Source organism: Vicia villosa, linkage group LG4, assembly GCF_029867415.1.
Source record: "Vicia villosa cultivar HV-30 ecotype Madison, WI linkage group LG4, Vvil1.0, whole genome shotgun sequence".
Classification (NCBI taxonomy): Eukaryota; Viridiplantae; Streptophyta; class Magnoliopsida; order Fabales; family Fabaceae; genus Vicia; species Vicia villosa.
In genome coordinates, this window is record NC_081183.1 from 143,809,773 (window position 1) to 143,881,861 (window position 72,089).

The 72,089-nt window shown below is 34.8% G+C and overlaps 3 protein-coding genes across 3 annotated transcripts in view; 2 read left to right on the top strand and 1 right to left on the bottom strand.

The window, feature by feature from the left end:
• Positions 1-6,947: 6,947 nt before the first annotated feature.
• LOC131599835 (farnesyl pyrophosphate synthase 1) lies at positions 6,948-10,797 on the top strand. Its single transcript, XM_058872090.1, has 12 exons — positions 6,948-7,257; positions 8,189-8,213; positions 8,434-8,549; positions 8,671-8,757; positions 8,850-8,966; positions 9,051-9,139; positions 9,516-9,567; positions 9,787-9,882; positions 9,987-10,031; positions 10,114-10,203; positions 10,294-10,365; positions 10,468-10,797. Exons 1-12 carry the CDS (start codon positions 7,147-7,149, stop codon positions 10,594-10,596), a joined length of 1,029 nt encoding a protein of 342 aa, XP_058728073.1. The 5' UTR covers positions 6,948-7,146; the 3' UTR covers positions 10,597-10,797.
• Positions 10,798-62,856: 52,059 nt separating this feature from the next.
• LOC131599836 (phosphatidylinositol/phosphatidylcholine transfer protein SFH9) lies at positions 62,857-66,127 on the top strand. The gene is made up of 11 exons (XM_058872091.1): positions 62,857-63,076; positions 63,180-63,208; positions 63,542-63,625; positions 63,706-63,759; positions 64,014-64,091; positions 64,441-64,494; positions 64,614-64,673; positions 64,784-64,879; positions 64,959-65,060; positions 65,178-65,258; positions 65,572-66,127. Exons 1-11 carry the CDS (start codon positions 63,022-63,024, stop codon positions 65,857-65,859), a joined length of 981 nt encoding a protein of 326 aa, XP_058728074.1. The 5' UTR covers positions 62,857-63,021; the 3' UTR covers positions 65,860-66,127.
• Positions 66,128-69,675: 3,548 nt separating this feature from the next.
• Positions 69,676-72,089, bottom strand: part of LOC131599837 (WEB family protein At1g12150-like) — a 2,924-nt gene continuing 510 nt past the window's right edge. Inside the window, exons 2-3 of the mRNA XM_058872092.1 lie at positions 72,070-72,089; positions 69,676-71,688 (exon numbers count right to left, since the gene is read on the bottom strand). The exon at positions 72,070-72,089 is cut by the window's right edge and continues 185 nt beyond it. Of these exons, the coding sequence (XP_058728075.1) occupies positions 70,117-71,688; positions 72,070-72,089 (1,592 nt within the window). The 3' untranslated portion in view covers positions 69,676-70,116. The remainder of the gene's footprint in view (positions 71,689-72,069) is intronic.

Here is a 72,089-nt window from a genome sequence, read left to right on the forward strand (position 1 = left end):
ACCGGGATGCTTTATACCACTGACATCACCGGAGTGGACAACTCGTTGGTCCATAAAAGCGGAGACATGGCCGGATCATTTTTTTGGAAAGGATGTAAGAGTTCACCATATTAAGATAGATCGAGAGAGACTCAAATAAGCAAAAGTCAAAAGCGGTACTACCCATAGATATAGATTTAGCCGACGACACTTGTTTTAGTTCATTTTAGTGTTTGTATGTAATATTGATGACGTCAAATATATACATTTTCAAAGAAATTAATAAATGTTTCAATTTTCCAAAAATTTCAATATTTTTCTTTCCAAAACAGGTTCTGCTTCTCACTGTTCTATGTTCTTGTAGTGTTGGGTATTTCTAGAGATGCATCTCCGGATGCACCCAAACTGTTTAAAAAAAATACAAACAAGGTGGTTCGAAGATGCATCTCCGAAATGTTCTCTGGTACATGATAGAAATTGTGAGGTTCATATTGGCCTAGAACTTGTATAAATATGAACTCCCATTTCATTTTTTTACACCATTACACTATATCAAAATGAACATCAATTGGAATACCATATGCGTCTACTTCAATGCGGCAAAGCCATCAATTGCATTCAAGTTTAGTGAGTATACGCCTTTAGATGATTTGAAATTCATAATGGAAGAACTCCTACCATACGACGACAAGTGAAAAATCGTAAAGCTCAAGTACTATTCACCCTCAGTTGACAACGAAGGGAACATTGAGTTCAACAACTTCGAGCTCAATACTACTGCACATGTAAGGGCTATGTTGAATATATTTTTCTGTTACGGAAACAAATTTTCGATCTAGCTGGATACAAAAATAGCGAGATTTGTCGAAGATATTGTTACGATGTTGGTACGTCCACCTCGACGCTGATATATTTCATCTATGTAATGTTTGATTATTTATGTCATGTTTCATCTTTTAAATTATCAATTTTAATTTTAACTTCAATCTGCATCAGTGTTCTCGAATGTGCTTTGTGTTTTTGGATGTATCCGAAGATGCATCTATGAAATTTAGAGGTATTTTAGATTTTTCACTAGGGTGTGATGGCAATTCATATGGTGTCTTTAACAATCCCATATAATTGTTACAAATTTATCTGGAGACCTTTTTTATAGCCTAAAAAAGTGAGGCCCAAGGCAATGGCTTACTTGGAGAATTTAACCATCCACCTCCAACATAGTCGGTATTAAATCATATTGACTTTTTAAAAAATTCGGTATCTTTGAACTAATATCGGTATTTTAAAAAAGCTGATGTCGTAAATACCAGAAATTTCAAAATCTCCGATAAAACTTATACATTTATACTGAAATATTCAAAATTTCCGATAAAAAATCAAGAAAGTTATAATTTTTTTATCAAAAAATTTCTGATAAAAAATCATAAAATTATGATTTTAATGAAAAATTTCAAAATTTCTAATATTTTTGCAAAGTTTTTCAAAATTGTCTGTGTACTTTTAAAATTTTCGATATTTACTCACACTTTATAAAAATCGATAACGTTATACAAAAACATAACAGTAAAAACACACAATATATATTTGAGAGATGAAATATTAAATTCTCCTTTACTTGTCTTGCACTTGAGTTGGACTTATTTTAGTACCTAATATTGTCAAATTATTTAGGGTTAAATAAGTTTTTAGTCCCTATAAATATGACAACTTTCAATTTTAGTCTATGCAATTTTTTTTTCAAACAATGGTCCTCGCAATATTTTCCGTCCCTATTTTTAGTCTCTCCCGTTAAATTTTACTGACGGAGGCTTACGTGGCACGCCACGTCAATTAAAGTCAATACTAATTTAAAATATATAGATTGCGGGGGTTTTAAATAACTTAAAAAACCATAAATTTACAAGAGCCATTAATCAAACTGTTGGTAGAGAAATTTTTGTTACTCTCATTCTTCACATTATCAAACCTATAAACCTTGATTACACTCTCTTAATCCTCATAATCAAACTATCTTTTAATATAGTTTAACTAATCCTCAAAATTTATGTTACTCTCATTCTTCACATTATCAAACCTACCAACAATTTGATTAATTACTCCTGTAAATTTCTGGTTTTTAAGATATTTAAAGGGGGTTTAAAACCCCTACAATCTATCTATTTTAAATTAATATTGACTTTAGTTGACGTGGCGTTACGCGTGGGCGTGGCGTGCCTCATAAGCCTCCGTTAGTGAAGTTTAACTGGAGGGATTAAAAATAGGGACGAAAAATATTGCGAGGACCATTGTTTGAAGAAAATTTTTGCAGGAACTAAAATTGAAAGTCGCCTTATAGGGACTAAAAACTTATTTAAGTATTTAACCCAATTATTTATTCATATACTATTATTTTTAATATCAAATTTTCATCATAGTAGTAGAGATAGTATAAAATAAGAGAAATTCTTTGGCCACCTCCCTATCTTCTAGTCCACCTCTGGTGAAAACCCCATTATACCCCTGACTTCGGAAATGAACTTCCGAAATGCATGAAAAAGGTGTTTTCGGAAGTTCATCTCCGAAAGCGCCTTTTTTTTTGAAAAAAATGTCTTATTTCGGAAGTTCATTTCCGAAACTACTATTTCGGAAATGAACTTCCGAAATAAAACGCGTTCTGCAGATTAAGCAGAACTCTCCCCCTCCCCCAAATCATTTACCCTAATCATCATCAAACACTTCCATAGGCGAAATTTCTGCAGAAGCAAGTGTGAAGTAGCCAAACTCTTCTTCCAAACTCAACCAAACTCATCATTAAACACTAATTGGTAAGTTTATCATTGTTTTTTCAAGTTTTAGATCTATTTGATTAAACTATATTAGGGTGTTTAGAATCTGAAAAAATGACATTAAGATAGCTTAGTACTGATATTAGGATGTTTAGTAGGCAAAAAAATGGATTTGGTTTAGGTTTTTGGGTATGCCATTGGAGGTTGCAGAGAAGCTCTGCGTGGGGGTGTTTCGGAAGTTCATTTCCGAAAACACCTCCATCCCAGTTTTCGGAAATGAACTTCCGAACTGTACCAGAAGTTCATTTTTTTTTGTTTTTTCATTTGTCTCGCATATTAATCGATTTCGATTGTTTACAGGATCATGTCAGACCAGCCAGCACGCATCAGACAGGGGAGAGAGTCCCAGACTGCGTCGGCTAGACGCGAGCGGGCGGCGGCGCATCTGGCGTCGACCCAGGGACGGGGGCAGGGACGGGGACGCCGTGTCCGCGTTCCACAGGACTTGGTGGAGAGTTCATCTGCTTCAGGCTCTAGGAGTAGGCTGGCTCGGGTATCTTCTTCCTGCCAGCGAGAGGAGGAGGATGAGGATGAGGAGGAGGAGGAGGTCATACCGGATGTTGACCCTCCAGTCGGGGAGGAGGAGGAGCAGGAGGAGCAGGAGGTGGATAGCTTTCCGGGAGGGCCTTTTGACACTTCCCTGCTGATTCACTACCAGGATCACGTCGCTCGGCGGATCTGGGAGGGAGAGGTATTTTTTTTAACTTAGCCGTTTATTTGTCACCATTTTTTATAATTTTACCGTTTATTTCTCGCTTATTTGTTTTTTTTTGTAACAGGAGAGAGAGCCATTGAAAATGGTGAACCACTCCAGGAAGATTTTCGGTCTGTTTAAACCAGCAGCTCAGTGGTTTAACGACCATGTGCGAGGTTCAGGACTTTGCGGGCTCTGCATGACCGGGTACATGCATGTGGTAGGCGCTGCATGCTTTGTGGACAAGAGTGCCAGGTACGTCGACGTGGCCTACCTCCGCTATTTCATGGACCTGGATACCGTTCACCAGTGGAACTGGGGGGCAGCTACTCTGGCCTATCTCTACCAGAAGCTGAATGAGGCCTCCAACTAGAGGACGAGGCAGCTGGTCGGATCCTGCACTCTGCTTACGGTACGTTTGATTTTAACACATTCTCGTATTTATTTATTTATTTATGTTTCGTATTTATTCTTAATACATTATCGTATTTGTGTTTCAGAGCTGGATCATCTCCTACTTCTCCCGTATCCACAGCTTCCACATCGATCCTGCGTACGTTGACGCCATGCTCAGGGCCTCCAGATACGCCCTCCAGAGGGGGAACGATGCGGTGGGACCATACCGCCTGTACCTGGACCGCACGATGCACGGCGACGTCACCTGGAGGCCGTTCGCCGACTATGCTCAGGTTGTCCCCTTCGACGGGGTTGCTCTATATTCAGGCTGGTTGGCATGCGGGACCGGCATCATGGTCCGGTATCTCCCGGAGCGGTGCATGCGGCAGTTTGGGTTCGTGCAGATCATACCCAGGTCACCCTTCGAGGCTGCTCCTGACACAGTGACCAGAGTGCAGCTCACTGCCATATGGGAGGAGTGGCAGCATCATGTGGTACCGGAGGAGTACCGTCGCATGCGGGTCACCCAGGACTGACACAGTGTGGAGGGGTACGTCACATGGTTCTACCGGGTGTCCCATCCTCTCTTGAGACCCGACGTTCCCGGCGCTCCTAGGCCAGCACACGAGGAGATCCTGGAGAACCGACAGGCGGAGGATGACCACGCCATTGATCTCCTTCCGATCTGCCAGCGGATAGAGATGCTTGGGCGGGACGCGTTGGATCGAGGTGTCATTCATCAGGGTGGACCAGAGGCAGTCGCCGTGATGGAGATCATCGTCACTGATGCGGGCCGTGCGGCGGGGTACAGGCGGCAGAGGAGGGCCCAAGGTGAGCGGGTTAGGCACACCCAGTAGTGGTGGGGTTTATTCATTTTTTGATTTTGGATTGTATATTTAGCACACTATTTTTATTTATTTCGGTTTGTATATAATATTTTCATATTAGTATTTTTTTTTGTTTATTTATCATATTAGTGTTTTCAGTCTATCTATTGTTTATTTTATTTGCCGGTAACGTTTAATTAAAATGCGGTTGCGTTTAAGAAAAAACATAAAAAAAAAACACAGTTTCTGCATAATTCGGAAATGAACTTCCGAATTCACCCCCCATGAGGTGTTTTCGGATGTTCATCTCCGAACGCACCCCCCATGAGGTGTTTTCGGAGATGAACTTCCGAATTAAGGAAATTTTTTTAAAAAAAAAGCGCTTCGGAAGTTCATTTCCGAAGCAGGAGTAGTTTGGGAATTTCGCTGGGGTGACCCCCCATAGGGAGGTGGGTAAAGAAATTTTCTAAAATAAACATTCCACGTGAACCACACATATTTTAAAATAACATAAGATACAAAAATGGCATTCAGCTTCTTTTAGACCAATAAACGAAAGATCAAGATTCATCTGAGAACAGTCCCTCTGATTCAACCGTGTCAAGCAAACCATAACCACACGATCCATCTTGACCATACTATTTAGTCATTCTACTAACATGACTCAATCAGAACCGTTCAATGGATAATAACACCCAAGTATTGAGAAACGCGAAACACTTTATCAAACTCTAAAATAAAAAACACCCTGCACCATCCTCGTGGGTTGCAAGAACAACGAAGCCACCACATTGCGAATCTCGTATAACCAAGTTACCAATTGGTAGCTGACACGTGTCACTTATACCATCTACTATTATTACTTGTACTAGTACAAACAAAACAAGTACACCAAACTATTTTTTTAATGCACTTGAAAGTTGAGAGCATGCTGAACATGCTTAAATTGCAGTACATAGAATTAGAAATTTATTTAAATAAAAAAATAAATTGGTTCACAATATTTGACCATATAAAATAAAAAAATAAGTTTAAAAACGAAGGCTTTCTATTTTTCCTTTTTAAAAATAAATTAATATAATTCTTTTAACATTGTTAAATTATAATTTGTATTTGTACATTTTATGAAGTTTCTTGATGGCAACAATTGTACGTTTTGTAGGAGTAGTATTTTTGTTTTTGTTTAACTCAACAACCGTGTTAAAGCATATTTTGCCTTTTACCTTAATTTAAGTAATTTTTTACTATTAAACTCACCAAAAAATTTGAAAAAAAGAGAGAAATATAAGACTCTTTTTTTTTTTTTTTTGAGAGACAGAAATATAAAACTCTTATAAAGTACTAAAATAAAAGCTTAAAATTCATTTTTTTTTCAGAATTAACTTTAAAGCTAACTTTACCCTCATGAATGCTTTTTATACTAACCATTTCATTCTTTAACTCATATTTAAAAAATGGGACTTAAGTTGTTGCAAATTTATGACCCAATGAAAGCGGGTATGGTTGTTAAGTTCAGCTTGTGGGCATCACCCCCAATTTGAGAATATAATTGATCTTTCAATTTCTCCTTAATGTTCATTAATTAATAATCTCTTAAGTTTCACCACCCTAATATTGCTCCCACTCTCTTAAATTGAGTGATCTTTTAATAAAAATAAAAATAGTTTTATTTAAAATAAATATTAGTAGTATTTTTAATTAATAATACTATTATTATTTGGTCCTATTAAATCAATTAGTTAATAATTATGCATTAGTTAATGGTTGTGCAGAGACATAAATTTAATTAAAGATTTCAATACTAGACTGTTTGAGAAAAAAAATACAATTATTATTTCTAATTTAATATATTACACTTTATATTTATCAAAAAAGTAAATATACTAATACACAAAAAAATATTATTATTTTTTCTTTCATTTATAAAGTTTTCTTAAACAATAAGAAATTGTCAATTGAATCAATTAATCTCTAGTTATATATGGTAAAAGACAGAGGTTTTTTTAAACCCACAGTTTCTTATTTTTTATCATTAGAATTATAACCAGAAGTCTAGAACCATTGGAAAACTTCTTAATTTGCAGTTTGCACCATGAATTAATATTACAGCTATTATACAATAAATTTCTTTACTAAATAGAAAATTCTTTTAAAAAGTATTAAAAAAAATGATAAAAAAAATTTAATGTAAAATAATAATTTATTTTTTTGGCTTCTTCACCTCACGCCAGGCACACTCACCGGCCGAGTAGTAGCTCCTCACTTGTCGTTCTCTCACTTTCTCTTTCTCTTTTTTCTTTCTCCCTATTTCCCTTCCCTTCCATTCCTCTATATATAACTCTTATCGCAATTTTAGGAACCATTCTTTTCTCTCTAACCTCATTCATTCATTCACTCTCTCTGTTTCAGACTCATCTTTTCTTCAATGGCAGATCTCAAGTCCACATTCTTGAATGTCTACTCTGTTCTCAAATCTGAGCTTCTCAATGACGCTGCTTTCGAGTGGTCTGACGATTCTCGTCAATGGGTTGACAGGGTATCTTATTCCTTTCATCTTTTTTCTTCTTCATTTCTTTTATCACCTTATCAATGCATCTAATTCAATTATCAAATTTGGAATACAGAAAAAAAAATTACTGAATTTTTAGCTTGTTTTTGTAGTGGATGTGTTTTCGGTGTTCAAATTTTTTATCATTTAATTTTGAGGTGAAAGTGATAAATTGATTTGATTAATTTAGTGGATCAATTACTAGACTCTTGTGATTATGTTGAATTAATTTATTTTTTTTCAAATTATTATTGGTTTTATTTATTTATTTTTTTTAAATTATTATTGGTGTCGAAGTCTCAGTGTCAGTGTCAGGATAAGGATCGTGTTTTTGGTGTCTGCGCTTCATAGGATATGTTTGTCAGAGTGGAATTGGACTGAGTTTGGGTAAATTGTGGATGATATAAATGTGATTTGGGGTGAGCTAGTTTCATAAGCAGAGATTAGTCGTCGGTTAAAACTTCGCCATAATGACTAGTTTTTCTGAAATTAATAGTAGGTATTAGATTATGTGACATTGTATTGATTGAAGATTGAGAAACTTAATGGTTTCTTTTGTAGATTTTGTGTTTGTGAAATTTCATCTTTACTATGCAAATATGTTTTTTAAGTTTATGGTAATTATCCAATTATGGGATAAATCTGTGAAATATATCTATGAAATGCTTTGCAGTGATCAATGAATGTATGAGTTATTTCCTTGCCTTTGTACTTGCAACATGTTCAAAGAATGTGATTTTGTTTCTTGTGGAAAGTTGGGCATGGTTCTGTACTTTGGATGCCCCTTTTATGTTTTCATGTAAATTTAACCATAATACTCTGATTTATCTTATCGATATGCGGCTGCTATTTCATTGAAACATGAAAAATGTGTTTTTGCCGTCTCTCTGATTATGTTTTGTACTATAATTTTTTGCAGATGCTGGACTACACTGTGCCTGGAGGTAGGATTTGAGTTTTGTTCTTTTATTGTGTTTGTAATAAGTAACTTAGCGCATATTTAGATTGACAATGAATTTTACAAAATCACTATCAATCTAAACATATGCTTGCTGTAGCCATCCTCCTTAGGAAAAGAAGGACGGGGAGGGGGGTATTCGGGATGTGTTTTTGAAAAATATACAGCTTATTGACATAAAGATGTATTATAACTTTACATTGCAGGGAAGCTGAACCGAGGACTGTCAGTTATTGACAGCTACAGATTGTTAAAAGAAGGACATGCATTAAATGATGACGAAATTTTCCTTGCTAGTGCTCTTGGTTGGTGTATTGAATGGGTATGGCAATTAAAACCGTATGTTTTTCTGGTTTGTATGTTTGAAATGATTACAACCATTTCACAAGTTTACTGTGGTGGCATTGAGGAGTCTTACAATTCTCTGTTGATGAACTTTGCAGCTCCAGGCATATTTTCTTGTTCTTGACGACATTATGGATAACTCCCATACACGTCGCGGTCAGCCATGTTGGTTTAGAGTACCCAAGGTTTGAAGAAAAAGTTTGATTGTACTATCATGTTATCTTTTTGTTGCTGTTTTTGTGATAAGATTATAACCTCTAACTACTCTATGGTGAAGGTCGGAATGATTGCAGCAAATGACGGAGTTCTACTAAGAAACCATATTCCGCGTATACTTAGGAAACACTTCAAGGGAAAGCCTTATTATGTCGATCTTCTTGATTTGTTCAACGAGGTATAGCACAAATCTCAGTGTTTGAATTCTGTGGATTTCATTTTGCTTATACGCTAAAAATTTACCGTGTTGATTTTCTATTAGGTCGAGTTTCAAACTGCTGCAGGACAGATGATAGATTTGATCACCACACTGGAAGGAGAAAAAGATCTGTCCAAATACACATTATCACTGTGAGTACAGAAACAATTGCAAAGAAATTATGTTGATGAACCTCTTATGTGAATGCTAGTATTAGAACCATGCAATAAGAAAAACTTGTCTACCAGATAACAGTTTTATATGATATCCTGTAGTTACAAAAGAGAGATAGCTGTTTTTCTTATGTTATTATCTCACAGCAATTTTGTTAATGGTGTGCTTGAGATTTATAGAAAGAACAATGTCAAGTTATTTTTGACTGAGCATACTTTGATATGATGTGAAGTTCAAACCTTTTGCTTATTAACGTGCTAAGCTTTAATGCAATTTTATATACTTCATTTCTGTTCTTACCGACTGTCTCTTTCTGTGTTGAAACACAATAATAGCTTCGGCCATCTTGTGCAGGCACCGACGTATTGTTCAATACAAGACTGCCTATTATTCATTTTACCTTCCTGTAAGTCTACACGATGCAATACATTTAATGTGTTCTTCTGTTTGAACTCACATCTCTTCCTTTCATCTTTCCGCTTATTGTTTTCCGAGTCTTTACATATAAGAACTTCTTCTTTTTTTATTTCTTTTTTCTTTTCATTTTCATTAATCCTATCACAGTGAAATGTATAATCTGTTATTATGTTATTTATCTTCGTTTATGTATCTCCTATTTTCACAGGTTGCATGTGCATTGCTCATGGCGGGCGAGAATTTGGATAACCATGTTGATGTAAAGAACATTCTTGTTGAGATGGGCACATATTTTCAAGTTCAGGTACGATTTGTTATCATAAGTGTATGTATGTGTTTGTCGCTATCAGCTTGAAATCTCTTCTAAAAAATTTACTTTTCTCTCTTCTCTTTTTCTTTCTCGTTCAGGATGATTATTTGGATTGCTTTGGTGATCCTGAAACAATTGGAAAGGTAAGCATATACCGGGTCATGCCATAGTTACTAAAGCATCATTTTCTTTTTGATCTCATTTTAGTTATGTATATGAAACCAGATAGGCACAGATATTGAAGACTTTAAGTGCTCTTGGTTAGTTGTAAAAGCATTGGAACTTTCCAATGAAAAACAAAAGAAAATTTTACATGTAAGTGACCATCTTTCTGTAATTTCCTTCTGCTTTTTTCCTTTGTTTTTATGCTATGATTAAACTGGAACAACTTATTATGGTGAACAGGAGAACTATGGGAAGCCTGATCCAGCAAATGTCGCTAAAGTGAAGATCCTTTATAACGAGCTTAATCTCGAGGTTTGAACTTCGTTTATATTTTATTATAGTGTCATACGAAATAAGTCAAAACGTTTCAATCCATCATGATGTTGATGATTTATTCAAACTTCAAATGTATAGGGTGTATTCAAGGAGTATGAGAGTACGAGCTATGAGAAGCTTGTAACCTCCATTGAAGCTCATTCCAGCAAAGCAGTTCAAGCCGTGTTGAAGTCATTTTTGGCTAAAATTTACAAGAGATTGAAATAGAGTCACTATAAGGCAAAGGTCAAGATTGTTGAAGATGCAATAGAAGCTAGCTAGAGTGAAAATTTCTGTGTGGAGCTGTAGTTTTAAAAAAATCAAATTTCTTACTGTCTGTTTAGGGAGTGATTAATCTTGTTGTACTTTATGTTGTAAACTGCCTTGTGATACTGGTTTTTATTATCAATAAGCTTTTTCCTTCTGAAATTTTTGACTTTTGTTTATTTTATTTTATATTCAGACAAAGGCTATGATTTTGTGCTAGTGAAAGAAACAGAAAATCGGTTCTTATTTAATTCTCTCTTTTTCTAATAAAAAACTAAACTTCTAACAATTTCAAAACACTATTTATAATTGTTTTTCCTTTCCCATTTGACTTAACTTGATGTTATATTAGAGCAATCTCTCTACTACTCCCACACCTGGTACCTGATGGGAACGAAATAATTCAACAACATAATCTTTTTCAAATATCAAATGCAAGGACAATCAACAAAATACACCAAACATTACAATACAATTTTAACATGAAACAAATATCAAATGGAAGGACAATCAACAAAATACACCAAACATTACAATACAATTTTAACATGAAAGAACCTCTGTTAATTAGGAGTAAAAAACCACGGGACCCATATGCCACTTAATAGGAGTGATAGCCCAACAAAATCCCTCGATTGATTAGTTGGAGGGCAACACCAATTCGATTTTCATACGATAAAATTCAAACTTTCTCATAGACAACACCTTCGACAACATATCTGAACCAATGTCATCGGTGTGAATCTTCTCAAGCTCCATCAACTTGGAATCTAATGCATCATGAATCCAATGATAACGAACATTAATATGTTTCAAACTTGAGTAAAAGGAGGAACTCTTCGATAAGTGAATAATATGTTTCAAACTTGAGTAAAAGGAGGAACTCTTCGATAAGTGAATAACACTTTGATTATCACAAAACAAGACATACTTTTCTTGTTTTACACCAAGTTCCATTGCAAATTTCCTCAACCATAACAACTCTTTTGATGCTTCCACGACGGTTATAAACTCGGCTCGATAGTAAAGAGTGCAACACATTTTTGAAACTTTGATTGTCAAGTCACGACTCCTCCGACAAAAGTCACCATATACCCCGAAGTGAATTTTCGATCATCTAAGCTTCTGGATAGGTCCAAATCCGTATATCCAACCAACATAGGCTTCTTGCATCCCAATGTTAGCTTCAAATTCGATAAGCCACACAAATATCTCATCACCCACTTCACGACCTCTCAATGATCTTTTTCTGAATTTAAGAGATAACGACTCACCTTCCCACGACATGAGCAATATCGAATATTATACAAACCATATCATACATCAAACTACCAACGACTGTAATATTCTGCATACTTAATGTAACACCCTTCTAAATACCCCGAAAAACATAGCGCAAAATCAGAGTTAAACATGAATTCAAGGGCGTCACAATTTAAAACAATTATACATTCCAGGTGTAATCATGCTCTACTGAGAAAACAACATATAATTAATTCAAACTCATGTTTTATCACAGCGAAAAATCAATAATATTTGGATACTCCATGAAACATCATCCATAAGGAATCTAAGCCTTTTTATTTCAACAAAAGAGAATTATCCAAACCAAACAATAAAGAAATAAAAGAGTATGATAACTCTAAAAACACGCGTTCCTAGTGTTACAAGTATTCAGAGCATGACACCAACACCTAATTATTAGACTAAACGATAACTTCCTTAAAAGTCATCCTCACCAAACATCTAAGCCACTTAGCTTCAATCTGAAAAATAAGAGTAAGGGTGAGACTACATCATAAATTAAATAGCATTATAAATCGTCAGATATAGAATTCATAAGCAATTATCCACCCTACTTAGCATATTCAGATTTATCAATTCATATCAATCACAAGCACAAGTCAAGAGTATGCACCAATAACACAACACAATCATAACACCGGATTTCATCCTGACATGTCACAATTTATACAAAGACTATCCAGACTCCTATGCTATGCATGTGGTACCAACGACAAGTGAACCATGTCACCTACACTGATCCCTCAATTGGATACAGTCTCATCGATTCGTCCGCGTCACCAGAACAGAATTCAGTCTCACCTCCCATATCCCGGGCTTGGCTATTGACAATACACACCCGATTCCACATAATGGGAACCAGTGTCACCAAGATGCATATGCATGCAAACCACCAAGCATGCAACATCATTCATCAAAACAATACACACCCGATTCCACATAATAGGAACCAGTGTCACCAAGATGCATATGCATGCAAATCACCAAGCATGCAACATCATTCATCAAAACACATGATAACAACATTTACCATGAATAACATCTGTTTACATCATCATTCATCAAAACACATGATAACAACATTTACCATGAACAACATTCATTTGCATAACAAGCAGAATCAATCACATTATAACAACACACCTCATTGCATATATTCAATTATGCAAACAACAAACCATTGCACCTCATCAATTATGCAAAATAATAATAAACCACATTTGGAGAAAATGATACTTTTCAAAATAAAATCAAGTTATTGTTGTTTTATTTATTTCATATGGTAGATTATTTAATTTAAGGAACAACGTCCAAAACGGCGTCTAAAACGGACTTACGGTTTGAAAGTTAGGAGCTTTTAAAGTTAAGTGGAATTTAAGAAAATCTGTGGAACCCGGTTTCTCCCCATGTGGGAACCGGTTCCTGATGAACAAAATCATCTCGTTTCGGGTTTTTACTATGGGAACCCGGTTCCTCCCACCTGGGAACCGGTTCCTGACGCTGCTGTAGCAGAAAAACTCCAATTTTATGACTTTTCTTCATTCCTACTTTCACTATCAACACCAAATACGAACCCACACATTATAGTGACCAATTTTCATCAGTTTTCATGATTCTAACACAACAACAATGTAATATAACTATCATCCATAAATTATAGCAAACCAATTGCATCATATTCATCAAATTGGGCATGTCAGTGTCAGAATCTCATAAACCCCAACATCCTAAATAGAGGTTCAAACTCTTAATCTATTCTACCACCATCAAAACTATAATACTAGTTAATAAAGAATAGTCACCCCTTACCATGATTCACGGTTGGATTCTATTTCTCTTCGCGCTCTCTCTACGTATTCCTCCATGTTCTTCGTGCCCTAGCTCTCTCCCTTTGCCTCTTCACAAAACTTTGATCGTACATAATGATTTCCTCTTTCCTCTTTTCTCTTTTTACCCCTAGGACCCCTAATATGGTCTTCCCATATTGGCCTCACTTACTCTTCACAAATGACCACTCTTACCTTTAATATCTCTAACACTGATATTATTTTATTTTACTAATTAAAATAATTCCACTTATTCTAAAATACACCAAAATTCATCGATACACATAAGCATCACGCAAACCACAACGACATCACATGAATCACCAAGACATCACATAAGTCATCATAATCCCAAACATCACAGATCATCACAAACCATAATAAGGACTCAACATATCATCACATTTTCAATACTTCACAATGACTCATAGATTCACGCTAAAATAATTAAATAAATAATTAGTCTAGAATTTGTGGTGTTACACTTAACTTTTCTTCATCCGTAGATGGACATACTTTATGACTAAACTTGAAATGAGAAGCAAGCAGAATGCTCACCGCTTTAGCCTTATCCACATACATTTCTTGTGACAAGTACAAATTTTTCTCATTTCGATCTCGAAAAAGATTCATTTAAAGTGTTCTTAAAATCTTTAATTATTGAAATATTCTTTCCAACAATTGGCATATCATTTACATAAAGCAAAATAATAATGAAATCGCATTTGGAGAAATTCAGGAAAAACACACAATGATCCGCCTTGGTCATCTTGTACCTATGCTCAACACCACCGAGTTAAACTTTTGATACCATTGGCAAGGTGCTTGTTTCAAACCATAAAGACTTTTTTAACCAATTTGCAAACATAGTCTTCTTTGCCCTTCTCTCGTAATCCATTCGGTTGCTCTGTAAATTTCCTCATGTAGATCACCATGAAGGAAAGTCGTCTTCACATCCATTTACTCTACTTCCAAATCAAGACTAGCGGCTAGCCCAAGAACCACTCGAATAGATTGCATCTTCATAACCAAAGCAAAAATCTCGCCAAAGTCAACACCTTCCCTTTCTTTAAACCCTTTTACCACCAAGAGAGCCTTGTATCTTCTTTGATAAGTACACTCATCTTGCTTAATCCGATAAACCGATAAATTCTTCAATGATCTCTCACGATTTGGCAACTTCACTAAGTCAAAGGTATTATTCTCACGAAGTGATTGCATTTCATTCTCCCTGGCATCCATCCACTCCTTTTTGTTCTCATCCTCCAAAACTTTTTAAAGCTTTCGGGTTCTCCACCATTGGTAATAAAAACATACTCGTTTTAGGGGTATCGAACAAAAGGACTTTTATCATGAGTAGGCCTCCTCAACTCATTAGAAGCAACCGATTGCTCAACACTTTCAACCTCTTGATCAACCCCATTTCCAACAACGTCTTCCGTAGCACCTACATCAATAATAACATTAGGATTTAAAATATTATCAACATTAAAATCCATACTTTGATTTTCAATTGAAACATCTTCGAAAGTGATAGGGGTAGGAGCAATAGTAGTTGAGTCCGTATCAACCATTTTTTCATCTTCAAAAGTCAGATCTTCATTCTCAACTTTGTTGTTATTCTCAATGGTGTAATCCTCCATGAATACGACATCACGACTATAAATAAGTTTATGTTGAACCGGATCAAAGAATTGATTCCCAAACTCATCAATTCCATACCCAAAAAACACACATTTCTTTGACTTCTCATCCAATTTTGATCTCTCTTTCTTCGGAATATGCACATAAGCCATGCACTCAAAAACCCAAAGATGGTTGTAGGAAACATCTTTACCACTCTAAACATGATTGAAAACATCAAACTTTAATGAAAGACATGGGGTGAGGTTTAAAAGATGTACGACCGTGCACAGCGCTTCTCCCTAAAATTATTTTGACAACTTTGATTGAGAAATTAAACATCTCACAACTTTCGGCTAACCCATTCAATCATGGTGTCTTTGGTGGAGAATTTTGATGATGTATACCTTGATCTTGACAATACTTGTCGAAAGGTTCAACATACTTTCCCTGTTATCAGTTCAAATACACTTAAGCTCTTTCCACGCTTCTCTTTCAACCGATGCTTGAAACGACTTGAAGGTATCTAACATTTAATCTTCCGTCTTCAAGTATAAGCCTATATTTTCCGAGCACAATCATCAATGAAAGTCACAAAGTAATATGCACCACCAAGTGACCGTGTCTTCATTAGACCACACACATCAGAATGTACTATATCCAACACTTTCGATTTCCTCTTTGGCTCAGATGACATAAAGGAAACTTGCATTTGCTTAACCGCCAAACATTGCAAACACTTTCTTAACTTTGCATTAGAGACACCATACAACATATTCTTCTTTTCTAAAATTCTCAAACCTTTGGATGAGCTATCATTGCCATAAGTGTTGATGTAGCACTTCGAAACCCCAAGTTAGACGTTATACTAGTTCAAATTCCTTTTTCCTTTATCAACCACCATTGAGCCTTTCTTTAACTTTCATTCATTGCCCGAAAAAGAATTATCATATCCTTCATTATCCAATTTTCCAATAGATAAAAGATTGAATCGAAGTTATGGAATATGTTTCATGCCTTTGAGAACTAGAGTAGTCTCATTGCTTGTTTCCACACAAATATCTCCTGTTCCGATGACATTAGCTTGCCCATTATTTCATATACGAACAACCCCAGAGTCATTGATCTTGTAAGTTAAAAAAAGATCATGTCTCGAGGTTGCATGAGTAGAAACACCACTATCAACCACCCAATCCATCTCATTACAAGATAGATTCACATTCTCTACAGAACTATCACAAAAAACAAAGAAATCATCAACAATAGCAACATCTTCATTATTGTTACCTTCCTTTTTGTCATTGTTGTAGCTTTTCTTCTTGTTTTCCCTTTTCAACTTTTGGCAATATATTTTTGTGTGCCCCTTTTCCCCGTAATGATGACACTCAATGTTAGAGAATCTATTAGAGCCTCCTTGTGATTTGCCACGTGAATTCCCATGATTACTTGAACCTCTACTTTGATTTTTCCTCCTTGATTCAGTAACCAACACCTCGGAATGTGAAGAAGAACCTTGTGACTTACGCCTTAACTCCTCATTTAACACATTAATTTTAGCCAAGTCCATCAAGATGATACCATTCGGAGTGGAGTTAGACAAGGATCTCAAAAAAGTATCCCAAGAATTAGGCAAAATACCAAGAAGCCACAAGCCTTGAATTTCATCATCAAAAGTAATATTCAACACCGACGATTGATTTAAAATCCCTTGGATAGTGTTCCAGTGATCGGTCATTGGTGAACTTTCACTATACCTCAATGACATAAATTGCTTGAACAAGAATGACTTATTGTTCCTTGTCTTTCTTGCATACAACTCCTCAATTTTGGACCAAAGAGAGCGAGCATGAGTCACAGAGCTCGCATGATTCAAAATATTATCATCCACCCATTGGAAAATATAACCATAAACTTGTCTATGCAACAAAGTCCATTCTTCATCACTCTTTCCATCGGATTTTTCATTATAAAAACCGGCAAGTGAAAACCTTTCACATAAAGCAAATATTTCGTTTTTCCTTTTCAAACATTATAATTTGAACCATTCAAACTCATCATCCTAGATGTGTTTGTCTTCATTGTTACACAAATCAAACCACGACTTTGATACCATATGTTGGGACGAAATCCACAAACGCAACAAAATAATTCAACAACACAATCTCTCCCAAATACCAAATGCAAACACAATCAACAAAACACGCCAAACAACATAACACAATTTTAACGTGGAAAAACCTCTGTTAACTAGGAGTAAAAAACCACGGGACCTGTAGATCACTTAATATCTCCACTATAATCAACAATGGATACAAACAAGATTATCTCTAACAGTAGTTAGATACATACATAAACGTCATCAAGATATACAATCAAATCTTAGAATGAACAAGAATCAAGAGAAACAAAACAGCCAAAAAAACACCAAGAAATTTTCACCTCAAATATGGACTCGACATACGAACTTAAAAAGCTCAAAATCCAATCTCCACCATTCAAAATGTACTCCTATGAGTCATGAAAACTTTGACAAAATTATAGGACGATCCAACCATTGGATTATGCGCAAGCTCCGATTTTGTGCAACTGCTATGTGTTGAAATAGGGTTGCGGGATTTCATTCTTCATCCGTCTTCAACTCAAAATTGTTGAACTGAATCTTTCCTTCTTGTCAATCAAGAGTGAATGGTACTTGATTTTCATAACTTTATGATTGTTTAAGTATTTTAGAAGATTCTCTAGTATAGATTTCCGATCTACAAGAGAGGTGCACTCATTTATCTTAAATTCTAGCGAGGTCTTCGTGTTGTTGAAGTAGACAGATGTGACATGCCAATATATACTCATTTTGGTGTGATTGTAAAATTAGGGTGCACCAGGAGATGAATTTTTCCGAATAAACCTTCGTAATTTTTTTAAAATATTTGGGGTGTGTTTGGAGATGTATTTCTGAATTTACCCAACATTAATCACACAGAACCTGTTTTAGAATAGAGAAATGGAGATTCTTTTTGGAAAATGAAACATATATTGAATTATAAAATATAACATTTGACATGTTAATATTAATACAAAATTACATACAAAATAGAGTTAAATATGTTTTTTTCCCTGTAAATAACTCAAAATCCAGTTTTTGTCCCTATAAAAATTTTCTTTAAAGAATGGTCTTCCTAAAATTTTCCGTCCATATTTTCGGTCTCTTCCGTCTATTTAGTCTAACAGAAGATGAGGTTGCATGCCACATCACTGAAAGTCAACATTGAAAAAATATGTTAGATTGTTGGGGTTTCAAACCCTCCTAAATTTGAAAGTGGAAGCAAATTCAGTTATGGTATCTCTAAGAGAATTTGGAAGTCGAGCATGCTTACTAGGTGAGATGTTAAATTATGGGCACGTAGTCATATGTGTTAGCTTCTTAGCATAAATTGAGTTTATCTTTGCATGTTCTTCACCTTATTCTTCACTTCTTTCTCTCTAACATTTATTTTCATATTTGAATCGAGAAAGGAAAGTTCGCCAAAGGATTAAAATTGTCAATTTCATGTTGAATAATAAGTTGGCTGATGCTAAATTATTAGCAAAACATTGCATTTGTGAAAAATGACATGTTGAAACTGGTAACCATGAAAATGCTCAGAAGCTATTTGATGAAATGCATGAGAAAAATATTTGGTGTTCTTTTCCTCACCGTGATATATATTTCTTATTGCTAATATTGGTTGATCAAACAATTATTATAAACTATGTTTGAGATAATCAAGTGGACTGCTCAACACCGTATGAAACTCAAGCGGTCATTTAACAAGATGTTTTGAAAAGTAATTCTGAAGCTGCCATAATAATATTTACTGTATGAAGTTTGAATGTGATGGTTCTTGTGGTAAAAGAGCTCAGTAAAAATTATGTGTGGATGGTCTATAATGAGTGTGGTATATCTTGGCATTAAAGGGGCTACACTAGAGATCATTATATACAAGAAGCAGGCATTATTTGAAACAATGATTAGCAGCCTATATTTTATTTAACAATAATTGGTCCAGGATTGCGATTGAGTGCATAATCTTCAAGATGGATTATGAAAAATGTTACACGGAGTATTAAAAATGCTACATGTTACAAAATTTAAATACAACGGTCAATTTATAGAAAAATATTCTTCGAAGAAGTTATCAATTGTTGTAAGGTCGATTTTAATTAACACCAGTGTCAAGTTAGCACTATCAATAATCAATGTAACCACTAATGTTGATCTTGCACTTAATGTCAAACTTTGGAGAAAAAATATAAAATTTGAAGTACACGTATTATTGGATTTGTGAGAGTAATAATCACATAAAAAGTATATGTGTACACCATATGGACTTTTATTTTTGTAATGATTCCTTTTTCTTGGGTAATATGCTAAGACCATAGCTTGATCATCTATGTAACAATCTAAGAATGGATAAATAGTATTCTAATACTTTTGATCATGTTGATGTATAGTTGGCATTTGATGTTCCAGTTTATTATGATAGATATATACTTACCATGAACTAGTTGGGATACATTTCTATTAGTGAGGATTGTTTCTTTTTAAATACTTACTGAGCAAAATGATATCAGATAGTCAAATTAAAATAATATTATATTTAATTATTCCTTCAATCCAAATTTCTACTGTTAATATATGTACATTATTTCAATCATTAATTGATATAATATATTTTTAAGAAATGATAATGTTAATGGATATAAGAAGCTACATCATTTTAGCATAATGCTCATACCCAAGTTCAAGTCTTCTAATGAGACATTACAAACCAAATGATATATTCTCATTAACCAATATAATTGTTGGCTGGTGTTGTCATACATATTATGCGAGCTCTTGTTAAACAGTTGTTTCTCGCTGATGTATCTTGAAGACTATCTCTTCCATTGTTTCAGAACCACTACGTCATTCCACCTAAAGTTAGTAAATACAGTTGAAAGGAGGGTAATGAGCCAAAATATCAATCTTCATAAAAGTTGTAAGAAAAAGAAAATCATATCAGTTTGAAACAAGATCTATGATTTGTTCACCAGCTGATGTCTCATGAAACTTCATTCTTTTAAGGCATTTCGTTGAATAGTTCACGTTCACATGTTAACCAAGACAATCAAAAAGATAAATTAAAAGGATACATCGACTCAGTGCTGACCAACTTATAAATAATCGTATCCTTCACCCTTCTCATCACTCCAACAATTACTTTTGATTAAGACATTTCGTCGAGAAAGTGCAACTGAGAAGATGAAGAAGAAGGGGGAACATATGATTAACAAAAAAGAATCCTTAAATTTATGGAGGTTTGAAACCCCCACAATATAACACTTTTTTTTGCAATGTTGAGTTTGAGTGACGTGATGTAGCACCTCATTTCTATCCGGTATTTATAATAAAATCAGAGTTTCAAATTTTCATCATACAAAGGAGATGCTACATTTTCAACTTTAAAAAAATGGCATAAAACTCATTAATCGGATACATAACACTTTTTAAAACTGATGAACAATTAACAACATGATTTATCCTCTAAAACAAAATCACTTTTATTAATACGCAATCGAATTCACAACCATTAATATTAAATCATTTAACAACTTTATTCACTGAGACAGCTTCAACCAAATCAAGTATTCAACAATTCAACTTCAAACGCAACAACTAAAGTGATAACATCAATGAACAACAATGTAAACAATTATTCACCCTCCTGAATGCTACGTATCAGAGCAACGACACCGACTCTTAAAGAAACAACAACTAAATCTTCATCACTGCGAATCACATGCATGATAAAAGTATAAAGGCAATGGTCAAACAAATAAAGGGTGAGATATCTAACAATATAAATAAAGTTATGATAAAAAATATATTAGAGTTAGAAATCATAAAAGTTACCACGTCGCGGTATAATCGTTACAATTCACTTCACATCATTACTTCACCTAAAACAGTTCAATTCACAATACATATCACACAATACTTCACATAAATTCATAATTCAAATTACGACAATTCCCATAAATTCATAACCATGCACAACATAATGAGACTCTAACAAATGCGAATGCATGTGGTACCCAGGGCTTCATCTCCCATCGCCAATTTCCAGTTATTAGAGGCATCAAAACAGGCATAAGCCTTCGTCACTATTTGCCAATCCAAGCCGTCACAAAAATGCAATCATATGCGACTCGATGAATGCAACACCACAAACATAATCACGACAAAATCGTCACGAGGCATACGCCTATATCATAATTATTACCAATAATTAGAAGTAATTCATCGTCACTTTATTTCCTGCACTTCACAATATTCACATAAATAGTCGCATCACAACATCGCAATATATCACATCGTTAATGGCCATAGGCCTACAACTTAGTATCAACGCATCACAACAAATTCACAACAACATAAATCAACACAATTACTTCACGGTAATTCAACGACAATGCAACATTTGGCCATAAAGCCTATAGAACTATCTTACTAATAAACCGTGGAAATTCACCACTTCACGTCACCTGCCAATTTTACATATTCACAAGGTGGTAGCATCACAACAACAAACCGATCCCAACAAATCAATATAATTAATCCCGCCAAGACAATCGAAACGCGTTCCGTCATTATTCAAACAATTCTCGTCCTAAACCGGTCAATTAATTTATCGGTTAAAACTCCCACTCGACACTATTTTCATTAGTTGTCTATTATTAAAACTAGCCCTCTGCTATCCTAAAACAACTATGTTGTCAATTAAATTTCCTGTCAAACTTCCAGATTAAGATACCAGTATGTATATATATATATATATATATATATATATATATATATATATATATATATATATATATATATATATGTATGTATGTATATGTATACTTCTGCTATGTCTAGTGAATTCTGTTTCAGTTTGTTAACTGCTACTAAGATACCCCTTCTATCAACATACACTACACCTATTATCTACCGCTACCTCTGTTACACCTTCTTGCTGAAACAATAAGGTTAATTGTTTGAGTATGCTAATATAATTCTTTTTTGAGACTGAAACAATCCATTACACAATACTTCCTCCTCAATTCATACCATGTGCTATCTATTTAAATATTGCCTAACAAGTAAGAAAAGGAATAGGCTCCCTTACCAACTAGGGCGCCCACCCTTATAGGTGTGGCCCCCGTCCCACTAATTTCTTTTTGTCACACGGTATGGGGCGCCCACCCTATGTACCTGGGGCCCCCGCCACAAAATTGTTTCTCCTTCTTTTTTTCGTTATCCTAAGGGGCGCCCGCCCCGTAACAATTTGGCCCCTGCCACCTACACTTCTCTCTCTTTCTCTTTTGTTCTTCTATAGTCCCTTCATCCCCAAATTTAATTTATTTTCCCAAGATTGCTTCACATACTCAGTCATTGCAATATCACAAAATTCATTCATCACAGACTCATGGTTTGATTAATCAGAAACAACTTCATTCACCAATTCACAAAAAATACAGTTACTCAACATTCGACACAACAACAACGATTTATCATGCAAATTTTTCCAGAAAATCATATAACAGCAAACACCAAAATTTATACAAAACTCAGAGATAAAATTTATAACCCAAACCCTATATAGGATTTATCATATCCCTGTTTATAGAGCAAAAACCCCACCCGTTACCTTGGATTGGAGGCCACTCTAAATTTTTTTCTCCGATCGAAATTCCCTAATTGCTCTACGTGGCTTTTCTGCTTCTCTCTCAAAAACCCTCTTCTGCCATGTGACTCTGTTTTCTATTTTTCAGTTTCCAAAACCTAATGGTATGCTATACCATTACTTCTATATTGCTTCACAATTTACATGGGCCTAATAATTATTCCCGTACCGTCACCACCCATCACATTTTGCTAGCCCACATAGAATAAAATACACACCTACTAGTATTATTCTATGCCTAATTTAATTAGTTTATTTTAATTGTCAGCTTATCCCCCAAATACTAATACTCACATTATAACTATTTTTAATACTAAAAATGCTAAATAATACTATTAGCACTCGATCGGCTACTCAGTTAAAATACTCGACTCGACAACTCAAAACGCCACAATACACGATAAATACTCAAAATTAACTAAATTAAATAATTAATCACATTACGGGTGTTACACGTGACGTGCAATGTTGAAGGAATTTTTATAGGAACTAAAACCATATTTTGAGATATTTATATGGACCACAAACATATTTAACCCTACAAAATATGTCTATAAGTTTTTAAAAATATTTCTTATATCACTTTCCATTAGGTCAAGATAGAGATATTCGATTTATCATCCTTCATCACACTTTCATCATCATACCTGAGCCTTTTCCAATGAGTACAAACCTCATCCATTCATATTGGGCTATCATGTTTCACCTTCTTGGGAATTAGACAAGTACATGGGAGACCATACATTTTTATAAGTGTGCAACTACACTTTAAGCTATCAGAACCTACATTATTAGCTCATTTGGCTTTGATTAAAACTAAAATTCAATCCTGTTCGAGACGTGTTACCGACCAACTATGAATGTAGATTGTTGTCTCTAGATCTGTGTTCCAACATTGTGATGCCGCGGCCAAATAGTGTTTGTATATCATTATGCTAATTTTGAATCATTTGGTTCACAGAGTCTCAATCTCTACACGAATCACCCTGACTATTTTCCAACCAATTCTTCAATGTAGAACGAGTAGACTCAACTGGGTTAGTTGTTATATTTCCAAGGTGTTTAATCTGATCGATCCAAGCATAAACAATATTCTCCTTTACCTGGTCCAGAATTGTACTTTCAACATATTTCAAGAAATATGGATATTTCTCACACACTTTTCTGAAAAGTATAAAAACACCGACATATAATTCTTACATAGAAGAACTTATTATAACCTTTCATGCATCCATTATTTCTTCCACTATCACATTAGCTTTGATCATTTTTTTCGTCTTCACCCTTTGTTTTTTTGGTCCCTGTCGCGGGTTTAACTCTACTTCTCACATTCTTTGTGATATGATACCTACAAAGTAATGCGTATGAAGTATGAGAAACCTTTGCATCCAAATTCATCAATGCGATATCGCCATCGGTGACAATGACCTTCAACATGTTTTCACCGTCCTTCAACATTATCCAACACACTTCTAAAGCCTAACTAATGTTATCCTCTTTTTCTCTTTCCAAAAATGCAAACCCAACGAAATACTTTTCTCGGTAGAGGTAACACCAACAATTTCCAATTATGGAAGCCTGTACTTGTTAGCCTTATACATTAAATTAATGATGAGTATAGTGGGAAACGTGCTAAACAACTTACGGAATCAAGATGTGTCCAAAATATATCTCAAACAATTTCTCCATCCTCGCACACTCTGTACCTAGATACATAATTGTTATCATCCATAAGTTTCACTAATTATTACATTTTAGTTCTATCCTCCCTTAACACCTTGTTGTTAAGGACACAAATATTGTATACTTGCTTTTCTGGGTCTTTTACGTTTCAAAGTTGCAAGTGTGTTTTTGGATTGCACCATATTCAACGTCATGTCATAACGATTTCCTTTTCTTCAAGCATCAAGCGACATACAATGAGATGAATGAATAACTTCTCACACATATCATGGTTATGTAAACAAAAAATCACATTAAATTTCCATTTATTATTTTCCAAAAGATAATCACACAACTTAAAGAGATACTCACATTTCCTCGAATCGATGTCATCTCGTTTCAACTTCCAGAGAGGAATTGTGTACTTGCCACGTATTTCATATCTTAGTGTCACAAATGCGAGTGTTCTAATTGAACCAATATTGGACCTTCCAATTACAACACCAAACCCTAAATATGGATGCCTTTGTGTGAATCCACTGGAACGTATGATGACGAACATCAAACTCTTGCGCATTCAAAAATTGGTTGCTAACATCTACCTCCTTGACATTAACACGTTTGACCTCCGTAGACACAATAGGTTTGGGGATAACATCAAGGTGTATCATATTTAAGGTAAACAATAATAGAAAATAATAAAAAAAAACAATATGAATTGAACTCTAAACTATTCTAAAAATGCATTTTCGTATGAGCTCACCTACCACCTAGAATTTGAAAATGAATTTTTGGACAGAACGATAACTTTTTCAGCTCAAAAATCAGATTAATGTGAGCAATGAGGAATGAAACTAGGGATGGCAACAAAATCCGTACCCGCGGGTACCCACCCGAACTCGCCCCGAATTTGACGGGGAAAACTCGCTTTGACTGGGTTTGGATTTTCCCCGATTACAAAATATGGGATCGGATTGGGTTGGGTAATGGAGACTACAAAATATGGGATCGGGTCGGGTCGGGTAATGGAGACACTAGTACCCACCCCGAACCCGCCTCGTTTATTTCATTCTATATATTATTATATATTTTTGATAATTTAGAATATTCAATACATAGCCAAAGTTTTGATATTTTGATTTAAATTTATTATTTAAAATATTTAAAATGTATGTATGATTTTTTTTAAATTGTTTCATTTTACTATTTATACAGTAATTTAATTTTGGAAAAAAATAAGTATTTCTATTAAAAAATTAATTTCACTAAATTGATGGTGGCGGGGCAGGAATACCCGAACTCAATTCGAAACTGTTTGGGTCGGGTTTGAGTTTTAATTCTCCATCCCCGTTTGGGTTTGGGACGGGAAACGGGGATTGTTTTGGGATTCGGGTTTGAATTTGGGAAAGGTAATAACCGTCTCCAACCCGCCTCGTTGCCATCCCTAAATGAAACTAATATATATAATAAGTATTGTAAAATAAAAATTGATTTTTATAATTCTTATAAAAAAATTGTTTTAATTTTGGTCATTGGTTTTTATTTAGTTAATATAAAATTAATTTATATTAAAATTGATTTTTATAACATATAAAATATAATTTTAATTTTTATATAACTAATATTAAAGAGAATAAAAACAACTATTCTACTCATCACAAAGATTAATTTAATATACATTAATTTAAAAGATAAAATTAACAATTAAAATAACAAATGTTTCTAAGTATCAAAATTAATTTTTTCGAAAATAATATATTTATAGAAATAATTATATGTTTTAATCAAAAATAAAAATAAAGTTTTTTTGACAGAAAAAAAAAACTTTATTTTTATTTTTGGTTATGATGACTAAATAGTGCACCTTTACATGTCATGGACTAATGAGGGGAGAATGTTGGATACTATGAGAAGAAGACACGTTAAAAGCCTTAAAGCACTTCCACACTATAAAGTTTCTAACATATAGAACATCAACACAAATAAAATAAAAGTTTTCCTTATTTGTGTCATAAATCCACATAAAAATATTTATAAAATAAACATTCTGTATTGAATTATTTTTATAGAATTTTTGAATGTAAAGTTAATTTTTATGCTAAAATTTATTATTTAATTCAATAATGTACTCAAATATAAATTATTTTATCTTTAACTTATTTTAAATAGAATCAATTCTACAAAATTAACTTATTATATGTTCTATATGTTAAAAGTAACTTATATTTTCTTAAGTAATTAAAAAGCTTCATTAGTTAGTCTATAGTTATTTCGACACGTGCTTAATTAGTTAATCTAAACTTAGCTTGTTGAACGTTTTATCTTTTAATTACTTTTTGTTAATTTGGGTAAATAAAGTACATGATTTCTAACTAGTCATGATAGCCACCCCAGAGGGTGGAGCATGGTCGAATCAATTTGCAACATGGGTATATGAATATACTTTTATACTCCAAAGAGCATCTTGACTTTTATATTCCTTACATGTTCTTTCTTGTCTTTTGATGCCTCCATTTTTAGAGTAAGTTTGAAGCATGAGTCAAATTTCTATATAAGCTTTATGAAATAAACAACTAGGATTTAGCTTTATAAAATAAAATTAGCAACAAAAATTAAGAATGAAATATATTCTTCATTACGGATTGCGAATGATTTTGTTACCACTAGTGCTTCAACATTTTCATAATTATCTTTATTTGAGAATATTATAATTTGAACATAATCACCATTGTTCTCTTTTTCAGACATTTATTTTTGTTGAGATTGATTTTGTGACAAGTGAAGTATTTAAATTTTGACTTAACAAAATTCTTGTTAAAGTATAATTGCATATTTAGGATATTTGCTGTTAGATTGTTTTGGGCCTTGTGTCGGACTTTAATTAGTTTGACACAATATGAGTTTAGTATAAATTGAGAATTTAACTTGTCACCCTCAAAATTATACCCGACCCCCCCCCCCCCCCCCCACCCCCCAAAAGCTATGCTTTTACCATCAAACCCTTGCTTAAAGTCACTAATTTTCATAAAATATGCGTTTCTACCAGAAATTTGGGGGGTGTACTGGAAATTTTGAAAAAAATACCGAATTTCTAAAAATTTCCATGAGTTTTTATTGGAAATTTTGAAAAAATTACCGGATTTTTTAAAATTTCTGGTATTTTTTTGCAAAAAAAAAAACTATGATACCATAAATTTGAAATTTCCGGTATACCGGAAATTTCAAATTAACTAAAATTTCCGGTATTTTTTGCAATAATAAATAAATTTGTGATACTATAAATTTGAAATTTCTGGTATGTATTAGAAATTTGAAATTTCCGGTAGACCGAAAATTTCAAATTAATTAAAATTTCCGGTATGATGTACCGGAAATTTCCTTATAACTTAAATTTCCGGTATTTTTTGCAAAAAAAAAAAACTTGATACCATAAATTTCAAATTTCCAGTATACTGGAAATTCTTTGCATCTCAACATTTTTCAACAACGGTAAGATTGGATTAAAAAAAATATGGGGGGGGGGGGGGGGAGGTGCCAGGTACAAAAAAGGGGGTGGCAAGTTAGTTCCTCGTATAAATTGCTTTTTGCTTTGTAATGAGATAGATAGTAGAATTATTCATAGTAACCGATTTTTCAATTGAGGAAAAGTTAGTTACAATTTTTCTTATTCTTCTTCCATCTTCATCTTGTTCATTGTGCTCAAACAATTGGTATCTAGAGCTCCGGTTCGGATCCACGGGAAGTGAAACACGAGTGTACATGAGGTGTGTGATTGTTTTGATTTTAGATTCATTCAATTCACAATGAATTGAAGATCAAAATCATATTGGAATCACATTTCTTGATTTCAGGGGATTAGGAAACGCGAGTGTTTGGTGAGATTTGAGTGATTTCTTGCACAATATCGAAGATGAACTGTGGAAATAGTAGTTTGAATATGAAACTTCATGTGTTTGATGGAAATAATTGGAATTGGTGGATGATTCAGATGTGTGTGTTGTTTGATGCTCAAGATGTGCTTGATCTCGTCAACGACGATTATACGCTGGTTGCTGCGGATGCAATATAATCACAAAGAAACGCGCAATGAGAAATGAGGAAGAAGGGTCAAAAATCGTTGTTCTACATCCATCAGTGTTTGAATGCGAATGTGTTTGAGAATATCTCTTATTCGACGACGACGAAGGCTGCGCGGGACAGACTAGTACGATGCTATGGAGGTGACACATTAGTGAAGAAGGTGAAATTTAAGTCTCTACGTAAGCAATATGATAATCTCAACATGAAGAATAATGAGAAGGTACCTGAGTACATCTCCAGAGTGATTCTGATCACTAATGAGATGAAAGCGTGTGGAGAAGCGCTCTCAAAACAAATGATTATTGAGAAGGTACTGAGATTACTTACTTCTTAGTTTGATTACATTATTGTAGCTATTGAACATTGTAAGGATCTGAGCACCATGAGAATAGAAGATCTGCAAAGCAGTCTAGAAGCACAAGAGTTACGTCTAACTGAGAGAACCTCTGAGAGAGAGGTATAGTAGGCTCTGAAGGCATCTTCTGGTAGGAAGGGTCAGAAGCCTTATTGGATAGAAGCCAAGAAGAAACATGATGGTTCTCAAAAGTCAGAAGCCTCCAACTCTGATTAGGGATGGCAACGGGTCGGGTGCGGGTTTCACACTATCCAAATCGGCACCCGAAATCGGCACCCGAACCCGAACCCAAAGACTGTTTGGGTGGCAAAATAAGACGCACGCCCACACCCGTTGGATTTGAATTTTTCACCCAAACCCGAACCCGCAACAAAATACATTTCTCCAATAATTTTCCTACAACTTTCCACAAATTATATATATATATATATATATATATATATATATATATATATATAAGCGGATGTGATTTTAGGTTTCGGGTGCGGGTTTTACACTACCTAAACCCGCACCCAAAATATCGGGTGGCACCCGAACCCGAACCCAAACCCAATCAATTCGGATTTTTACCCGTTGAATCAGGTTCAAGTGCGGGTGGGCCCCGTGGGTTTGGGTCTGCTTGCCACCCCTAAATCTCATGAGAAGGAACATCAGACAGGAAAGGAGAAGTTTGACAAGAGAATGGTTTAATGTTATAATTGTAATAGGTTTAGTCACTTTGCTAAGGACTGTTGGTTAAACAAGGAAAGGAAATCAGAAGAAGAAAACAAAGCCAAAGAAGTTTCTGATGATGACATGTGCTATAATTGTCTTATGAATTTGATGAGGAACCTAGGCGATTGACATTTTCTAATTATGAAGGAGACTTTGAATATGAGTCAGAGTCAGAAGTTGACTATGAATCTGAAATCGAGTATGATTCTAAAGATGAGTCAGAATAAGAAGATGACTCTGAAATTGAAGTAAGCAGAGACGTCATTGTGAAGAAGTCAGAAGCATGGGATTGAAGTAAATCTCAATTCAACTCTAGTGTAGTGTTAACACCTGAGGTAACTTCTGAAGATGGTTCAAAATCCGAAGATTCTGAAGATGAGTCAGAGTCAGAAGGAGATTCTGAAGATGAGTCAGAGTCAGAAGGAGACTCTAAAAACGAGTTAGAGTCAGAAGATGTTTTTGATTCTGAGGGTGAATCAGTGTCTGAATGCGGCTCTAACAATAATTATGACTGAGACTCTGAAAGTGATCCAGACTCTGAAGGTGATACAAATTTTGGAAGTGATCTAGATTCTAAAGATGGTCTAGACTCTGGGGGTCAAACTTTTGAAGGTGGTAATTCTGAAGATGGTGTTTCTAGAGGTGGTATAGAAGCCAACACTATTCCAGGTTTTGTAGAAGTTCAGAGACCACAAAGAATTTGACAAATACCTAGAAGGTTTGTAGAGTTCAACATGTTTCACGATACTGAAAGACACTTTAAAGGAAAAATTATTCAGTGTGCCATGTTAATAGACTTTGAACCTATGAATACATAAGAAGCACTCAAGAATAAAGTATGGTTGAAGGCCATGAAAGAATAACTTAAGGCTATAGCAAGAAATAAGACTTGGGAGTTGATTGAGCTTCCAAAGGAGAAGAAATTCATTAGTGTCATATGGGTTTTCAAGGTGAAGCTTAAGCCAAATGGATTAATTGGCAAACACAAAGCAAGGTTAGTAGCTAGAGGTTTTCTTCAGAAACCTGGGCTATATTACTTTGAGGTGTTTGCACCTATGGCAAGACATGAAACAATCATGTTGGTGATTACTATAGCTTCTAATAGGAATTGTCTTATGATACATCTGGGTGTTAAATATACATTTTTGAATGGTCCTTTACAAGAAAAATTTTATGTGTCACAACTCTTGAATTTGTGAAAATGAATTAGGAAGGGATGGTGTAAAAGTTGCATAAAGCCTTGTATGGATTGAATCAAGCTTCCAAAGCGTGGAACTTAAAGATTGATTCAATTTTCAAGAAGCATGAGTTTCACAAATGTGAGATGGAATATGGTGTTTATGTTCAACATACTTATGGAGACAATATGGTTATGATGTGTCTTTATGTTGATGATGTATTGTTGACAGGGTGCAGTTCTGATGAGATAGTCAAGTTCAAGAAGGTGCTAATGAATGAATTTGAGATGACTGACCTAGGAAAGTTGGTATAATTTTAAGGGATATAGGTTTTGTACTCTGAAAAGGGTATCATTCTACATCAACTGAAGTATGAAGTTGAACTTCTGAAGAGATTCAAGTTGAAAAACTGCAAGTCTACAGTCACACATGAATCAAAAGTTGGATTGTGATGCTGAGGGTGTTGATGTAGATGCTATAATTTTTAAACAGTTGGTAGGCTCGCTCAAATATCTCTGTAATACCAGACCTGGCATCTGATACGCAGTTGGAATGGTGAGTAGGTTTATGAACAAACCAAAGCGGTCACATTACCAAGCTGTTGTTAGGATTCTGAGGTATATTAAAAGGACTATGAAGTTAGGAGTTTTGTTCCCTTCTGGAGCTGAATGTGAGTCAGAACTGATGTGCTACTCAGACTATGATTGTTATGGTGATAGAGTTGACAGAAGAAGTACTTTTGGATTTTTTTCAAATATTTGGGAATTCCCATTTCTTGGTGCTCTAAGAAGCAACTAGTGGTGGCGTTGTTAACTTGTGAAGTTGGATACATTGTTGGTGCTTTGTCTGCGTGTTAAGCTGTGTGGTTGCTCAATCTGTTTCGGGATCTGAAGATCAAGATGAAGAAGCTTGTGAAGTTGGTGATTAACAACAAATCAACTATAAGCCTTGCTAAGAACCCAATGTTGCATGGGAGAAGCAAGCATATTGACACGAAGTTTCATTTTCTGAGGAATTAAGTCCAGAATGGAGTGCTAGAAGTTATGCACTGTTGTGGACCTCCGTTTTTTAATACCGGGCCATACCTCTGTTCTGTAGAGATACATGAACTGACTCTTTTTTATCGCTTAATGCTTTCGCATTTTTGAAAATTCACAGAGTCGCCACCGACCTTTTATTTTATCCAATTAAGGAAAGGTTTATAAAAGAAACAGAAAAAAGACCTTTAAGAAATTCTGGGTAAGGGGGTAGGTTATACAAAGGGAAGGTGTTAGCACCCTTTGTATCCATGGTTATCCATGGGCTCTTAAGTTTGCTTAGCTCAATTGTTTTCCGATGACTTTTTAATTGCTCTGAAATTGCTCATATGTGGTTCCAAATACTTTTGTAAATTGAATTTTGTAATGATCCGTGTGTGGATGTATACAAAATGTTTGTTTATCTTTCGAAAGATGTTTTGAAAGGAACGTTAACTTTGTAATAATCTGTGTTTGGATGTATACAAAGTATTGTCTTTTTGGAAAGTTTTGTTTTGAAAAACAATAGTGTATGAGAATTTTGTTTGTTTTGACTTGAGCAAGCAAACTAGGAGGTCTACCCTGAGTTGTAAGGTCTTTATCCTATTTCCTTTAAAAATCTATCCTTTCACCGGATATAAACGCAAGGTTCGATTTTGTACTCAAAACAGTAGAATTTTGACTTTGATTTTGAAAAGAATGAGAAGGGATTACCTTAAGAGGTACAAGTGTGATTGTGATTGGATTCAGATATTTTATCTTTGAAGTTAGTGATCTAACGGTTCAATTTTATCTTTGACATACACGCAGTTTATATGTGCGGGAAATTAAAATGCAGAACTGTAAAGTGCGGAAAGTAAATCTACGCTATTACATCGATTGTGCAGGAAATGTAAACTAGCCTATTTACATGATTTTGACATCCTATACATTTATCTAGGAATTTAAATTGCAAGAAAAATAAAAGGCATGTTTTTGGATTTTTTATGATTGATTTTAATTATAATTAATGCATGATTAACTAAATTAAAATGAAGAAAAAAGATGAAAATAGATTTAAACCTAGAAATTAAGTTCAAAATATGTACAAAATATTTGTCAATTAATTTTAAAACAAAACTAATTTTTTTTGGAATTTTTGGAATTGATTTGAAATTGATTTAAGTTAATTAAAACATAATTATGCAAATAATTATACAAATAATTAAAACTTAAAGAGAAAATTATTCAAAATATGTACAAAATTAGTTTATAATATATAAACAATATTTAATATAAGGAACAATTTTTTTTATGATTTTTTGATTGGTTAGAATAATTAAAAAGCAAATATATAAATATATACTAATTAATTATGCAAAATATTGAAATTTTGAAGAAAAATAAAATATTTTTATTTCAGAAAATAATATATTATTTTAGAAGTCTAAAAATATTTTTTGTGTATTTTTTGGATTTTTAAAACTATTTTTAATTAATTTAACAAAGAAATTAAAATAAAAATAAGAGATAAAAGGATACTGATCAGATGTGGAAATTAAATGAGGGAGTATGATGCGCATGCGTGTTCTGAGGCGTTGGATGAACTGTTAAGCAAGATCAGATGGTCCAGACTTTGAGGCACATGGTACACGTTACACCTGCAAAACACTTGATTAGAGATAAATTTAAAAAAACACGCGCGCGCTTCTGAACCAATGGGAGGAAGACACGTCTTCGTCTTCAACCTTCAGACAAGGCCTTTAACAGCGCTTTTGTAAAAAAGCGCTATAGTAAGTGAACCCTAATTCTGCAAAATAACGAATAGGGGTAAATAAGCAAATAAATTTGGCGCGATGGTACCATTCAACTCGTCTTGTTCCACTGAATTTAACCATGTCTTTAATTTGCTTTAATTTTGGCCCTATTGAAGAACCCTAATTTTGAGCTAAGAAAACCCTAAAATGGTATATGCTACAAACAGCCATTAAAATCCAATTGAAGCTCCAGAAACGACCAGAGCTTCAAACCAAACACAATTATGCATCTACATCTTGTTAAATATGCGTGTGTTATGAGATATAAGTTGGTTTTAGTTTGAACAAACAGTGGCCTATATAGCTCGATTCAATGAGGTTTAAGACTTGCAATTGATTGGAATAGTTTCAGTGAAGCTCAGAGATGATTTTTGAATGCTTAGTTTGTATTGAAATGGACTGAAATTAAAAACTCGAATTTGAATTTTCTTTGAATTTTTTCAAGTGATTACAAGTGTATATGAGCAAGGCTTTGTTTCTGATTCGTGTCTCCTGTTTGTGAAGCATGCTAGCCTATTTATAAGCATTGAGTGCTTAGAATTGAAGCTAAGAAGCAACTAGTTGCCTTTGTGGAATTCTTGCATTTTTTATATTAAAAAAGCTTTGAATTATTGACCAAGTCCTCTTGTCTTCAATGCATCTGCCTTGCTCTTCAATTCTCTGCAGAAAGATGAAGATTCCTTGGGTGAGTCATGCTTGGAAGTTAAGCTACCATTTATCCATCCATTTTCCTTTTAATTTTAATCTTAAAATAAGATAAAATCATGCCAAAAATGGATAAAAAAGGTGTGGGCTTAGTCTTGGTCGTGGGAGGCCCATAACGTCATGGAAATGATGTTTGAATGCTGAAAACTTGGCCCCATTTGGAAAAAATACATTTTTGAGCAATGTTGATTTCATGTATTTTCCCAAAATTTAGCCAACTTCAACAAGGTGTAAATCCCTCAATTTTTGTCATATGAAGGAGATCTTGCACTTTTTGGAAACCTCAAATAGTCCTCTAACCAATGTCTTTGGTCTCATGTCAAAATGATTTTTGATGCTCCTTGTGTGTCCTTTTGAAAAAAGTGTCTTTTTGTTGACTTTGAAAATGACCTGTAATGTCTTTGATCATATTTTTCAAATGGTGAATCCAATGACCATGGGATCAATTGAATTTGAAAGATAATTGAATTTCCTTCAAAATGAGCTTTGGTTTGAATTTTTTGGATGAAGGATGAGAGAGTTATGACCAGTCAAAGTTGAGTTGACTTTTCAGGCAAAAACCCTAATTTTGAATCTTAGGGTTTTGTTGATTTTTGATCTTTCCTTGATGAATTATGATCATACAATGATCAAATGATGAATCCTTTGACAAAATATGGACTTTGACAAAAAAATTCATTTTTGACTGTCTGTTGACTTTTTTGGTCAAACGGGTCGTCTGTTGACTGTTTGAGCTGCTGACGGTGCGTCTGAGTGAATTGAAGTTTGAAAATTTGTATGATGGTACTTTGAGATATATGGATGTGCATGGAATCCATTTGAGGTCTCAAAAACTTGTTGCTCCTGTAAAAACAAGAAAACCCTTATTAGGGACTGTTTGTGTAGGAGACAGTTAAGCGTACCTGATTTTTGTGCAGTGCTGAGTTTCTGCTAATCGCGTGATATTCAGAAGACTTCTAGCACAAAGATCTTGGAATTTTGAATTGTGAAAGATTGATTTGATTGATGGTACAAAACACTGAGAATTGTACTGCCAGCAGTTTGGCTGTCAACTGACTGTTCAGGTAGCAGTTAGAGTGAAAAATCAACAGTCAAAGTTAATTTTCTTTTTTGTTGTTTTTGTTTTTGTTTTATGTGAGAAATGAGAGTTTATTTACATGACTTGTTAAAAAAACACAGACATAATAAATAACTAATATACTGTTACCAGTACAGTCTGAGTTTCCTGATTATGCGCCTGCAAAAAGATTTTAACTCTGTACCAATTGTGTCAGTACTATTTATCTGTAAATAAATAAATAGCATGTGTGAAGTAATAAACAGTATTTGGCGTTTGCGTAAGAATAAACTCAACTGCAAGCCAAATTACTGTATAAGAAAAATTCTAAAAACTAAGTATTTCATATGTCAGGATATTTGTTGAAATAAAAATCCATGATTATATGAGACTCTTAATTTTCAGATTGGAGTTTTCTTTGAAAAAAGATGCGGGCAAATTTTGGGGTATAACAGTTGCCTCTATTCAATCTTCTTAAACCTGAAGAGATTGTCTGAAATCTGAAGGTAGAAGATGATTGAATATTTGGATGCCCTGAAAATTTGCACTTACCTTGATCAGAAGAGATGTTGGAAGTTGCATTTGAATGTCGTCTGTGAAACGTTGTCGGCAGATTGAAACATTACCTGAGATGGGCTTTCAGATGCCACCTGGCAAATGTGTTGATGGTTTGTTCATCAGAATGAATCCATTGATTATATCTTGATGAAGGATTTGAAAGTCTTTGTGTTGACTGTTTCGGAACCGTCCAAGGTTACCGCTTTAAGTCTAGGAGGATGATTGCTACGGAACTTGTCCAAAGTTTTTCCGCTTTAGATTTTGATCATTGTGGAACCGTCTGAGGTATCGCTTTAGATCTGCAATGTTAAATCGTTCTGGAACCGTCTGAGGTATCGCTTTAGATCTGCAATGTTAGATCGTTTTGGAACCGTCTGAGGTATCGCTTTAGATCTATAATGTTAGATCGTTTTGGAACCGTCTGAGGTATTGCTTTAGATCTGTAATGTTAGATCGTTTTGGAACCGTCTGAGGTATCGCCTTAGATCTGTAATGTTAGATCGTTTTGGAACCGTCTGAGGTATCGCTTTAGATCTGCAATGCTAGATCGTTCTGGAACCGTCTGAGGTATCGCTTTAGATCTGCAATGTTGGATCGTTCTGGAACCGTCTGAGGTATCGCTTTAGATCTGTGATGTCTGTTTTTGAGTTGGTAAGTGATCAGAATGAATCTTCGGCTTGATTATATCTGAGAGAACCGTTCATGGAATTCAGGTGAACACTGCATGTGATTGAGAATATCTTTGCTGAAGATATCTGTCTACCTGAAAAATCAAGTTAGTGATATGCAATGTTTATAATGCATGTAATGTGAGCTATTCTCGAGCTAAAGGAGAAATAGGCATGTTATGTTATGTATGAATATGCGTATGAAAATGCGCATGATGCATGATGTATGAATATGATGTATGAATGTGATGTATGAATGTGAATGTGAATGTGAATGTGTGATGTATGAATGTGAGATGTCAAGCTTCTATTTGGGAAAATAAATTTCCGCCAGTCATCTGGATATGACTATATTGTGATCGTTGATGATCTTTTGTCTTGTTTGAGTACCCTCGGCTGGGGGAATTCTTTGAGAACCCTGGTACTCTGTTGAATGACCTTTGACTATCACTTGGGAATGAAAGGTAGCTGAAAGTTCTGATGCCCTTTCAAATGGGAATGAGGAAGATGCATAATCCTCCGATGCACTATCTGACCAAGTCCGGGTGCGGGGATCACACCTTTTGAAGATAGCAATCTGGAACAACCCTGCTGGGGGATAAGACTTCTTTTGAAGAGAAAATCTTTTTGAATGCTATTCCTGTTTTTCCTGGTAAACATCAACCATATTCAAATGCATATGTTCATTCAAAATTATCATTGGGACGCTTACGTATTTAAACAGAAAAAGTGAAAATGGTGATTTTTGAGCCTAAGCTGCATTGATTTTTGAAAAAGAGCCATGATAGGCTGGTTAGCACAGGGAGACAACAATCCTAGAAGTAGGAAATTGTCAGAAAGTTTTGAAAAATATTTATAGAGATAAATAGCTATGTGAAAACGATCCAATCAAGTTTCAACTCTGCTATTGCCAATCTGTCTTCGAGCATCTCATCCCTCACTTGTTGGAAGAAAGTGATTGGACTGATCGGTGTCTTTGAGGTGTTGAATCTTGATGGTGAGTAGGCAGCTGAACGGAACACAGTTGTATGCTTCATTCCCTAACTTTTGCCTAGGCTGCCTTTTCAGGTTTTCAGCCTACCGGGATAGTATTTGTTTAGTCTCTAATTTTTGCCTGGACCGCCCTTTCGGGTTTTCAATCCACCGAGACGCTCATTTTTTTTGTGTGCCTAAGTTGCCCTTTCAGGTTTTCAACTTAGCGAGCTGTTTTTTTTTTAAGCGAAGTATTTTTTGACTATGTCAGCATTCACAGGGTGTGGGAAATCCTCGTCATCCATGGTGGTAAGCAACATGGCTCCGCCGGAGAATATTTTCTTGATTATGAATGGTCCCTCGTAGGTGGGAGTCCATTTGCCTCTGGGATCACCTTGTGGTAAGATGATGCGTTTGACAACCAAGCCACCAGTTTGGTATGCTTGACTTTTGACTTTTTTGTTGAAGGCTTTGATCATACGCTTTTGGTATAGCTGACCATGACAAATAGCTGCGAGTCTTTTCTCATCAATCAAGTTTATCTGGTCCAACCGTGTTTGAATCCAATCGTCTTCGTCTAGATTGGCTTCTTTCATAATCCTTAGGGAAGGAATCTGAATTTCAATTGGAAGAACTGCCTCCATACCATAGACTAAGGAGAATGGAGTTGCCCCTGTTGAAGTACGCGCAGATGTGCGATAACCATGAAGAGCAAAAGGCAACATCTCATGCCAGTCTTTGTAGGTTACTGTCATTTTTTGTATGATTTTATTGATGTTCTTGTTGGCAGCTTCCACCGCGCCGTTCATCTTTGGTCGATATGGAGAAGAATTATGATGTTTGATCTTGAACTGTGTGCAAAGTTCAGTAATCATTCTGTTGTTTAGATTTGTGCCATTGTCCGTGAAAATCCGTTCAGGGATGTCGTACCGACAAATGAGATTGTATTTGATGAACCGGGCCACCACATTCTTGGTAACAGAAGCAAATGAAGCTGCTTCTACCCACTTTGTGAAGTAGTCAATAGCGACCAGGATAAAGCGATGTCCATTGGAGGCAGTGGGTTTGATTTCTCCAATCATATCAATACCCCACATTGCAAAATGCCAAGGAGCCGTCAGGACGCTTAATGGAACTGGAGGTACATGTACTTTGTCAGCGTATATCTGACATTTGTGACATGTTCGGGAGTGATGATGGCAGTCTGTTTCCATGGTAGACCAGTAATAACCTGCTCTCAGGATCTTTTTAGCCATTGTATGTCCACTGGAATGAGTACCGAAGGTACCATTGTGTATTTCTTCCATGATCTGTTCTGCTTCCTTCTTGTTCACACAGCGAAGTAAAGTCGAGTCATGGTTGCGTTTGTATAGGGTTCCATTGCTTAGAAAGAACTTGGCAGCAAATCTCCTTAGAAACTTTCTGTCGTTAATGGATGCCCCTTCAGGGTACTCTTGAGCTTCGAGATATCTTTTTACTTCATGGAACCATGGTTTTTCCTCGGTTCCTTCGGTATTGATCTCATTGCAATAGGATGGTTCGTCTTGCCTGTAAATGGTGATCATAGGCGCCTCGTTGTCCCACCTGACTTTGAACATGGATGACATGGTAGCTAAAGCATCAGCTAGTTGATTTTCCTCGCGTGGGATGTGTTCGAAAGTGATTTCTTCGAAGTAAGGAATCAAACTCAGCACATATTCTTTGTAAGGAATTAGATTCGGGTGCTTCGTGTCCCATTCCCCTTTGACTTGGTAGATTACCAAGGCGGAGTCTCCGTAGACTTCCAGGAATTTGATTCTTAGATCGATTGCAGCTTTGAGACCCAGAATACATGCTTCGTATTCGGCTATATTGTTAGTGCAATTGAAGCATAATCTGGAAGTAAACGGTGTGTAACTTCCTGCGGGGGAAATGATCACAGCTCCGACGCCATTGCCAAGTGCATTAGAAGCTCCGTGAAAAACCATAGTCCACCGAGATCCTGGCTCGGGTCCTTCTTCTGGTCCTGGTTGTTTGTAGTCATTGACTAGCATAATGTCTTCGTCTGGGAAGTCAAAGTTCAATGCTTGATAATCATCCACTGCTTGATGAGCCAGATGATCAGCTACCACACTTCCTTTGATTGCTTTTTGTGACGTGTATTGAATGTCATATTCTGTTAAGATCATTTGCCATCTCGCTATTCTTCCAGAGAGAGTAGGTTTTTCGAACACGTATTTGATGGGATCCATCTTGGAGATTAGGAAAGTGGTGTGATTTAGCATGTACTGTCTTAGCCGGCGAGCTGCCCAAGCTAAGGCACAACAAGTTTTTTCGAGTAGTGAGTATCTTGTTTCACAATCGGTAAACTTTTTGCTAAGATAGTAGATTGCGTGCTCCTTTCGGCCGGATTCGTCATGTTGTCCTAGTACACACCCCATTGAGTCTTCTAACACAGTTAGGTACATTATCAGAGGTCTGCCTTCCGCAGGTGGCAACAAGATTGGAGGTTTTTGGAGATATTCTTTGATTTTGTCAAAGGCTAACTGGCATTTGTCATTCCACCTTTCCACTTGATCTTTCTTCAACAGTTTGAAGATCGACACACAAGTAGTAGTCATGTGAGCAATAAATCGGGCGATGTAATTTAGACGTCCCAAGAATCCTCTGACTTGTTTCTCGGTACGAGGTATAGGCATTTCTTGAATGGCTTTAACCTTGGCGGGATCAACCTCAATACCTTTGCTGCTGACGATGAAACCTAAGAGTTTGCCGGATCTTACTCCAAAGGTACACTTATTTGGGTTCAGTCGCAACTTGTATTTCTTGAGTCTGTCAAACAACTTGTGTAAATGACCCAAATGTTCTTCCTCGGTGTTGGATTTTGCAATCATGTCATCGACATACACCTCTATTTCTTGATGAATCATATCATGAAATAGCGCTACCATTGCACGTTGATAGGTTGCTCCTGCGTTTTTCAGACCAAAGGGCATTACTTTGTAACAAAAGGTTCCCCAGGGTGTTGTGAAGGTTGTTTTTTCCATGTCTTCGGGTGCCATCTTGATTTGATTGTACCCTGAGAATCCGTCCATAAAGGAGAATACCTTGCATTGTGCGGTATTGTCAACCAGTACATCGATGTGTGGTAAAGGGAAATCATCTTTGGGGCTTGCCCGGTTCAGATCTCTGTAGTCCACGCACATTCTGACTTTCCCGTCTTTTTTAGGTACAGGCACGATGTTAGCTATCCAAGGAGGATAACTTACAACTTTTAGGAATCCGGCATTGAACTGTTTTTCAACCTCGTCTTTGATCTTTTTTGACATATCAGGCCTACTCCTTCGTAATTTCTGTTTGACTGGAATGCTACCTTCTTTGATTGGCAGGCGATGAACTACAATGTCTGTGTCAAGGCCTGGCATATCCTCATAGGACCAGGCAAATATCTCGACGTAGTCTCGCAGCATTTGAATCAGTCTTTGCTTGATGTTGTGTTCTAAATCAGCCCCTATTTTGACTTTTTCCTTTTCTTCGTTGCTGCCCAAGTTGATGACCTCAATTGGCTCCTCGTGAGGCTGTATGGCCTTGTTTTCTTGTTCTAGCAGCCTTGCAAGTTCTCTTGGCACTTCACAATCTTCCTCACTTTCGTCCTCAGTTTGGTAGATCGGATTTTCAAAGTCACGACGGGCAATAGCAGAATCGTTGTTGACTGGATCCAGAGTGTATGTGAATCTGCATGTTAATTATGTGAGTGTGTGTGAAGAAAAAACATAGCTATTAGAAAGCGAAGAAAGAAAGAAAAAGGATCACAAAATTTAAATATGCAAGCGTCCCATGATTTTATTGAATGCACATGATCATGATATGATAAGCCCTTATAGAAGGACCGGTGTGCTAAGGCACACGACTTTCAAGCTCATGGTTCGATTGTTCAGGAACCATTTTTATCTTTGCACAATATACACAAAGAAAACAGGAAATGGCATTTACTCCTGGTCAAAGGAGATCACATCCTCAGCTTTCTAGTTGTTCAATCCACTGTTGTGAGCAGGGAGTATCCAGCTGTTCCAGTTGCAGTTGTCTTTTTCATCTTCCACAGCATTGATTTCATTAGTGGGAAAATGAGCCGGTGATCCTTCGGGATAAGGGATATACTCTGCTGGATACGAGAGCCCGGGCTGAGATATCTCTATTGGCTGAGCGAGATGCTCAATAAGGCCGTCCCATGCAGTCGGGATGATGTTTTGAATAGAGACTTGTGCATCCTGATGAGGAGTGTATTCTGACAGAAAGCAACCCTCGTTATTTGGTATTTCCCTGGCTTCTTCGAAAGCGAAATTGTCATCATAATGTTCATCCCATCCAGTTGGGACAATGTCCTTCATAGCAATTTGTGAGCTTGGAGGAGCGGAATATTTCACCATATAGTCATATTTGCCGCTGGGTTCTCCTAGCGTGTCCCATACTTCTTTGGGTGGATTTTGATATTGCTCAGTGACGGGACTTGTGAAACTTTCGTCATTTCCAATTTGATCACCCCATCCAGTCGGGGTAATGTCTTCCATAGCAATATAAGAATTCTGAGGTGCGGCATACTGATAGTTGTACCCGCCATTTGGTTCTCCCATAGCATCCCACATTCCAATGGAAATGGGTGGAATCTCATCTGGATATGGCTGAATGATATGGTTCAAGAACACTCCTTCATCTTCAATAGCGTTTACTTCTTGGCTGACGAAGTGTGACATTAATCCTCCAGAACGAGGCCTTGATCATTCTTTTGATTTTCGCTATCATAGCCCAGGCCTAGCTTGTCAGACTTGTAGGGTATATCGGGAAGCTGTCCCCATACTGTGCAATCACCCTGTTCAATCATGGCTTTGGCATCTTTGAGAGAAGCCATAGTTGTAGTTGGAGTAGCAGGAATATGCTTGGTGGTAGAGACATCTGGAGAGACCACCTCAAATGATTGGCATGGAGTTTCGATGAATTCGTCCTCCAATTCGACATATTTGGAATTGCTTAGGTGACTAACCACATATTCCTCTTCGCCATAGACTGTGACAATCTTTCCTTTTACTGGATATTTTAACTTCTGATGCAAGGTAGAAGTTACAGCGTTTGCCCCATGTATCCAAGGGCGTCCAAGTAAACAGGAGTAGGCTGGGTGAATTTCCATTACGTAAAAGATGGAATCGAAGATTTGAGAACCCACTCTGATTGGGAGATTCACTTTTCCGTATACCGTTCTGGTTGACCCGTCAAAGGCTCTTACCACAACATCACTTGGTTGTAACACAATTCCTTCGAAGTCAAGCTTTTCTAGTACTGTTTTTGGTAACACGTTCAAAGAAGAACCGTTATCTACTAGCACATGAGATAGAGTGGTGCCATTACATTCAATGGAGATATGTAAGGCTTTGTTGTGATTTTTTCCAGCAGGGGTTAGATCCACATCAGAGAAACCGAGACCATTGCTCACGGTTAGATTGGCAACACAATTCTCAAATTGGTCGACTGAGATCTCTTGAGGCACATGCGCAGCTTTCAGGAACTTCATCAGAGCTTTGGCATGAGCTTCTGAATATTTTAGCAGAGATAGCATTGAGATTTTTGAAGCAGTGTGCCCCAGTTGCTCAATAATATTGTAATCACTCTTGCAGATGATTTTTAATATTTCCTCCATTTCTTGCTTTGATGGATCCTCAGCAGTGATCTCCACCGGGGTTTGAAATTGTTCAACTTGTGGCTCTTTGCCTCGAGCGCTGACATTTTGATTAGGAACTGGGACTCGGACTGGACCAGCAGCAACATTTGGAGAAATTTCTGGTGAAAAGATTCTTCCACTTCTCGTGATTTTGCTGGTACCCACAATATTACCCACAGTTGGAGTAGTTAACTTTGCGGTCTCCTCAGTCGAGGTACCCTGCTTAACTCCATGAATGTAAACATTAGCGTCATATCCCCATGGGACAGCTTTGTCTGAGGAGTATGGAAATGGAGTTGGACTAGCAATGATTACTGATGCCACTTTGAGTGTAGCAGAAATTTTGAATGGAGCCTTGGCAGAGATTTTGAATGGTAAGCTGGAGATCACTGAGGCATCCTCTATTCTCATCCTGTTTGCAAAGACTTCGCACAACACGTCCATAGAAGGGAGTCTCTCAAACATAATGATACGGCGATCCATCCATTTTTGAATTCCCATTCTTAGATTTTCACAACCATTGGGCAGGCAGGAGCAGTAAAAGCAGTCGGGGTCACACCCTGGAAAGTAACCAGCTCGGATTAGCTTTCCTTTGACTTCGCAGAGTGGAGTCGATAATTCGTTCACATCATAGATGTAAACAGTGTCCAGGATAGCGTTAACAGTTTTGTCATGCTTTGGCATAGGTGCGGTGATGACATTTGGAGTTTCTGGAGGATCGAACTCAATTTCCCCAGCATCTATCATATCTTGTATTTTATTTTTCAGGCCCCAGCAGTGATCTGCGTCATGTCCTGGACAGTTTGAGTGATAGGCACATGTTGCATCAGGGCGATAATTCGGAGAGGAAGTGTTGACGTTCTTTAGAGGACCTCTTAAGGTGATCAGATCTGCTTTTAGCAAGTGCTGCAATGCCTGAGAGATTGGCATGTTGATTCTGGTGAAATTTCTTCTTGGTGCATCTGGTCGATGCGTATATTTTGGCTGCTGATCTTTTTGAGGTGCAGATGCGGAGATCAGAACTGCCCCTACAGATTGATGCTGCTCACTTTTGCGACTTTTCTGAATTTGTGTTGCATTGACCTCATTTCTCCCGCTGATGGGCCTTTTTGTAGTACCAGAGGAGGAACCTATTTGAATTTTTCCATTTTGAACGCCACTTTCGACACGTTCTCCGGTCAATATCAGGTCAGTGAAACCTGATGATGAGCTTTCCAACAAATGGCTATAGAAAGGGCCAGTTAAAGTGCCCATGAACATGTCGACTAGTTCGCGATCAGATAAGGGTGGTTGAACCCTTCCAGCCATATCTCTCCACTTTTGTGCATATCCTTTGAAACTTTCTTTTGGTCCCATAGACATGCCTCTTAGTTGAGTACGGGTTGGTGCAAGATCAGCATTGTATTGGTACTGTTTGTAAAAAGCAGCAGCTAATTCTTCCCATGTATGAACCTTGGTATTTTCCAGCTGGTAGTACCATTCGAGTTGTGTACCCGACAGACTTTCTTGGAAGAAGTGAATCCATAATTTGTTATCTGTTGTATGAGGTTGTATCTTCCTCACATAGGATCTCAGATGTAGTTTCGGGCAAGAAACTCCATCATATTTTGCAAAGACAGGAACTTTGAATTTTGGAGGGATAACAACATCCGAGATGAGCCCCAGATCATTGAAATCTAAGCCAGGTACTTTCTGTATCTCCATAGATTTCATACGGTCTTCCAGCTGTTGGTATTTTTCATCATCCGGTTCGTCCCCAGAATGATCATTTTCTTCATTTGAAGAGAGAGAGGGTTTAGCAGAACCCTGGTTGCTTTGATTGTCTTCTTGTTCATCATCACCGACTGTTTCAGGGATCGGTGGCTTTTTGAACTTTTTGACTGGGATTTTGATCTTCCTTTTCAGGTGACTCAAGCCTCTAGATCCTTTGGGCTTCTTTTTCTTCTTGATTATCAGGGCTTTCAGTTCTTGTTGCCCCTTTGCCAGTTCCAGAATTGCCACTTGAACTTGGGCATTCTGTGCTTCGAGATTCTTGATGCTCATTTCAGATTCCATCTCTTCTGACTGAAATAAACAGCGAGAAGATGAGAAATCCGTCATGTGAACCTGTTATGCAATGTGTATGAATGGATGCCATGTGTATGCAATGTATGAAATGTATGTGCAATGTATATGAATGCAATGTATATGCAATGCATGAAGTTAAATGTGTGTGCAATGTTTCAAGGATCTTAGAGTTTAGATTTGTTAAAGAAGAAACAAACGTTAGTTAATCAATTTATTTCTCTTTTTTTTTCTTTTTTTCTTTGCCTCATTTGGGTTTACAAGACAGAAATAAAGTAAATTATCCTTCAGGTCTCCCGCGGACGCTTTCTCTTTGCCCCCAGGAATGTGTTGATCTGCTGTTCTTCTTGAAGCTGTCCGGTGAGCTCCAATATCCTTCTCTCATAGTCTTGACAGTATGATTTGAAGGTGTCTCTTTCCTCTTTGAGTTGAACCCAAGATTTTTGCAACTCTTCTAGGTCAGTTGGCATGTCCGGGTGTAGAATAACTTGAGGTTCATATCCTTCGACCTCTGGTTCAATAGTCACAGGTAGAACAGCGGGATATGGCATAAGGAGTTTCTGAGCATGAGTGCGGACCCATCTGAGGTAAGGTTCCATAGGAATAGAATTCCATTGCCCCAAAGTTTTGCTTTCTATTCTATAGACACTGTCCCATGCATGTATGAACCTTCGTCGGTGTCTATGAGAATCATTCTCGTAATCAAACACAACGCCATGGATAATCATGTCATGAGGACCGTTGCTCCTTGCATATCCGAATTGGCGTAGAGCTAAAGAGGGATTGTAAGTGATGCCTCCTTTGATGCCAAGGAGTGGCACATTAGGGTACTCTCCACAATGATCAATGATAGTAATGTCTCTTTGAAAGAAGTTGTTCCACCGGATATCTGAATGAGACAAAGACATAATCCTGCGAGACCATTGCATTCTTTGTTCATTTCTCAACACTGATCGGGGAAGATGAAATGTAAACCACCTAGCCAGTAGTGGTATACAGCACATGAGAGTTCCTCGTTTCTTCATGGTACGAGTGTGTAGAGAATGTAGAATGTCTCCCAGCAATGTTGGTATCGGGTTACGGATTAGGAAAAGGTTGATGATGTGTACACTTATGAACTGGTCGGGATTTGGGAATAAAACCAACCCATAGATCAAAAGGGCCATAACCTCCTCAAAAGCTGGATAACTTTTGTTTTCTAGCAGTAGTCGAGCCTTTTCCAATAAGAACTTGGTAAGCAAACCCTTAACTCCACTCTTTGTTTCCCAATTGGACTCGATTTCTGATTTTCGCAGATGTAAAGCAGCAGCAATGACTTCAGGCTTCGGAATCCTTTCTAAACCAGTGAAAGGTAATTGATTTCGAACAGGCAATCCCATTAGTTCAGAGGTCAAAGAACTGGAACAGGACCCGTATCATGTCTTCTTCAAATTTTGAGGTAACCAAATGGAGTAGGTGACCATGCCTTTCGGTGAATTGAACATTCCTGGGGAATTCTGACACTAAGTCTTTTAGTTCAGATGGTACCGTTGAGATGTTGATTCGGATGTAATCTTTGGTGGCGGGAGCCATTACCTGCAAAAACAAAGGTAAACTCTTTGATCCTTGAAGTGTTTGGTGCAAAAATGATATGCTTTATGATGCAAACATGTGGCACACAAAGACACATCAAACAATAGCCTTAGGTTTAAAGGCTTGCATGGAGCTGATAGGTGATACCCTCCCCACTGAAGTTGAGTTGGTTAAAACCTGTCCTAGAATAGTATTCGGGTTCTATGATCCTTGGAAGTAACATCTCAATACGGCGCTCGAGCGGCCGATCAAAATATTCCTCGAGGATAACTAACTTCGATCAATTTCAAAGCTAGCCACTTAATAGGCCACAAGTCAAGTTCAACTAAAAAGGTTCTAAGACAAATTAGTGTTTAATGACATTTCGGAAGCCTAATATACTCCTTGATCGTTTTCAAGGGACATCAGTATAAACCAAAGTATCGCACTAACGATGACTACCAGATCAACCGTATCGGTACATGCCGTACAGTTTCCTTGGTCTATTGTCATATACTTAAGGTATCTCGAGATTCGGGTTAGAATCTTTCACACAAGCAAAATACCCAAACAAACCTTTGAAAAATAGAGCAATCAAGTCAAACAATTGAAAACATCGACCTATTCTCTTAAGGTAACCCCTTTTGAAAACATTTTGTTTTTGAAAGTGACTCCCCAGCAGAGTCGCCAGTTCTGTGGACCTCCGTTTTTTAATACCGGGCCATACCTCTGTTCTGTAGAGATACGTGAACTGACTCTTTTTTATCGCTTAATGCTTTCGCATTTTTGAAAATTCACAGAGTCGCCACCGACCTTTTATTTTATCCAATTAAGGAAAGGTTTATAAAAGAAACAGAAAAAAGACCTTTAAGAAATTCTGGGTAAGGGGGTAGGTTATACAAAGGGAAGGTGTTAGCACCCTTTGTATCCATGGTTATCCATGGGCTCTTAAGTTTGCTTAGCTCAATTGTTTTCCGATGACTTTTTAATTGCTCTGAAATTGCTCATATGTGGTTCCAAATACTTTTGTAAATTGAATTTTGTAATGATCCGTGTGTGGATGTATACAAAATGTTTGTTTATCTTTCGAAAGATGTTTTGAAAGGAACGTTAACTTTGTAATAATCCGTGTTTGGATGTATACAAAGTATTGTCTTTTTGGAAAGTTTTGTTTTGAAAAACAATAGTGTATGAGAATTTTGTTTGTTTTGACTTGAGCAAGCAAACTAGGAGGTCTACCCTGAGTTGTAAGGTCTTTATCCTATTTCCTTTAAAAATCTATCCTTTCACCGGATATAAACGCAAGGTTCGATTTTGTACTCAAAACAGTAGAATTTTGACTTTGATTTTGAAAAGAATGAGAAGGGATTACCTTAAGAGGTACAAGTGTGATTGTGATTGGATTCAGATATTTTATCTTTGAAGTTAGTGATCTAACGGTTCAATTTTATCTTTGACATACACGCAGTTTATATGTGCGGGAAATTAAAATGCAGAAATGTAAAGTGCGGAAAGTAAATCTACGCTATTACATCGATTGTGCAGGAAATGTAAACTAGCCTATTTACATGATTTTGACATCCTATACATTTATCTAGGAATTTAAATTGCAAGAAAAATAAAAGGCATGTTTTTGGATTTTTTATGATTGATTTTAATTATAATTAATGCATGATTAACTAAATTAAAATGAAGAAAAAAGATGAAAATAGATTTAAACCTAGAAATTAAGTTCAAAATATGTACAAAATATTTGTCAATTAATTTTAAAACAAAATTAATTTTTTTTGGAATTTTTGGAATTGATTTGAAATTGATTTAAGTTAATTAAAACATAATTATGCAGATAATTATACAAATAATTAAAACTTAAAGAGAAAATTATTCAAAATAGGTACAAAATTAGTTTATAATATATAAACAATATTTAATATAAGGAACAATTTTTTTTATGATTTTTTGATTGGTTAGAATAATTAAAAAGCAAATATATAAATATATACTAATTAATTATGCAAAATATTGAAATTTTGAAGAAAAATAAAATATTTTTATTTCAGAAAATAATATATTATTTTAGAAGTCTAAAAATATTTTTTGTGTATTTTTTGGATTTTTAAAACTATTTTTAATTAATTTAACAAAGAAATTAAAATAAAAATAAGAGATAAAAGGATACTGATCAGATGTGGAAATTAAATGAGGGAGTATGATGCGCATGCGTGTTCTGAGGCGTTGGATGAACTGTTAAGCAAGATCAGATGGTCCAGACTTTGAGGCACATGGTACACGTTACACCTGCAAAACACTTGATTAGAGATAAATTTAAAAAAACACGCGCGCGCTTCTGAACCAATGGGAGGAAGACACGTCTTCGTCTTCAACCTTCAGACAAGGCCTTTAACAACGCTTTTGTAAAAAAGCGCTATAGTAAGTGAACCCTAATTCTGCAAAATAACGAATAGGGGTAAATAAGCAAATAAATTTGGCGCGATGGTACCATTCAACTCGTCTTGTTCCATTGAATTTAACCATGTCTTTAATTTGCTTTAATTTTGGCCCTATTGAAGAACCCTAATTTTGAGCTAAGAAAACCCTAAAATGGTATATGCTACAAACAGCCATTAAAATCCAATTGAAGCTCCAGAAACGACCAGAGCTTCAAACCAAACACAATTATGCATCTACATCTTGTTAAATATGCGTGTGTTATGAGATATAAGTTGGTTTTAGTTTGAACAAACAGTGGCCTATATAGCTCGATTCAATGAGGTTTAAGACTTGCAATTGATTGGAATAGTTTCAGTGAAGCTCAGAGATGATGTTTGAATGCTTAGTTTGTATTGAAATGGACTGAAATTAAAAACTCGAATTTGAATTTTCTTTGAATTTTTTCAAGTGATTACAAGTGTATATGAGCAAGGCTTTGTTTCCGATTCGTGTCTCCTGTTTGTGAAGCATGCTAGCCTATTTATAAGCATTGAGTGCTTAGAATTGAAGCTAAGAAGCAACTAGTTGCCTTTGTGGAATTCTTGCATTTTTTATATTAAAAAAGCTTTGAATTATTGACCAAGTCCTCTTGTCTTCAATGCATCTGCCTTGCTCTTCAATTCTCTGCAGAAAGATGAAGATTCCTTGGGTGAGTCATGCTTGGAAGTTAAGCTACCATTTATCCATCCATTTTCCTTTTAATTTTAATCTTAAAATAAGATAAAATCATGCCAAAAATGGATAAAAAAGGTGTGGGCTTAGTCTTGGTCGTGGGAGGCCCATAACGTCATGGAAATGATGTTTGAATGCTGAAAACTTGGCCCCATTTGGAAAAAATACATTTTTGAGCAATGTTGATTTCATGTATTTTCCCAAAATTTAGCCAACTTCAACAAGGTGTAAATCCCTCAATTTTTGTCATATGAAGGAGATCTTGCACTTTTTGGAAACCTCAAAGAGTCCTCTAACCAATGTCTTTGGTCTCATGTCAAAATGATTTTTGATGCTCCTTGTGTGTCCTTTTGAAAAAAGTGTCTTTTTGTTGACTTTGAAAATGACCTGTAATGTCTTTGATCATATTTTTCAAATGGTGAATCCAATGACCATGGGATCAATTGCATTTGAAAGATAATTGAATTTCCTTCAAAATGAGCTTTGGTTTGAATTTTTTGGATGAAGGATGAGAGAGTTATGACCAGTCAAAGTTGAGTTGACTTTTCAGGCAAAAACCCTAATTTTGAATCTTAGGGTTTTGTTGATTTTTGATCTTTCCTTGATGAATTATGATCATCCAATGATCAAATGATGAATCCTTTGACAAAATATGGACTTTGACAAAAAAATTCATTTTTGACTGTCTGTTGACTTTTTTGGTCAAACGGGTCGTCTGTTGACTGTTTGAGCTGCTGACGGTGCGTCTGAGTGAATTGAAGTTTGAAAATTTGTATGATGGTACTTTGAGATATATGGATGTGCATGGAATCCATTTGAGGTCTCAAAAACTTGTTGCTCCTGTAAAAACAAGAAAACCCTTATTAGGGACTGTTTGTGTAGGAGACAGTTAAGCGTACCTGATTTTTGTGCAGTGCTGAGTTTCTGCTAATCGCGTGATATTCAGAAGACTTCTAGCACAAAGATCTTGGAATTTTGAATTGTGAAATATTGATTTGATTGATGGTACAAAACACTGAGAATTGTACTGCCAGCAGTTTGGCTGTCAACTGACTGTTCAGGTAGCAGTTAGAGTGAAAAATCAACAGTCAAAGTTAATTTTCTTTTTTGTTGTTTTTGTTTTATGTGAGAAATGAGAGTTTATTTACATGACTTGTTAAAAAAACACAGACATAATAAATAACTAATATACTGTTACCAGTACAGTCTGAGTTTCCTGATTCTGCGCCTGCAAAAAGATTTTAACTCTGTACCAATTGTGTCAGTACTATTTATCTGTAAATAAATAAATAGCATGTGTGAAGTAATAAACAGTATTTGGCGTTTGCGTAAGAATAAACTCAACTGCAAGCCAAATTACTGTATAAGAAAAATTCTAAAAACTAAGTATTTCATATGTCAGGATATTTGTTGAAATAAAAATCCATGATTATATGAGACTCTTAATTTTCAGATTGGAGTTTTCTTTGAAAAAAGATGCGGGCAAATTTTGGGGTATAACAACTGTAAAACCAGAAGCAACTTGCAGATGTTTTGACGAAAGATGTCAAGAATAAGCATTTCATCAATTTGAGGAATGAAATACGTGTTGTTGATTTTAGCTCTGAATGTGAATTAAGAGATGATGTTGAAGTGTAATTGCACATTCAGAATATTTGATGTTAGGTTGTTTTAGGTCTTGTGTTAGGCTTTAATGAGTTTGACCCAATATGATTTTAGTATATATTGCTTTTTGCTTTGTATTGAGATAGAAAGTAGAATTATTCATAGTAATCGTTTTTTCAATTGAGGAAAAGTTAGTTACAATTTTTCTCGCTCTTCTTCCATCTTCATCTTGTTTATTGTGCTCCAACAATTCTTGGACTTATATTTTAACTTTGACCTGGATACCCCCACCCCCGCCCCTTTTATGGTTTCGTATACTCCATATCCTTCCTCTTAAGACACTTAAGTCTTCACCATTCTTGTAAATATTCAAATATTTCATCTTTGATAGCTCATTTGATCTTACGATTGTCTGAATTTCATCCAAAGTGATAAATAAAGGCATTCTTAAAGTGCTCAATGGATGTGCATAATGAGCTTAACAAGAGAAGAGCATTATCCTCATCATCTACTTTGACCTCATTATTCTCTGCAAATCACCAACGAACTTAGCAAATTACGCCAACTGCTTCATGATAGATTTATTCTCCATCATATTAAAATGAATAAAGTTGTTGTTTTAGTCACAATCTGTGGGGCAAGGAATTGGTCATATACAATGATTCAAGATTGACCCACATCTCAAACATGACCTTCTCCCTCATGAATTTCTGTAGAACTTTATCCCGGAGGTACAACATATTGACGCTTATAACCTTATCCACCATATCAGTCTTCTTTGCATGTGTTTGGTTTTGAATCATCAATGCCTCTCCCTTCAATGCCTCCACACACTCTTTTTTAATTAAGATTGCTTGTATCTTCACATTCCATAACCTAAAATTGTTGTCTTCTAAAAATTATCGATGTTCCAATTGGAATTCATGATGCTCACTTGTAAACTTAACCCTTTTGCCCCATCGTGGGCACCACTTGTTGAGAATTTAAGAGGTTCAATACACCAAAATATTTGATGTGTGGGACAAATAACAATGACTACCAACCAAATGCTTTAGTGCAATAAAAATATAAAAGGCAAGAACACAGATAAATTGTTTATCCATTTTGATAAAATTGATCTACTATGGGAAAAGAACAACTCTCTGATTCACTATACTTTAAAACTATTACAAGAGATTACAAGATAAGTTACAAGAAAATAACATTCAATGTTCTAGAGAATAAATTCTATTTTCTACCCAAATGTTTCTCAATCTCTCTAAATCTCAATATATGAGTCATAAAAATCCAAGGTGTTTAGAGTATTTTCCAAACACTTTGATAATCCCGAAGGTTACCAAACTATGAGAATAAAATCCTAAGAGTTTCTACTCTTTCTTTTTACTAGGATTTCTACACCTTACGCAACTCGTACTTACAACAAGTGAGAGAGGACCATGTTTATAATTAGAAAAAACCTAAAGATCTAAATTTGGTCCAAAATACGACCCTTTATCGAACATGTTTGAGAACCAAACTAACCCGACTCGACACTTGCGGACTACCCGCCTAGCGTGAACTATTGGATCACCACCGTCTAACCACCAAACAACCTCCACACTGCAACATCTTCGCTTTGTTGGAGCAAGTCTGCAACCCCCACTGCCCAACTCTACCGCGCTGCTTGACGAAAAACAGGAAGTACTGGAACATACTTTTTCTTCGTTCTTACTTGAGATTTAAAAGCATATTATAACACACGTAATAGAGACTACTTTTTCAGATTTTCAAAACCCATTGTGAAAATATGGAACAACTTCCCTTACATACAATTTTTTATTCCTCTTTAACAATGGCTAACATGTCAATATGTCTCTTCATTAATAAATGGTTAATGAAAATAAAAATCCTGAGTTTTTTACAAGGAAAAAAATTGTTATTCACCTATTATTTTCAATCGAACTATTACTAACTACAATTATAACCACCACTTTGATCACCGTCAACCACCAAGTTGACGACCTCAGATCACCACTCAAATCACTTCTGATAAGCAGTCTGACTACTAGTCACCACCACTGACTAGAACTCTAACCACCACTCCAACCACCTTATACCACCACTGACTACTACTATTCTGATCATTATGAACCATCATTTTAACCACCATCAACTATCACCTGAATCATCGCCTACTACCACTCTAATCACTATTAATCTTTTACTCATCCATCTTTAGTCATCAGTCTAACTACGATTGTTACCATCAATTATCACTCTAGTCAACACTCCAAAGACCATAGACCATTATTTTAATAATATTAATCACTAGGCCGCTACTCTAAAAAAAGGAAAAGGCAAACCGTCCTAGATGTTTATTGTTCGCTTAATTTGAGAAATTGTGTACGGAGTATGAATGTGAATGTTTGGCAACATTTTGACCTTATCAAATATCATAAAGAAAGCATTAAAAAAAGTTGTGATGACCACATAGTACCCTTTTACATGTCATAAACCAAAGATGGCGAAATGTTGGATACTTTGAGAAGAAGACGCGTTAAAAGCCATAAAGCACCCCCACACTAAAAGTTTCTAACATCTAGAAAACATCACAAATAGCATACATATTCTTACAATATACAAAATATTCGTTTAACATGTAGAAGGATGTTGTTATAATTGGATCAATAGATCTTATAAAATCTTATTCAAATAAAAAATGAATTTTATTAATCAAATGATAGAGACTAATTCTTATACTAATGATAGAGACTAATTTTTATACTAAATACGTTTGGTGCTTCATAGAACTTTGAACTTATAATTTTTTTGGCAAAATTTATTAAAAAGCTTTTAATCACCACCTTTTTATTTTATTTTTTTGCTGTTTTTTCTTTTAATTACTTTTGTTAATTATGGTAAATAAAGTGCATGATTTATAACTAGTCATAGCCACTCCAAGAGGTGGAGCATGATCGTGTAGTCACTTGTTATGTGAACCAATTTGCAACAACATATATGAATATACTTTTATACTTCAAAGAGAACCTCTTGACTTTTATATTCCTTACATGTTTTTTTCTTGATGCATATATTCTTAGAGCAATTGGAAAGCCTGAGTAAACTTTATAGATAATTTAATGCAACACACATTATTGATTCACCGGTATAAAAACAAAATTAATAGTTAATTTAATGCAACACACATTGTTAATTCACCGGTATAGAATTCACTTTCAAATTAGATTAGACGTTTCAGTGAGTTGAATACTAATAGTAAAAACAAAACAAAAATTTAACTTTACAAATTTATTAATTTATAAATATTAATAATTTATTTATATTAACATACTATAAAAAAAAATATAACGAAATATTGTTGCTCTTGGAACAAAAGCTCAAGCCCATATGAAAATTAATAATGTAAAAAGTGTTTTTTTTTTAATTTTTTGTTACAAAATTTAACAATAAAATTAGTAGGAATTTCACATTTTCACTCTAAAATTCTATTATGAATTGCTTTTACTAAGTATTCATTTTGTTATTAAAAAATTTGTATTATTAATCATCATAAATACAAATAGAAAAAGAAAAAAAATAAAGTCATTATTCCGGCTAGAGATTTCTCGCCTCGGGAAGGAACAAAAAGAAATAAAGTCATTATTGCTACTAGAATTATAGGTGTTCTCATAATTCTCAAACATCCCCATTTTTAAAAGTCTATATTTGATTGTCCTATAAACTTGTTCAACATTCTTCATGCATTGTAAATACAACTCTTTCCATTCTATATTATTATAGGGTTCTATAACTTTGTTACTCTTGTCTAAATCTGTGATAAACACCATGGTTGAAAAACAGAAGGGTGAAGAAAAAGAAGAATGTGTTATACTTATAGGCGAGTAGAAATGAGTACTTGAGTTGAAGAAGATGAACAACTCGCTCTAAGAAAGAAAAATGTGATAACATATTTGAAGTATGATGGAGTTGCCCTTTTATAAAAATAAAATATAGGTGGAGTAGACAATAATGACATATCACAAGGCACATTAATGGTTATTGTGAGACCTCCCCACGACTTTAACATATGCAAGGTTCCAAGTCGTTTTTTCTTTCCAAAGGGAACCCCATTATAATAAGCATTTTGTGTTGCACGTGCCAATGTCGGTGATGCTTGGGGGATTCGCCCAAGCTTTTCTCGAGGGACTCGCCCTTATGCTATTTGGATGAAATCGAAAAGCTTACAAAGGCCATGCACTTGAAGGTTTGTGGAACGTGATAATTATAGTAGGCCCTGAAAGGAATAACTTAAAAAGACAAAAATTGAGTCACAGGTTACCCAAAATGCATGAGAATCGCTTTATTGGGCCTGGGCCTAACCGCCCTAATCGAAGCACGTTTACTACTTATTCAACTGATAGGGTACACAGCATGCAACAAACTAGTCAAGGGATAGGGAAGAACTTTCTTCTCCATAATTGTAGGAAGAATCCAGTCTTCCCACTCCCGCACCTTGGACATAAAGAAAAGGAAACCACTTTTATTGGCCTCTAATACATACCCAAGGGGTTGCCTATATACATCCCATTTCTCAAAGGGGAAAATGGATCTTTAATTCCCTCAAAAAAATATAGATAGGAGCTCTCCACATTCCATACGTGGGTTTCCCTCATCACACTTAAACACCATAAGACCTCAAATAATCCTAGACAAACAAGGCTACCATTCATTGTGTTTGTTTAGCAAGTACAAAACTATATTGTACAATTTCTTTTCCTTCCTTGACGAGAACTTTTACTCATATGATAACCATTTAGATTTCTCGTCAGTAATGAAAAAGTTATGTACTCTCATAGTTTTACAATTAATTCTACACATAACATTCAATGCCAATATGATCAATGTTCAAAATGGGTAATCCATGATCAAGATTGTGTCCAATAAATTGAGTTGAAGTTATGCTTTTGGACACAATATATGAGACAGGGAGTAAAAAAATTCCATATACCACTAATTTCTTCACCAACTCTTCCAGTATCTCCTTAGGAAAATCTTTTTAAATATACACACTTTAGTCCTTAGTGTTGATATATTGTCAAAAAAGATACAATTTATGTATCTCTGGCACAAAGATACTTATGGCGGTCCATAAGATCTTCTACGATCCCCACTAAAAATATATGAAATTTTTAGGCTTATAATGATTAACTAGTAAGAAACTCGTGCGTCCGCACAAGTAGATTTGTTTGATATGGTATAAAATGTATTTAGATGTATATATAAATTTGAAATGAATCACTTAATTGTAAAATAAACAATGATCATATAAACTCAATTGTATTAAATAATCATACAAAAAGAAGAAGAAAAAAAAGGACTCGTGAGATGGAGAAAGAAAAAAGGGAAATATTGAAATTTGAAAATGAGGATTTAACCTCTCAAATTAAAACAATTGTTGATTAAAATAAAATAGGTATTGTGCTAATAATGACCCACGAGATGAAGTATTCCATTATCGTATTTATGTGTTAATTCCTCGTTTGTAGTATCAATCAACAATCTAAGAGTTTGCAAATAAAACAATGTTATATCACACGAGGATTTTTCAGACTATTGGTTCACAAATTTTGCTATGTTATATCTCATAAATGCATAAGCGCTCTATTTATATTATAGATTAATTTTTAAATATTTGAGAGATGATTTAATTGAATGCTTGTGTAAAACAATTTAGTATTAATCTTTTAAAAAAAACTTATTTAATATTTTCAATAACTAAATATGTAAAGTTAGTTTATTATTTTATAAAAAAATTATTTTAAAATCAATATGAAATTTTATAAATTCAATGAAAGTAGATATCTAAAATTAAAATAATAGAAACACGTATTAATTTATAAAAGTGTATATAATAAGACATGTGAGGGGTTTAGAGTGATAGAGACAAATGATTAAGTGAAACAAAAATCTAAAACGAGTGAAAAGTGTATTCGAATTGAGGAAAATGTATTTACGTGTCACATGTCATTGCATGGATGAGACTTGAAAGTATATAATTACTCCCATAAAATTTTAAAATCAATATAAAGTTTAATAAACTCAATGAAAGTACAGATCTAAAATTAAAATAATATAAAAAAAAATATTAATTTATAAAAGTGTATAAAATAAGACATGTGAGAGGTTCAAAAGATGGAGAAAAGTGTTTAAGTGAAACAAAAATCTAAAGAGAGGTAAAAGAGTATTTGAATTGAGGGAAACATATTTTAGTGCCACATGTCATTTTATGGATGAGAGTTGAAGTGGTAGTGTCTTTCATTAATAGTTATATAGTTGATATGGTTGAACATTTCGATGATTCAATCAAAATATACAAGTACACATAAGTCTCTTTACAGTTAAGAATTTGATTACTCACAAATTAAATATTCCAAAGTTACAGAGAATCTGGCATGTCAAAAGAGATGTAAACATTGAAGGTTGATTTCAAAGTTGTATGATTGACATCCTACCTAAAGCTTGCATTAAAGAGATTCAGCATATGTACAAAAGTTTCATTTAGGGAGACACAATGGAGAAGAGAAAGTATCATGCAATCAATTGGGATATGATAACTAATCATAACGTGTTTCATGAAATTGATGTGGAAGTTGCATAATGATGGAGAAGATTTATGGTGTAAAATGGTGAAGAACAAATATCATGTGTCTAATTTCAAAGGTTGTGATTATAAGTTTTGGAGATACACTTCCAAGTTAATGAAACAAGTGTACGACCATGGAAGCTGAAGCATTAGGAATGATTTTGCTATTAAGGCCTAGATGGATTGCTGGATAGAACCTGGGCTATCATTCAATAGCTCGATTAGGACATTCCTAGTGAAATGAAGCATATAAAGGTGAGAGATCTTATAAGTTATGTAGGATATTGGGACTGAAAGAAGTTACAATATTGGTTACCATAATCAATCTTGCAAAAGATTAAAGTGATCTCCCCTTAGACTTGAGTATGGGGAGATGAGTTCCTTTATACAGGGGCAGGCAAAGGCAGTTATTCAGTAAAAAGCATGTATGCTCGTCTGGTTAGGCATGATAAGACCAATATTGAAGTTACATGGAGGAATATTTGGAGTTTGAAAGCTCAAGAGCGGTTTTGATGTTTTATTTGAATTCTTGGTCATGATAAATTATTAACCAATTATAACAAAAGCTTGAAAGGACTGTAAGGAGCTGATTGTAAGATGTGAGTGGTGTGAGGGAAACTACCATGCACGCTTTTAGGGATTTCCCTAATGCCATGCAACTTTGGATGAACAAGGTCCTTGAAAATATCAAGTCAGACTTCTTTTCCATTGACACTGTTGAATGAATTAATTTAAATCTCAATGAGAGCAGTAAGTGGGTTAATTTATGGGTGGTTAGTTGTCATAGCTTATTAATGGTCGGTGCAATAAGGAGATGCATAATGAACATTACCAGAGACCTCCATTTTTGGGGATCTATGCTTAAAGACGAGTCATTACTAAAAAAAATACCTTTCGTAATGAACTATTACCGCGTGTTAACACCATCAATTTTGTTTTTTTTTTTAAATTTCTTTTAAGCCATTTTTTTACCACGGTTGGAATTCAAACTATGGTGAAAAGTGGTGTCTGGTTATAATTTCAAATCCCAACACCATCTATTTTGGATTTTTATTTATTTTAAGCCATTTTTTACCACGGTTGGAATTCTAACCATGGTAGAAAGTGACGTCTGGTGATGAGTTCGAATCCCAACACCAGCATTTTTAGTTTTTTATTTATTTTTAAGTCATTTCTTTCTACGGTTTGAATTCCAACCGTGGAGAAAAATGACATTTTCCTATTTTTTATATTTTATTTTAAAATAAAAATAAATTACATTTTCAAGATATTAATACTCCATGTTCATTCATTTTTTCTCTTGACGAACTTAGACGAATTTCATCTTCTACCTCCAAACTCCTCTTCCATTTTCTCCACTAAACTAAACTCGAAAACATCATTTCTTCCATAAACAAAACTAGAAAAACATCATTTCTTTCACTAACAAGTTTCATAACTCCATCATATTTTCTCCAAATTGAATAAGGCAAGGAAAAATGGATTCAAATTAACAATGTTAGTTTTTGAGATTTTATTAATTTTGTTGTTGTTGTTGTTGTTGTTGTTGTTGTTGTTGTTGTTGTTGTTGTTGTTGTTGTTGTTGTTGTTGTTGTTATTTTTCTCTTGTTGATGTTTTTATTGGTGTTGTTGTTGAGATCTAATGTTTAATGATTTTATTTATTTTGTTGTTGTTGTTGTTGTTGTTGTTGTTATTGTTGTTGTTGTTGTTCTAGTTCATGTTGTGTTCTTCTTCTTCTTCTTCTTCTTCTTCTTCTTCTTCTTCTTCTTCTTCTTCTTCTTCTTCTTCTTCTTCTTCTTCTTCTTCTTCTTCTTCTTCTTCTTCTTCTTCTTCTTCTTCTTCTTCTTCTTGTAGTAGTGATATATATTTTTTGTAGTAGTGAGTAGATGTGTATGATAAAGTTATGAAGAGTAACAAAGTAGTTTCTAGTGGAGAGAAATATGTTATCATGGTTGGTTGAAATCCCATAGACATAAATTAGGTTAAGCTCAATACGGATGAGGCTTGTAAAGTAGGTAGGACTTCAGGGTGTAGAGGTATCATTCGAGATATGTATGGCGAGTGTAAGAGTGATTTTTCAAAGTACATTGAGAAACATAGTGTTGTAAAGGCGAAATTATGAAGAATTTATGAGGGGTTAACTCTTACAAAAGAATTAGCAGGACCGACCCAACACATATTGAGGCTTAAGACAAATTATAAAATAAATTTTTTCTTTATCAATAATTATACTTTTAACTAAAATTTTACTTTACATTACAAAATTATCTATAAAATTTTATATAATCAATTTTGTTTAATTAATATATTTTTCAACTAATAATAAAATCAATACATTAATTTTTATTATAATATTATTGATATTAAATCAAAATTTTATTAACTTCAGAAAACTTTATTTTTTGGCAAATACAATATTTATAAATTAATAATATTACTATATATATATATATATATATATATATATATATATATAATCAATTTCTTTGTACAATTAAAAATATTAATTAGTGTATTATTTTTAACTTATATATTTTTTATAAATTTAATAATATACTCTTAAAGATTAATAAATAATAGTAAAAAATTAAAAATAAAAATAAAGGAAAAACATAGATGCTACCTGCTGAATACATGATACAGGTTTTTGGTTTTGTGTCTTCTATTAGACATAGTTATGGAAAATCATATTAATTAAGTAAGAAATCTAATGATATAAATTAAAAGTCACACATATTGGTTTATATTTAGTATATTTATTGCTATTTTATAGGAAAGAAAATTAAGAGTGACGTGAAGCATTTATATGGTAGACTTAGTATGATAGGCAAAAAGAAAGTGAGGCCCTAGCAATTAAAAATAATAAATTTTGATGGCTAAGAATTGAATAAAGCAATGAGATATACATTTTATCAACTCAACTATGATAATATATGTGACTAATATACTATTATATTTATTGATAATTAAATACAAAAAATTGAGGTATTTTTTAAACCTAAACCTTTGAAGCCTAAAACTTTAACCTAATTATTTGATTCTTGGGCTGGCCCTAGAATTAGGTTGTTCGAAAGTGGAGTTGAGTATTAATTCTTATATTATTGTGAAAATATAGAGTTGGACAAAGCAACGAATATTGATGGATATTAATTAATCAAATAAATTTTTATTTTATAGAGATGTATGACGAGGTGAAGGTGGTTCAAAGATGTGAAAGCATAGTTTTAAAACCCGGATCGGGCCGGCCGGTCCAACCGCGAACCAGTAGCCAAGGCGGTTCGGTTATGTTATTGGACCAGATATACAGTTAACGGACCAGATATGCAGTTAACCCTGTATGACATCATCAAACCGGTACTGAACCGGTTTAAACCGGACAAACCAGTTTAAACCGGACAAACCAATGACTCAGTTCTGCAAGATTATTAAATAATATGCAAAATGCAAGCCACCAGAATTGAACTCAGGTTCTTTTTAACTAATGAAATAATAATTTTCACCAGACTACGTACTATTTGATGTCAAAGTTAGCAAATTCATTGTAATTATTATAATTTAAAGTTGATTTATTTAAAATAAATAAATAAATAACTATATATAATTTAAATTAAATATTATATATATGTTTTTTAAATATTAAATTATATCATATGTTTTAATAAATACCGGGTTAATAGTCATGCGGTTCGACCAATAACTCACTGGTTCGACCAATGACCCATTAACCTAGTATCATGACCGGGTCGATCATCGGTCCGGGTTTTAAAACATTGTGTGAAAGACACACTATTAAAAAAACCAGTGTTAATAGTAAAAAATATTTGATTTTTGGAGAAGAAATCATATATAAATCTTCTTTTTTAAAGCCAATCTTAGCACATAAATCCATCATCTACTTGAAATAAAGTTGACCATTATTCTTAATTACATGCATAAAAGTAATTACTTTTATTCACATTTAAGAGAGTGCACACATATCAATCCCAAGTTTTATCATAATCAGCAATTCTCTCTAACATTTTGACTAATTTTAAACCACCAAAACATTTAACCTTTTTTTTTCAAAACTAATATTTTTTATTTTAATTATTATTATTATTATTATTATTATTATAAAATAGTGAATTTGAAAAATTTAAAAACAAAATAAAAAAAAAAGAGGGAAAAATAGTAGAAGTGGGGCTAACTCAAAAATCTCAAATAGTATCTCAAAAAGTTGCAAGGGTATTCACACACTCAGTATGGGTATATATAAGCTTAGATATTGTCCCTTTTTTCCATCTACTTTGGTGTGCTGTGCTGTCATGTGTCTTTCACACAGTGAAACAAACACATACACTCACTAAACCAACCTTAAGCTACAACAAATCCAACCAACATCATCAAAATAATCTAATCCAAGCTTCCTGCTTTTCTTAATTTTCTCATCAAAATGGGGATTGTTTCTCAGGATGCCCTTAACCAACTCCAGGCTCTTGTAGATCAAGGTATGCCCTTTTATTATATACCCTTTTTCTCTCTCCTTTTTTTTTTTTGGTTTTATTTTTTAAAAATTCTCTTTTTTTGAATTTTTTTTTTCATTGATTCTAGTTGAGGAGCCACTTCAGAAAACGTTTCAGGTTAGTGCTGTCTTTGAAACCTAGGAGTTATCGAAATTTATGTGACAACATGGTTTATTGTTGTTTTTTATTAGTTTGGTTCTTCAGCATTTGTTTTTGCCTATGTTTTTGGATATTTTGCTCATGGTGATGAAGTTGAATGAGATCTGATTTTGTGAACTTCAATTGTTTTATGTGTATTTGTGTTAGTACTGAAAAATTATAATTGGTGTTTGGTTTTTTTGCTGTTTCTGGAATCAATTTTGTTATGATATGGTTTGGTGAGATCTGGAAATTTCTTGTGAATTGGTTCTGCTGCTTTGGTGAGACTTAGTTGACTTGTGTTACTTGCAGAATGTTCATCAAGGATATGTAATCGAAACATTGATTCGGTTTCTAAAAGCTAGGGAATGGAATGCTTCAAAGGCTCATAAAATGGTTTGTTTTTGCTGAATGTTTTGTTTTGTAAATTGACTGTGATATCTGATTTATTTGTTAATGCACGTACTTTGTTTCAGTTGATTGAGAGTTTGAACTGGAGAGTGTCGAATGAGATTGATAAAATATTAACGGTACGTCTCTATATAGAACAGCTACTTGTATATTATTGTTAAGATATATTTCTTTTGGAAATTCGTATGATATTTTAAAAGTTATATTCTTGTAAGATGTAAATAGATTATTCTGATTGCGATACTTTTTATTAGATTTTACTGCACCGCGTTTATATATTTATTATTTGCTAAATCTTGTTACCATATGTATATCTTTTGTAAATGACAGTGAGTTCTTTACCTTTGATGCTTATATTGTGATTCATTTTCAGAAACCAATAATCCCTCCAGATTTGTACAGAGGTGTGCGCGATTCTCAGCTCATAGGATTGTCAGGGTACTCAAGAGAGGTACTCGTCAAACTTAATATTTTTTCTGTTCATTTTCACCTTGTGCTCAAAAGTGTTTGTTTCACCTTACTTATACCGATGAGTTTGCTCGCTTTTCTCGTTATTTTTCTGCAATTACCCCCGCTGGTTACGTGGTTCCTTCTAACCACGGTGTACTGGATTTGGGAAAATAGCAGACACTAGGAGTTGTGAAAACATGTCTTTTTTGTTTAGGGTGCCAAACCTTTGTTGTGTGTGTGAGCTTGCGTGTGTGTTTGTACATGTCTTGTATTTTAAGTCGTGAAAGTACAAAATCACCTAACTTGGTATTTACTCTATTAATTTTGATTTTCTCCACCATCCTTTTCAGGGTCTTCCTGTCTTCGCAATCGGTGTTGGACTTAGCACATTCGACAAAGCATCCGTAAGTTTCGTTTATTAGAAACTTAATCTTAAACACACTGTTTGCTACTTAACTTAAAGCCTCATGTTTGTGTTCATATATATTCTAATACTTGTTGTGTGTTTATTGATTGATTGCAGGTCCATTATTATGTTCAGTCTCACATTCAAATTAATGAATACCGTGATCGTGTAGTCTTGGTGGGTTATCAATAATTCAAGTCTACCAATAATATATTTCAGTCTCACATGATTTTTCTGTTTCTTTAGCTTCCATTCTTTTGTTTATTTTGACTCGTATATGCTTGTAGCCTTCTGCGTCGAAGAAGCATGAGCGCCCTATTACTACATGTGTAAAGGTTTTAGATATGACCGGACTGAAGCTATCGGCTCTGAATCAGATTAAGGTATTTTTTTAGTTGAATCAAATTAAGGCCGTTTTTGAATATTTTCTGCATCACTGAGTTGTCTTTGGCGTTGTTGCAGCTGTTAACAATAATTTCATCCATTGATGATCTGAACTATCCAGAGAAAACAAATACGTATTACATCGTAAACGCTCCGTACATATTTTCAGGTTGTTGGAAGGTAAGAAGATAATATTCATTATGACTCAGATTTTTTACGATATTTTCTACTTATTATCAGTTTAGGTTGCGCACCTATTGAAACCTCAAGATAATGTTAAACACGCTGTGTTCGTAGGTTGTGAAGCCTCTTTTACAAGAGAGGACTAGAAAAAAAGTGCAAGTCTTACAAGGTTGCGGGCGAGATGAGCTGTTGAAGGTAATCTATTTACTTAGTTTAAATTTTCGATTATTTTCAGACGACTATTTGAGCATATATTATAACACCACATGGGATCCTTATAGTGTCTGAATAGAATAGAGAATTACAAAAAGATGCTTAGTTGGCAATTTGTAATGCAAGACGCGGGACATCGACATATGCTTATTCTTGAAAGTCCTTATTGCATAAAACTTTAGCATATGCTTATTCTTGAAAGTCCTTATTGCATAAAACTTTGTAGAACAATATCTGAAATGCCTTAATACATTGTTCTTTGTTCAATTTAATTAACTTTACTTTTGTTACGTAGATCATGGATTACGCGTCTCTACCGCATTTCTGTAGAAAAGAAGGCTCGGGATCGTCGAAACATTCAGGAAGTGGGAGTGAAAATTGTTATTCGTTGGATCACCCCTTCCATCAAGAACTCTACAACTACATCAAGGAACAATCAAGAATGGAAGCTAGGGGACCGATCAAGCAGGGATCTTTTCATGTAGAATTTCCTGAACCTGTGGCCGAGGAAGAAGCGAATATTGCCAAGACTATAGAGTCAGAGTTACACAAGTTTGAGAACAACCATGAGAATGCTGATTGATGATGATGGTTAACAATTTATGAGTTAAATATCAACCGACGGTGTCGTTTCAAATTCGGTTTTTTGTTGTTGTCAGTCCTATACATGTTGTTAATCATTTGAACCAAACCAGTGTAGTAGTACAGAAGGTTCCTAATCATTTATCAGGATTATGTAATAGTAGTAGTTAGCTTCATATTGTTAGGGGATAGTTGAAATAAAACTTACAAGAACTTTGCAATGTGTCATAATGCTAGGTATAAATTAATGTAAAATATGTTATTTACTATATGTGGTTTCTTTTAAGTTCAACTATAGTTCAATCTTTTTGCATTTTCACCTCCCAACATCTCCTCCCCACATTTAAAAAAAAAACACTAATTGTTTTTGGTAATGTATGAAGTTATATTGTGGTTTATGAATAGTTTTTGTACGGCTTTCAAACTAGAGTTTTTATATAAATGTGTTTTATTTATACAAATTTATCTTATATTAAAATGGTTGGTTATATGATTTATATATTTATTTAATACTATAAATGTATCCATATTTTGAAATTTAACTTAATAATAGAAAAAAATATATCTAGACAGATATGGACTAAATTTATCAATCTTCTGCTGGCCAATTCTAAACCTTGATGTACATAGATGATTTTAATGTACTTGTTGGTTCTCATGAAAATTTTGGTAGATGTTCTTCAAACAAATTTTGCAATGATGAGTTTTTTAGTCGAACCAATCAAAATGAACTTATGCATCTTGAAACTACTTGAAACTATTATATTTGAACTAATATGAGGAAATGTGGTGTTTACTCTTCTGTTAAACTTGCAGAGTTATTTGTAATCAAAATTAATTAAATAAGTGAAACACAGTCAATTGCTTCACTTCGATCAAGAATCACGCAAACAATTACTCTATTCTTCACTATTGTGACAAATGTAAGTTTGATTCGGCTAGGTCATTTAATTTTCTAAAGGTTTGGACTAGTTGCAGACAATTGATTGCTAATAATTGGAATACTGGTGTGGTTAGTTCCCTATGTTTGTTTCATATGCTAAATTGAGTTATCTTAAACCTATTCTTAAGAAATGGAACATAAATACATTTGACAATATCCATCTTAAAGCCACTCAGGCTACTATTGAAGTTAACATGATACAAGGTTTAATTAATGATGATCTTGGGTTGGAGGAAAGAATTCCCAACTTCTGTTAGACAAGGTAAGGAATAAGTGGTTTAACGATGGAGATATGGATACAAAGTTTTTTCACAACACAACTAAATTGAGATATGCTAGTAACAAAATTATTAGATTGAGGCATATCAATTTTTTTTTTTTTTAGGAAAAAATTAAATTAGATAATCATGTATTAATTTATACAAAAATTTGTTTAATTCAGAAAACAATTGCAGTTATAGTGATCTGGTGGAGAGAACTATCCCATAACTTATAACTCACGCGGATAATGAATATCTCACTAGAATGCTTCAGTCTTAAAAAATTAAGAATACATTGCACAATATGGATGATAATTCTGCTATAGAATTTATTGGTTTTGTGAGACTATTTTCAAGTTTTTTGAACAAGGTTAGATCTTTCCTAATCTCAATTTATTCAGTGTGACTTTGATGCTTAAGCAACATAGAGCATATTTTATTAAGCAGTGTAGACCTCTTGCACTTGTAAATTTTCAATTTAAAATCATCACAAAGATCATTTCATACTAGTTTTCCACCTTAGCTCTTAATATTGTTTCAGAATACCAAAGAGGTCTCTTTAGGGGCAGACGTATTTATGAGGATATTAGGATTACTTCAGAAGCCATTAATTTGTTGGACATGAAATTTTTTGGAGGTAGTATGACTTTGAAGTTAGAAATCAAAAAACCCTTTGATACTTTGATTGACGTTATCTTATTAAAGTTCTTGTTCAACTTGACTTTGATCATAAATTTTGTGATTGCAATCTTACCATTCTCTACTAAGGCAAAATATCAATCATGATAAATGGAAAAAATGCATGATTTTTTTCTTGCTCTAAAGGAATGAGGCAGGGATATTCTTTGTCTCCTTTGCTCTTCTACATTGATGAAGAAACACATAATAGACAATTATCTATGTTGGTGGATCAAGATAACGTGACATGTATATGAGTTGGTAAGACAACGATTCTTAGTCACATTTTTTTTGCAGTTGACTTTATGATAGTATGCAAGTATACTAGGAAAAATACTTCAGTCATTAATCATTTCCTACAATAATATGGTTAGAATCCTGGCCAACGCATCCATCCAACTAAGTGTAAGCTTTGTGGAGGAACTAGTTCTAGGTCTAGGTCGAGGCACATTGCATATATGCTTGGATTCCCTATGGACAAACACCATTTAATTATCTTGGAGTTTATATATTTAAAGAAAAGCCAAGAACTTATCATCTTCATATCATAACATATAGACTAATGGCCAAGCTAGCTACTTGGAAAAGCCACCTTCTTTCTGTGATGGGTAGGGTTCAATTAGTCTAGTCAATCATACAAGACATGCTTTTGTATAGTCTTAGGATTGATGATTGGCCAATCAATCTTTTTAACAAGATGAATTTTTGCATCATAAATTTTATGTGGATATGAAACATAGACAATAGAAAGTTGATTACTATATTGTAGAAGATTATTTGTCCACCTTAGTCTAAGAGATATTAAGACAATAAACAAAGTTGTTTGTTTATCTCTTTGTTGTAAGTTTTTTACTACCAATAATAAATGGTCTAATATGCTTATTAATAGAAAAAAACTAATCATGCATCATGTTTCTTCTTCAATATGGCCTAAAATTAAACATTCGTTTTTCTTTCTGAGTAATAATATGAGTTGTAGAATATTACTGTTACTCTATGGACTTACATGAGTAATAATATGAGATGTAGAATATTACTGTTATCCTATTGGTGGATATACTTATTGAGTAATAACATGTTTACCTTGTTGATGAGTAATATCGAATATGTATAATAATTTTCTTACCCTGTTGGTGGACTTACATGTGTAATAACATGTATTACTACGTTGATGGGTATTGTTGAGAAAATATATATTAATAAATTATCCTCTTGATGAGTATTGTTAAGCCAATAACAGGTCACCACTGTAATTTCTCACCTGAACTACTCACCACAACAATATAAGGAGATTTAACAACTTTACTATCGATATTTTCATCAAAATCTTTCTTTCTACGAATATTTTATATTTCACGAAATTTAGATTCTTTATCAATTTTAAAAGCAATTTTTTTAGCAAAAATGAAAGCAGTTTCAAAACCATCTAAATTTTACAAAATGTATGTTGGGGTCTATAGCAAGGGTTTTATTGGCCTAAGAATTGAGACAGAAGATTAATTTGCATGACTTTTTAAAATATACATTATTGGGATTAGGATGCTACATCGAACGTTATGTGACATTTTACCTATACATGTTCTCCAGAAGACTGACCAGGGAGCCTTGAAACGTTAGAATGTCACCCGAATCGAGTCAAAGTCTCTCAAAAACATCCTAGAACATACGTCTTCTGAGCTTCCAGGGTCAATCAACACTCGTTTTTCGTTCTTATTATTGTACTTCACCATAATGAACATCAAATCGTTGTTATAAGGGAGGATGTCAACAACATACTTGCCGCAAAAGGTGATTTCGAACTGTGACTCCTTCAAATTTACCTCAGAGTTGGCAGAGTTGCAGGAATGATGCTCACGGTCAAAACCTGTCTGGCATACAATTTGGGTTCCTTACTGGTGGCCTGATAAACTCGCCCCAGTACAATACTAAAATAAAATTTCATAGAAATAGGAACATGCTAGAAAATCTTTTAGTATTCATTATTTTATTTACAGAGTAGATCAAACATGTAATTCACTTAATAATGTTCTCTTAATAGTATAATACAAGTAGATTTTTTGTGTTTAGTATTGAAAAGTTTAAATCTATACATAGAACAACATCTATATTTCTTCTTTGGACTGTGGAATAACTTGTCTGCTTAAGGTCTCAGAAACCGTTGACAACTTGAGCCTAGACATTTTGCACAATATCTTCTGGATGATGGAAACATTGAAAAATCTTCAACTTGAACTGGTAGAGTTGGTGACAAAAAGTGTTTCTTGTATTGCAAGCAACCTACCATTTCCCATAGAATGACAAGAAATCCAATGCTACAACCAATGCTCTTTTGCGAAGGATACACTTTATCTATTATGAGCTTGAAATGCTTTAAGTTCTAGCTCGGCAGTGAGATCGGTCTCGAATGATCCGAATCAGATATCCCTTTTTGTTCTTCATTTCGCTTTTTCTTTAATTCGCCTTCAACCGCAAGTTTTGCTGAATCCGCCATCTCTGCATTCCTCAAAGCCAAATCTGTTGCTGCTTTTATTTCTTCAATTGCTTTAAGATTAGCTTCGACTTTTTTCTCAACTTCGCTTCTTCTCGTGTGGATCGCTTCAACCTGAGCCATTGCAGTTGTTTCCGTCCTCTCAATCAAATCCTCTGATTCCTTAATCTTGCCGCTCAACGCAGCAAATTCCTCAACTGTCAATATGATCTTACCACTCAAATCCGAAACCGAGACTCTACTTTGTGAGTCAGATAACAGCTTCATTTCCTCAACAGCTCTTTTCTCTTCTGCTTTTGCTTCTTCAGCCTGTTTCACTAAAAGCTCTAGCTTCCCTTCTATTTCCTTAGACAAAGCTTTGGATTTCTCAATCTCTTGTGTCAGTTCCTGAGTTTTTATCCTCATCTCTTCTTCTTCTTTTCTTGCATTCTCCGTCTCGAACGATAACTGCTTGATTTTCAATTCCGTCTCGTGACAATGTCGCTCGGTCGATCCATCGCTCTCAAGAGAATCTTCTTCTTCTTTGCTACTTTGTAGTGAACCGGTTAGGTTCGCGGCAAGTGCTTCTGATGCCTGTTCTTTCTCCTTAACTTCATCTTGTTCTTTCTTCACTTGTTCTAATTCTGTCTTGAGGGAATCCACTATGTTTCTCAGTGAAGATTCTTCATCAGAAATTTCCTGCAATGTCTTTGTAGCTTCTTTGATTTCCAAAGTTATTACCTCAACAGAATCCATCTCAGAATCATGAAACTCTTTCATTTTCTCTTGAAGAACTTGAATCTCATCGCTCGTCTCCACGAGTTTCGCCTCGAGGCTATGCATTTCGTCAGGATCGTACTCATTCTTTATTTCCATCAGTTTCTTTTCGATTTCTTCCTTCGAAGCTTTGTAAGACTTTAACTTCTCTTCTTTCTCCCCAATCACTTTTACCTGTTCTTCCTGTGCTTGCACTGTTGCTAGCTTGAACTGCTCAGTTGATGCTTTCATGGTTGCAATTTCCTTTGACAGTTCATTGATCTTCTCCGAGTTCAATTTCGCCGAACGCTGCGCTTCACCTGCTGTCTGAAACGCGGCCAACTTCGCCTCCAAGGCGGCATCAAAATCTTGTCTGATCTTGTTGAGTTCTTGCTTGGAAGCATCAAGTTCTTTGACAGTTGTAGTGTACTCTTTTCTTGCATGATCTAGTTCTTGTTTCCAAGCTTCGTATCCTATCGCTTTTTGCGATAACGCCTTTTCGAGTTCCTTGGCCTGATTCCTTACAACCTCGCTTTCTTCAATTGCGGATTGTTTTGATTCTCTCACACTGTTGAGCTTCTTTGTCAATTCTTGAAGTGTCACATTGGCCTTATCGAGCTCGGAAAGCGCTTTGGTTTTCGTATTCTCAGCGCTTTCGAGCTGTTTCTTTATCTTGTTCAATTCTCTTTGAGCCAGCATAAGCTGAGTTTCCTTTTCTAATACATTCTGTCAATCACACAAATAATCACATTGTTATAAAAATGATAAAGTTTCTTAATCGCGCTTAATCGCTAAATCATGCAAACTTGAAAAACTTCTCATGTTGTGCTTGTATCTTATATTAAGACCATGTTTGGATAAACAACTGAATTAAACATTTACAATTTAAGCGCTTTTCGTGCAAATGCTTATGCATAAACTATTTCTATAAGGTTTTAAAAAATGTCTGCAACTGCAATTCTGACCGCGACATCAAAAATCTGACCGCGACATCTTAGTTTTTGATGTCTATATGACTATCATCAATCTCAATATTTAAGATTGCACGCGATATCAAAATCGCGATTCCTAATACAAAAACGAGAAATTTATATATACGATGTGTACCTCTGAAGACTTTCTTTTGA

Bases quoted from the DNA above. Each gene is read 5' to 3' on its own strand.
- LOC131599835 (XM_058872090.1), top strand. From the start codon at position 7,147: ATGGCAGATCTCAAGTCCACATTCTTGAATGTCTACTCTGTTCTCAAA. The intron at 8,214-8,433 runs GTAGGATTTGAG...TTTACATTGCAG, and splicing joins GGACTACACTGTGCCTGGAG to GGAAGCTGAACCGAGGACTG. The intron at 9,140-9,515 runs GTGAGTACAGAA...CATCTTGTGCAG, and splicing joins TCCAAATACACATTATCACT to GCACCGACGTATTGTTCAAT.
- LOC131599836 (XM_058872091.1), top strand. From the start codon at position 63,022: ATGGGGATTGTTTCTCAGGATGCCCTTAACCAACTCCAGGCTCTTGTA. The intron at 63,760-64,013 runs GTACGTCTCTAT...ATTCATTTTCAG, and splicing joins AGATTGATAAAATATTAACG to AAACCAATAATCCCTCCAGA. The intron at 65,259-65,571 runs GTAATCTATTTA...TTTGTTACGTAG, and splicing joins GGCGAGATGAGCTGTTGAAG to ATCATGGATTACGCGTCTCT.